The 72,089-nt window shown below is 38.5% G+C and overlaps 2 protein-coding genes across 2 annotated transcripts in view; both read left to right on the forward strand.

Annotated features, from left to right (window-relative positions):
• Window positions 1-26,325: 26,325 nt before the first annotated feature.
• LOC137247834 (probable multidrug resistance-associated protein lethal(2)03659) lies at window positions 26,326-45,439 on the forward strand. The gene is made up of 7 exons (XM_067778769.1): window positions 26,326-26,462; window positions 35,346-35,576; window positions 35,638-37,545; window positions 40,636-40,951; window positions 41,011-41,161; window positions 41,226-42,174; window positions 43,524-45,439. The coding sequence occupies exons 1-7, from the start codon at window positions 26,383-26,385 to the stop codon at window positions 43,792-43,794; spliced, it is 3,906 nt and encodes a 1,301-aa protein (XP_067634870.1). The 5' UTR covers window positions 26,326-26,382; the 3' UTR covers window positions 43,795-45,439.
• Window positions 45,440-64,438: 18,999 nt separating this feature from the next.
• Window positions 64,439-72,089, forward strand: part of LOC137249617 (sodium-coupled monocarboxylate transporter 1-like) — a 15,521-nt gene continuing 7,870 nt past the window's right edge. Inside the window, exon 1 of the mRNA XM_067781280.1 lies at window positions 64,439-64,819. Coding sequence (XP_067637381.1) covers window positions 64,578-64,819 — 242 coding nt within the window. The 5' untranslated portion in view covers window positions 64,439-64,577. The remainder of the gene's footprint in view (window positions 64,820-72,089) is intronic.

Below are 72,089 nucleotides of genomic sequence, written 5' to 3' on the forward strand. Positions count from 1 at the left end.
ACAGAGAGTCCTTCGCCGTAAAAACAAGGGCAGTGAAACATCACATGTTCTGCGCTTTCCAAATCGGATGGACAGTGTGGACAGAAAGGATCCTCCTCTATCCCACGCTTATGTAGATATTCTTTCAAGCCGCCGTGCCCGATCAATATCTATGTGAGGTGGTAATTTAGTTCGCCGTGTTTTCGCTCGTACCATTCCGGTATATTCCGAGCTAGCACTAAGGAACAGCGCCCTTTTCTCGCCACCTAACTATTGTTCGTTACCTTGCGCTTTTCATAGCATATTCAAATTGTCGGCTGATTCCAATGCCATATCGTCCATTTTACCTAAGAGTAGATCTACTGGGATTTTCCTAGATAAAACATGGATTGCGTCCGGTTTGAACTATGGGTAGCCTTCAGTGGGATTCCTGAACGTACAAAGCTACAGATGGCGCAATACTGAAAGCAGTTAATCTTGAAACCAAGTTTGACAAGGAATACTGCAAAATTATGTAATGTATTTACTTTAAGTTGCTTATCCTTACCAAACCAATTGGTAGGTTTTCGTTCTTGAACTAGGGATGTTACGGGTTTTTGCTTCGATTTTGAAAGTTCGGATATTTCCAATCGAAGTTGCAACTTAGACCGAAGCACAAACTTTGAGGTATTATATACCAATTGAAGAATAATTCAGGTATAATTTAATCACATAAGTTTTAACTGGCTTGTCCGTGAGAACCTCACTTAGACTGAATGAGTTCATAGTTGTTACCAGAAGTTTACTTAGCGACCAAACTGAAAAACTCTATCAGAATGAGGGTCTGTGTTATAAAATAAATCCGACCTATAGCAAATACCTGGGGGTTTCTATGACATATGCTACTTATTTGGATGGCGGTAATGTCGGTTTTTGCTTTGACGAGGACATCAAATTGCCGGACGTCTGCACCAATCCCTCTAAGGGCACACACATTCCAGGTGCATGCCCGCAAATCAAATTCCTTTAAAAGTTTTCGAATGACGTCACCATTTAAGGGTTTTCTTTTTACACGAGGCCTTATATTTCTTTTCATTGGAGTGTGGTTTAGGTTAGGTTAGGTGATCTAAATAAACTAGGAGTACAAAACGTTCGCCTGGGTTCATGGCCACAGGGGAGTTGAGGGTAATGAGCAGGCGGACAGCCTGGCCAGGGAGGCAGCAACGATACGACCCATCGGTCCCGAGCCGTTCCTGCCCTGGAATTTAGAGGGCATTTATTAGTAGAAGAGAGGGAAAAGAGGGAACATCACCGGCGCAACATGCCACGCCTGAGACAATCTAAGTTACCAGAAGGGGTTTACAGCACAACTCTCTATAGGGCATTAATAGGCCTCTCGATAGATAACCCAAGAATCCTAACAGCTTTTCTTACAGGACATTGTAGACTGAAGAGCCACATGCAGAAGCTGGGCATACTATCAAACAACACATGCCGATTTTGTAATCGATCAGCGGAAACGACGGACCACATCCTCTTGGAATGTAACGCAATTTCAAGATGCAGGGCTAAATTTATGGGCTCGCCGTGGCCAGAGCATTCTCGCATTAAATCCCTCAAGTCAGGTGAACTGCTAGGTTCATCAGGGATATCGGCTTGGATGAGGTGCTGTGAAGAAGATGAGGGCACAATAGACCAATGGTTGCACTGCGATCCTCAGTTAATTATCTATCTATCTTTAGATGCCCAGGCATGTACTTTCGAAGCGCCTGATCCATCAGAGAGCTTATTGTTGGTAGATATCTGCCGCTTATGATAACTGACAGGTCAGCAGTCTAAGCCGTGAGTTGTATTAGTCCTGCGTCGAACAGCATGCGCAATTGGTTGATGACATGCGTTCACAGCGTTGGCGATAAATCACATCTGCGGCGTTCCTCTGTGTACAGATTTGTGGCGTTGCATAGACCCTCCAATTGTGATGGATCATCCAATTTGTTAAGGACCGGTGTACTTGAATCGAGTTGAAATTGTCCTTGATTGCTTGTTCCGAGACATTGTTGAGAGCTCTAGCAATGTCCAGAAAAACACGTAGGTCATATTTAAGTTGTTTTTTTCACGAATTTTCATCATTTTGATTATGAATTATCACGATTTTTTTCATTTATCGAAATTTGATGAGACTGTTTTTTGATTTTTTGTTATAAAGAAAGCTTTATCTAAGTATCTCGATTTCTTTATACTTAGCAAGCCACCATTACACTATATACCCTAATGTACATGTACAGCTGGGTATAAAAACAATATCGACTCTTAATACGCACAACTAACTTTCGCAACATCACCAGCCTCAATCTTTTCTTCCTCGAAAATCAGCTTACCCCTAACTGCAAACTAGCGCCAACAAGCAAGAATAAAATAGCTGCGCTCTTCATTTTTCACCGCAAACAAATTTCCGAGCGTTGCAATTCAAAAAACACAAAACAACTGTCACCAAATTCAGTTCTCATGCCTGACCTTCTACTTTTATAGCAAAATAATAGTCATGATGAAAGCATTCAATTATTGTTGATAGCATAAATTTTGTAATTAAGTGTGATACTGTTTTCACACAGAAACTTAATGATCTCATTTCACCTGCTAATGAAATCGTAAATTTTTTGCTTTCACACAGAAGTAACTGCTCGATTAGTATGAAGGATGAGACAGACAATCATGGCGGAACGATACAAGGTGGGAGCATGGTGACATACCTACAAACAAAAAAAATTCCATGTACTTGTAAATTCAATGGACAAATGTCAAAAGCGTACTGCGCCGGCAGTTGATGTATCAAATTAAATAAAAAAGGTTATAATCAGCTGTTCGATGCGGCCACCTTGCATTGTTCCGCCATGCAGACAATGACATTCGCTTTGAAAATTAAGAAGCGGAAACGGAAGCGGAACGCTGCCAACAGAGTTGCATTGTGCTTTTGACTTCATTAGGCATTCGATTAGCTACTAATGAAATAATAATAGATTCGAATTTTGTAGGGAAGATTGAGCTCAATAAGCGTCTTAATGTAGAAAATTGCCTTTATTATTCAATAAGCCGTCTGTGTGAAATTAGAATGAAAAACTATTTGCGCTGCACAAATCAGACGAAGCGTTAATTAATTAAACGAATTTAGAAGTCTCTTTGTTTTATTTTATTGGTCATGTATTAAAAAATAAATTTTTTTTGGGCATCTATATCCGATATTTATATATTTACTAGCTTATGCCCTTGGGTTTCACCCCACGTTTCTATAAAAATATGCAAAAGAAATAACACAAATTTTAAACTTATTTTAACGTTGTGTATTTGTGAATTTAGGCTCTGCTGAAACCATGGAATATACAATATTTTTTGTAATATTATTTGGAGTATAAATAAAAAGATATTTCGATGAGCCAACTTTGGAGAAGGCTTCCTATAATTGGCCATGGGTGAAACACGACTTGCTAAAATTGACTCCTGCTATAGCTAATGACTGTCCTTGAGCTTTATTGATAGACATTGCGAAAGCTAACCTAATAGGAAATTGGAGGCGTTTAAAATTGAAAGGCATATCTGTCGGTATTAATGGAATCCTTGGTATGAAAACTTTTTTGTTTTCGAAATTTCCCGCTAAAATCATTGCTTCAATGAAATTCCTTAAAATTTTTGCGATGATAAGCCTTGTCCCATTAAATAAGCGCGGAGGATACAAATTACGAAGCATAATTTTCATGGACCATTTTTTAAAGATCACCCGATGAGGAGGAATTTCTGATGGCTCCAAGGAGATAAGAAACTCAACCGGATAATGCACAGTTTCCGAATCTTCCACAACTGTGTCAATAGATTGATAGGTTGTATCGAAAATTCCCTTTATTTCGCTGCTAGGTAGGGAAGACATGTATTGAGCCGGGCGTAAACGGTGTCGAAAGACTTGACCTGCTTTGGTACTCTCTCTCTCTGTCTCTCTCGCAAGGCGATGATGGTGATGTATTTTGATTTGCATAGAAAAGCTGCTTTAGGTAACAGCAAAATCTCCCATCAAAAATCTTTTCTACTCTCTGAGAGAACTTTAAAATATCTACTCAGTTTGAAAGGCTGTGGCTTAAGGAAGCGAGACTTGTCAAAAGAGCGTTAGTGTGTCAAAAGAGCATTAGTGTATAAACGGTATTTGTAGACCCTTATCTAACTGTTGTGATGTGCATACCCTACTAAGATTAATTACTGTACACTTTTTTGTAATTAGTACTCATCGGCACTTATCCAGCTCAAGTGACAATAAATAGTTTTAGAAAATTATAATACATGCGCTTTCTCTTCAAATAAAACAAATAATGGTAACTATAAATGAGAAGTTATTGACCGCTAATAATAGTAAACAGGGTAAATGTGTCAAAAATGGTCAAATTAATTTTATTTATATTATTACGGCACAAATTGTAACTCAGCTAACTGAATATGCTCACATTTTAGTTTTTCATAAGATCAAGTCATTTGCTGCAAATCTTTATTCTCTCAAATGTTCTAAATAAAATGTACTGTAATTCAGCTTTCAAAATATTGGAAGCAACTGCAGCAACATGCTTACAAGCAGTAAGAGAATGAAATAAACATATATAAGACTTGAATTCACTTTCATTCTACACTACCGTAACAGCAATGCAATCAGATGAGACAACAAATGGCTACGCACACATGTACTCAGCAACAAAGAGAGCAGACGACATTACTCACACATATACACTAATACATATACATACATAGAAGATAACAGTGAATATGAGCTGCAGAGGTATGGAGGAAGTAAATAAGCAGCTTTTCGAGAAGGCATCTCGCGAAAAGTCTAGACCCCGGGAAGAAATACGCGTACTAGGCAACTGAGAGTATATAAGCAGTGCAGGCCGACAAACAGTATCAGACTTTAACACGCTATGAGTAAGGCACGCGAATACATTAAATTGTGAAGATCTTACACTAGTGCTATTAATAAGCAGAATTTGGCATGCGGAACATTTGAGTTTATTTATTCAACTAATCAGTGTTTATAACGATAACAAAAGGCGTACAATTATTGAAAATTTCATAACATTCGTTACAGAATATATTACTCAGCTTTTGAGTTGTAACCCGCTTTTCCTGTTCACAGCAGTACTGTTATCGGTTTATTATAGGTGTGTTATCGACGTGGCATATACGAGTTACCGATTTATTATCGAAGTGTTATAAATTTACAATCGTTAGCAAACGTTATAAATAAATTAAAGATTTTTTAGCGATAAGTTATCGATTTTCTATAGATTTAGTATCGAAAAGTCATAAATTATTTATTGAAAAGTTATCTATATGCTATGTAAAATTTATAGATATGTTAAGAAAAAGTTATCGATTTGTTTTCAAAAAGTCATCACTTATTTATTGAAAAGTTATCTATATGCTATTAAATATTTATCGATGTTATGATAAAGTTATAGATTTGTTTTCGAAAAGTCATCACTTGTTTATTTAAAAGTTATCTATATGCTATTAAAAATTTATAGATATGTTATGAAAAAGTTATCGATTTGTTTTCGAAAAGTCATCACTAAGAAAAGTTATCTAAATGCTATGCAAAACTTATCGATATGTTATGAAAAAGTTATCGATTTGTTTTTGAAAAGTCATCACTAATTTATTGAAATGTTATGTTATCTATATGCTAATAAACATTTATCGATGTTATGACAAAGTTTTCGATTTGTTTTCGAAAAGTCATCACTTGTTTATTTATCTATATGCTGTTAAAAATTTATAGATATGTTATGAAAAAGTGATCGATTTGTTATCGAAAAGTCATCACTTATTTATTGAAAAGTTATCTAAATGCTATGCAAAACTTATCGATATATTATGAAAAAGTTATCGATTTGTTTTCTAAAAGTCATCACCTATTTATTGAAATGTTACCTATATGCTAATAAACATTTATCGATGTTATGAAAAAGCTATCGATTTGTTTTCGAAAGTCGTGTTTAAAAGGTATCTATATGCTATTAAAAATTGATCGATATGTTAATGTATGAAAAGTTATCTAAATGCTATGCAAAATTTATCGATATATTATGAAAAAGTTATCGATTTGTTTTCGAAAAATCATCGTTTCGTTACCGAAACGTCATCAATTTTTTATCAATAAATTTATGATATGTTATCGACAATTTACGGATTTAGTATCTAAAAATAATCGACATTTCATTCAAAAGTTATCACAAAGTTGTCGAAAAGTTGTCGATTTCTTATCAAAGAGGTTTCGAAAATTTATCAAAAAAATTTTTAATTTGTTACAAAAAGGGTTTCGATTTTATTTGGAAAAGTTATCAATATGTGCTGAAAAATTATTGAATTTTCTTTCTTAATATAGTTCAGCTTTTATTGCATTTAATTCAATATATCGTTTTTATACAGATATTCGAAAGCCCACAACTGGGTATATGCACAATATGCGGTTTCGCCCAAAGTTACACTTGCATACTTGTTATATTTGTTATTCAAATATGACGGACCGGATTTGTATGACACTTGACATACATATATGCATACATACATACATTTTATATGAATACATGCAAAAAAAGGCTGAATATTGTTTTGGAAAAACTAACGGACACTCTAATGTCTGTATATTCAGTATGCGAAACGCACTTGAAACTATGTTGGATTTTTGTGCTATTCGCTATGCTTTTAGGCAGAGCCGGCCAAAAGTTGCACATTGTGCAATTTGAGTTCGTATTTTCACACAGACACTAACGATGTGCGATCACGATCGTTTGATTTCGCTTGTCACTCACTAAAATCAACAGTGAATGCAAAAGGAAAAGTCCATGGTACCTTTTGGACACATAAAAAAAACAATATGCTGCAATCTTGAAGTGACTTTTAATACGCTTTAGTTAGTATTATAAAGTTCCTTTAAACATACATATTAATATCGACAATTTAAATATTAATAATTAATAAATTATTAATAAATATTGACAATTTAATATAAGTAACTTTTTATACATTCTACTTAGTTTTATTAATTTTTATACATTTTTTTTATTGAATAACTTTATGTTTTGAAAATATATATTTCTATCTTTACATTTACTTTGTTTTGTAGTTCTTTCTTAATGAAAAAGTGATTTTTTTAAGTAAATTTTGCATTGAAGAAACACCATACCTTCTTTTATAAAAACTTTTATCTGGCTAGCGCGACCTCCACGTTCTTAGTTATATGAATATAAGTAAATATTGTTAGGATTAGCTTGAAATCAAATAACCAGAGTTGTTTTTAATTTCGAACTTCACAGTCCACATTTTCTTTTAGCACACTGTGGGGAGTTGTCACTCAATTTTTACACACACTTATACAATTGTTTTAGTATTTGTGTGGCCGGCTCTGCTTTTAGGTATATGATTTCACTTGTTTGTATGAACGATCTTAATAGCACTACAGTGCTTGCCCAACTGTTAAGTTAGCTCAGCGGTACCAGCAGCTTTTTTAAGCTTACATACATATATATGTGTGTGTGTGTATAGATTGCATATATTTACATAGGTTTACTTACGTTTAAGTGCAAATATATACATTAATAAAAATTGCTTTGCATACTATTTATTAAAAAAACTAAAAATAAGCGAGAACAAATTATGCTGTAAAATAACAAAAACAAAAGGATATTTAAGTACACATATACAGTGAAATTCCCCATTACGGACAGTCCTTATAACCGGACAGATTTTGGGCACACAGGTTTTTCATTCATTTTTTCATACAAATATCATCCTAATAAATGGACACTCTAATAACCGGACGCGGACAAAGTATTTCAAATCGTTTTCATAAGAAAATTTCTCATAACCGGACAAAATTCAAAAATATCGCAAGCAAGCTTTGTTGTTCATTATAAAAATGAAATAGGTGATTTCCCTTTTAACATGTATGCACACATTCAAGACGTGTGTTTCAAATAAAGGGAAGTTTTCCATTCAGTTTGTTGTCAGTTGCATGCGAATGGTTGCGTTCAAAGTTCGTAATAAGATAGCGCCGAAAAAGGAAAAAGAAGGTACTTTCTATTAAAGAAAAAATGGAAATTATTAATGTTTTCGAAAAAGATAAATTATCTGTACGTGAGTTGCCAAAAGGTAAAGTATAGTGAGCCCAAAAATTTAGTGGTAGTAGGTACACGTTTCTTTTGTTTTGAAAGGTTCAATATTGGCAATATACAAGTTGCTGATATCAATAAAAATATAGAACAAATTCGTTATAAATGGAAATCTGGATTTGATCTTCATCAAAAGCGAAGTTTTCTTAAAAAAGGTGGCTCTGAAATAGATAAGATGTGTTTTAATTGGCTCGCTAAGGCTAGAAGTCAAAACATTCCGATTTCTGGTCCCATTTTGAAAGCAAGGCAATGGAAATTGCAGGCAAACTGGGTGCACCTAATTTTAGTGCTTCAGATGGATGGTTAAACAAGTGGCGAATAAGGAATAATGTTGCTTTCAAATGCGTATCTGGTGAAGCTGCAGATGTAAATCAGGGCAGTTTAGGACAAAACTGCCATCTCTGTTGACCGGTTACAAGTCTCAAGACATTCACAACGCAGATGAAAGTAGCTTTTTCTTTCGTGCCTTACCTGACAAAACCCTCGCTCTTAAATCCGAAAAATGCGTGGACGGTAAACTATCAAAGAAAGACTCTGTTCTGTGCTAACATGGCGGGAGATAAGGAGAGGTTTTTGGTTATAGGTAAAGCAGCATGTTCCAATCGCAAAACTGCCAGAGGATTGGAAGTCTAATAAAAAGGCATGGATGACTCGAGAAGTAATGAGTGAATGGCTGCAGCAGTTCAATCGAAGAATGAAAGCCCAGAATCGAAAAATTTTCTTGTTTTTAGATAACGCGGCTTCTCATCCAAAGGAATTAAACTTAACCAACATAAAAATTATTTTCCTGCCCCCAAATACAACGGCAGTTAGCCAACCACTTGATCAAGGTATAATCGAAAATTTTAAAACTTTGTACAGAAGCTTAGTTTTAAAACACTTGCTATCTAAAACTGACAATACAAGTTCAGCCTCAGAGCTCTCAAACTCGATTAATGTACTAGAAGCTGTGTATTTCATCAAAGCATCTTGGGATAAAGTGGAAGCCACAACCGTCCGAAATTGCTTCCGTAAAGCAGGATTTTTGGAAGCTTATGAGGATCTTTCAGATTTTGATCACGAAGATAACATTCCACTGGCAATCTTTACTAGGCTTCAGGAAGGACTAGATTTGTGAAATGATTTGGAATGTTTTCTCCAAATGGACCAAAATGTTTTCACTGAGGACAACAATATAGAAATTCAGTTTGACCAACAAGATGATACTATGGACATGAGTGATTCAGAACATGAATTTTCAGAAGAAATAAGTGAGCCTATAACATTATATGATGAGGATTTAAAACTTGTTGCGCGCTTGAAACAATTTGCAAAAAATTAATATGTAGCTTTTCAGCACATTAAAAATATCGAGGGTCACTTTGAAAATGAACATTTGAAATTAAAGCAATCAATGTTTAAGCAATCAAGCATTACCCAATTTTTTCAATCAAACTAGTATTGAAATGTAAAGACTTGTACAATATACTTAATCATATATGTATATGCATTTATATGTAATACTAAAGTATGCAAATATTCTTTACTTCCAAAAATTTCTTAAATAAACTATGTACAATACAATTTATATGTGTGGACTTCATCCCTCATAAGCGGACATCTCCCATAGCCGGACAAAAACACTGCGACGGTGAGTGTCCGGTTATAAGGAATTTCACTGTACATCTAAGCTTTTCATCAAACTCATTGCATACGCTTATGTGTGTTCCTTTGAATTTTAAAATCTCTTGAAAAGCTGCTAACGGTGAATTCCTTGAAAATTCATCAAACTAGAAATAATTAATTTGCTACAAACATGCGCTTTATACACACACATACATACATATGCATTGCAAAAGTATAATTTTTGATTTGTCACCTCGCAGGTAGCAATCGAGTCTCAACCAAATTCCCTCGACATCATACATTGCACCTGCTTCAGGTCTAACCCCAATGATATGTTGCTCATTTTGTGCTTCGACGAATGCAGCAGTGTTGCCTTCACTTACCAAGTCTGAGGGGTGATAAATGTGCATGCATAAGATGTTTTATATTCATAGATGTAAATATATGTACACGTAGGAATATATCTTTAAATTACATAACTATATGTATCTCACTCTGTTTTTTATTTATTTTTTTCTTTTAGATCTTTCTACAGCTCGTTTTAAAATTTTTTTATTGCATTTTAGGCTGTCATTTAATGTGTTTCGTTAAGCCTAAATGTAGGCAACTATTTTACAAATGCACGCTTCAGTCAGTGCTCGGACTTAAAACCCCCAATAATTTTTGCCCAAAAATAGTGATAGATTCGAAAAAATAATAAAAATCAGGAAAACTTGATTATCACCGCACAAAAGCATAGCCTATGCAAGGTGTGGCAATTAAGTTCCGGGAATGTGTCAATCAAAATAAAAAAGAATAGAAGTTTTAGCAAAAATTTTACTATCGACCTTCACAATAGTCTCCCTCTTACTCTACACCGCGATTCCAACGCTTCTCGCATGATTGGAAACAACATTGGTAGTGCTCCGACGTTAGTCCGTTAAGCAACACGGTTACAGCTGCTTGGACTTCCTGTACGCCACCATGATGTGCTCCCTTGAGGTGCGACTTCTTTTTGGTGTATAAAAAAGTCGTAGGTAGCAATTTTGAGGCTATAGGGTGAGTAAGGCAACGTCGGGATGCTTTTTTTTTCCGAATTTTGCCCAACAAACGGGGAATGGGCCAATGCATTGTCGTGATGCGAAATCCAGCCATCCTTGGCAAGTTTGAGTTGCACACAAAAACACATGCCCGCAGCAATTCCAAAAAGCCAACAAAGAACTCGCCGGATTAGCCGGAACGTATTCGTGATGCCGTGGATATAAAAAACAAAAAAAAAAATAATCAACATTGATATGATTTTGACAGCCTTGCTTTTGTTGGCGGCTCCCCACTCTTTTTTTATACACTGCTTGGTTGATTTACGCATCTCAGAGTCTTACCTTAAATATTGAAGTCTTATTTCCAGTGCTCCCCGACTCATCCAGTCTCTGTCATTGCTCTGAAGGCACGTTAACAGATCTTCGAGCAGCACGTTACTTGTAATGTACGTCACACATTTTCACTACTCCACTAAAAGAGTAAGTTGCAAAAAATACGCATAAAACACAGGCCAAGCTGGCCTTCTACTTTAACTTTGAACCCTAGCTAAAAGGAAGATCTACTCTCTTAAGCAAATGATGGCGAATGGAAAAGTGTTGCCACTTTTCAAATTATTAAATTAACATGTGCAACGGCGTGTGCAGACTACGGGTTAAGGGGTGAGATAATCTAATCTACTTTTTGCTTTTTTTCAGGATGGCTGAGGAATTTGAGTTCTAAAATTGAATATGGTTTCGAATTTTCTTCAGGTAGTTGCGGCGCCAACTATCACGGAATCAGAATTCTTAATATCGCATCCCATCAAGCTAATTGTGCGAAAGAGCTTGGGCACTCTATCAGACTCAGCATTGTTTTATAGCCAAAAGCAATATTTTGTTTGGAAGAGAAATTTTTGTGTATGATGGCAGCCTATCAACAGAATGAAGAAGACGAATTCATCTTTCTGATGTAATAACTCAGCTGATCTATTGAGATATATGACGAAGAGTGACAGTTTTCCACATCTTTCATTGGGTCGCCTTGATTCAATGTGTTAACATTTTAAAATGTTGCATAGGGATGCCATGGTGCCTAGGATAAATCAATTCTCGCCCCCGATAAACTAACTCCAACGTTGGGACTGTAACCTCTCAGGCAGAAGGTAACAGAAAATATGTAGAAGGTGGGCAATGCTTGGCCAAACCGATAAACACGATATTGAAGGTAGTGGTACGCATCGCTCCTCCTCCTTCCTCATGTTTTTTCAGGTTCATACTATGCCAGCTTTATACATATACCAATAGAGTCTCGCAAATTCAAAACTTAGTGGCTACGATGACTAGGTCTTTTTAGCTGAATAAAAGATGATGCTCCGGCCAAAAAAGTATTCTCACTGGAATCCGCCTATGGAAGCAGAGGAAGAGGGCGGCTGCACTCCGCTGGAAGGACCAGGTGGAAGTGCTTTGAGTTCCCTTGGTGTGTCCGATTGGCACCAGTTAGCCCAAAGAAGCACCGACGAGAACGCCTTGTTGCACGGTCATAACCGTTAAAATGGCTAAGCGCCAATTAAGTAAGTAAGTTAGCTACCTAGGTGGTATCCAACCCCAATATTCTTACTCCTTCTACTACCTCACTGCACTAGCAATTGTTGTAGGTCGTTTTTTACCACGCGCCTTGGTATGCCATTTTTAATTATTTCTCTTAATCTGAATATTCGTAGAAAAGAAATTTGGACTCTTTCATTTACTGATATATTCGTACGCATTTCAAATTATTTATAACAGATTGACTATAACGGGATATCACAGATAACTGATATGATGTTATACATATCTATCAGAACTTACACCCCGGCATCTGGATACGTTTTAGTTCTTTTTCCGTTGTTTTTATGAGTCACGGTCAGGTTAGGGCCGTGTGTAGAAAGTGGAAAAAAACGTTCAAGCTCACGCCGACCTAATCGGTTTATAGGCATCATTGATAACTTCGCCGGCTGAATCGGTAAGGAAAGTTTTTCCTTACAGCCAAAGTGTTTTAAAATTGGAATTGCGATGCCATCAGGGCACACCATCTTAGAGGCTTTAGACTTTTTGACCTACCTACCTAACCTTCATGGCTTCGATGGTAATGGTGCCTGTGGACCACAGTATTTGGTTTCTATGAGCAAATCGTCTGATTTTCTTCTTCTTTTTGTGGCGATAAGGCGTTAATTGTCCTTAATCGCGCTAACATCTCGGGAACCAATACAAACAATAACAAATTCGCAACACGTCGATAAGATATCGATAATTATTCGATAATATATCGATAACTCATTGATAACTTTTCGTAAACAAATCGATACATTTTTGAAAACAAATCAATAAATTGCCGATGACAAAGTACGAACACTCCGCTAAAAAAATTGATAACTTTTCGATAACAAATTGTTTACTTTTTTGATAAAACGTCTATAATTTTTCTTTAATAAATCGATATTTTTCAAATTTTATTTTGATAACAAATCGGTAGCCTTTTGATAAAAATTGGATACCACACCAATAACAAAAACTAAAAAATGGTAATACTTCAATTAAAAATCGATAACTTTTTTATAACATACTGAAAGCTTTTCTTTAACAAATCGAAGTCTTTTAGATACCCAAGAGTTGACTTTTTTATAACCAATAAATAACTTTTCGGTAACATAACGATTTGTCATCGAATAATTATCGATTTGTAATCAAAAAATAATCGAATTGTAATCGAAAATTTCTCGATTTGCTATAAAAAAGTTATCGATTTGTTATTGAAAATGTATACTTATTATCGAAAAGTTATCGGTTCGCTGTCAAAAATTTATCGAATATTGTCAAAATTATCAATTATCTATTTACTATCGAAAAGTTATTGATAATTTATCGAAAAATTAACGAAAATTTATTGAAAAGCATTCAATATGCGGTCGATTTGTCATTGAAAAGTTGTAGATTTGTAATCGGAGTGTCATAGATTTGTTATCGAAAATTCATCGAGATGTTATCGAAAAGTTATCGTTTTATTATCAAAAAAATTATCGATTTGCTATGAAAAAGTTTTGGATTTGATTGAAAAGCATTTAAAAGCGGTTGCTTTGTCATCGAAAAGTTATCGATTTGTAATCAAAAAGTAATCGAAAATTTATCGATTTGCTGTCGATTTGTTATCGAAAAATTATCGACTCGTTATGGAAAATGTATAGTTATTTCCGAAAAGTTATCGATTCGCTATAAAAATGTTATCGAATATTGTCAAAATTATCAATTATCTATTTACTAAAGAAAAGTTATTGATAATTTTTCGAAAAATTTATTGAATAGCATTCAAAAGGCGGTCGATTCGTCATTGAAAAGTTATCGTTTTGTAATCGAAGTGACATAGATTTTTTATCGAAAATTCATCGACGCGTTATTGAAAATTTATCGATTTATTATCAAAAAATTATCGATTTGCTATGAAAAATTTTGCATTTGATATCGGAAATTGAACTTTTTTTCGGAGTGTTAGCAATTTGTTATCGGAGTGCTATCTATGCAACAGATATCGATAAAACCATAAAAGGACAACTCATCTGCAATCCGGCTTTATCAAGCTGGTAAGAATCCGATAATATACAATAACATCTCGGTAGCAGTTATTACCGATTAGATACCGACAAAGCTCTTTCTGGTAAACTTGCGCCTGTAGTGGTTTAACTACAACTCGTGGGTGGGTACTAGGTAAATTTTAAAGCATTCGTTTTTTAGACATACACCTCTATGTTGACACATCAAGCTACACGAGTACTTGGTACACATACCTTTTTATACTCAGTTGAGCAGAGCTCACAGAGTATATTAAGTTTGATTGGATAACGGTTGGTTGTACATATATAAAGGAATCGAGATAGATATAGACTTCCATATATCAAAATAATCAGGATCGAAAAAAAATTTGATTGAGCCATGTCCGTCCGTCCGTCCGTTAACACGATAACTTGAGTAAATTTTGAGGTATCTTGATGAAAGTTGGTACGTAGGTTCCTGAGCACTCATCTCAGATCGCTATTTAAAATGAACGATATCGGACTATAACCACGCCCACTTTTTCGATATCGAAAATTTCGAAAAACCGAAAAAGTGCGATAACTCATTACAAAAGACAGATAAAGCGACGAAATTTGGTAGATGGGTTGACGTTATGACGCAGAATAGAAAATTAGTAAGATTTTGGACAATGGGCGTGGCCCCGCCCACTTTTACAAGAAGGTAATTTAAAAGTTTTGCAAGCTGTAATTTGGCAGTCGTTGAAGATATCATGATAAAATTTGGCAGGAACGTTACTACTATTACTCTATATGTGCTAAATAAAAATTAGCAAAATTGGATTAAGAACACGCCCACTTTTTAAAAAAAAATTTTTTTAAATTCAAATTTTAACAAAAAATTTAATATCTTTACTGTATATAAGTAAATTAAGTCAAAATTCAACTCCAGTAATGATATGATGCAACAAAATACAAAAATAAAAGAAAATTTCAAAATGGGCGTGGCTCCGCCCATTTTCATTTAGTTTGTCTAGAATACTTTTATTGCCATAAGTCGAACAAAAATTTACCAATCCTTCTCAAATTTGGTAGGAGCATAGATTCTATGACGGTAACTGTTCTCTGTGAAAATGGGCGAAATCGGTGGAAGCCACGCCCAGTTTTTATACACAGTCCACCGTCTGTCCTTCCGCTCGGCCATTAACACAATAACTTGAGCAAAATCCGATATATCTTTACTAAACTTAGCCCACGTACTTACCTGAGCTCACTTTTTCTTGGTATAAAAAATGGGCGAAATCTGACCATAACCACGCCCACTTTATCGATATCGAAAATTACGAAAAATGAAAAAAATGCCATAATTCTATACCAAATACGAAAAAAGGGATGAAACATGGTAACTGGATTGGTTCGTTGACGCAAAATATAACTTTGGAAAAATCTTTGTAAAATGGGTGTGACACCTACCATATTAAGTAGAAGAAAATGAAAAAGTTCTACAAGGCGAAATCAACAGCCCTTGGAATCTTGGCAGGAATACTGTTAGTGGTATTGCATATATAAATTAATTAGCAGTACCCGACAGATGATTTTCTGGATCACCTGGTCCACATTTTGGTGGATATCACGAGAACGCCTTCACATATACATCTAAGGGCCACTCGCTTTTAAAACCCTCATTAATACCTTTAATTTGATATCCATATCGTACAAAAACATACCAGAGTCACCTCTGTCCCACCCTAATGGCGATATCTCGAAAAGGCGTCCACCTATAGAACTAATGCCCCCTCTCTCTTAAAATGCTAGTAACACCTTTCGTTTGATACCCATATCGTACAAACATTCTAGAGTAACCCCTGGCCCACCCTAATGGCGATATCTCGAAAAGGCGTCCACCTATAGACCTAGTGTCCACTCCCTCTTAAAATGCTCAGTACCACCTTTCGTTTGATACCCATATCGTACAAACATTCTAGAGTCACCCCTGGCCCACCCTAATGGTAATATCTCGAAAAGGCGTCCACCTATAGACCTAATGCCCACTCCCTCTTAAAATGCTCAGTAACAGCTTTCGTTTGATACCCATATCGTACAAACATTCTAGAGTCACACCTGGCCCACCCTAATGGCGATATTTCGAAAAGGCGTCCACCTATAGAACTAAGGATTACTCCCTTTTAAAATACTCATTACCACCTTTCATTTGATACCCATATCGTACAAACACATTCTAGAGTCACCCTGGCCCACCCTAATGGCGATATCTCGAAAAGGCGTCCACCTATAGACCTAATGTCCACTCCCTCTTACAATGCTCAGTAACACCTTTCGTTTGATACCCATATCGTACAAACATTCTAGAGTCACCCCTGGCCCACCCTAATGGCGATATCTCGAAAAGGCGTCCACCTATAGACCTAATGTACACTCCCTCTTAAAATGCTCAGTAACACCTTTCGTTTGATACCCATATCGTACAAACATTCTAGAGTCACCCCTGTCCCACCCTAATGGCGATACCTCGAAAAGGCGTCCACCTATAGACCTAATGCCCACTCCCTCTTAAAATGCTCAGTAACACCTTTCGTTTGATACCCATATCGTACAAACATTCTAGAGTCACACCTGGCCCACCCTAATGGCGATATCTCGAAAAGGCGTCCACCTATAGAACTAAGGATTACTCCCTTTTAAAATACTCATTACCACCTTTCATTTGATACCCATATCGTACAAACACATTCTAGAGTCACCCTGGCCCACCCTAATGGCGATATCTCGAAAAGGCGTCCACCTATAGACCTAATGCCCACTCCCTCTTAAAATGCTCAGTAACACCTTTCGTTTGATACCCATACCGTACAAACATTCTAGAGTCACCCTTGGTCCAGCTTTATGGCGACATCTCGAAAAGGCGTCCACCTATAGAACTAAGGATTACTCCCTTTTAAAATACTCATTACCACCTTTCATTTGATACCCATATCGTACGAACACATTCTAGAGTCACCCTGGCCCACCCTAATGGCGATATCTCGAAAAGGCGTCCACCTATAGACCTAATGCCCACTCCCTCTTAAAATGCTCAGTAACACCTTTCGTTTGATACCCATATCGTACAAACATTCTAGAGTCACCCTTGGTCCACCTTTATGGCGATATCACGAAAAGGCGTCCACCTATAGAACTAAGGATTACTCCCTTTTAAAATACTCCTTACCACCTTTCATTTGATACCCATATCGTACAAACACATTCTAGAGTCACCCCTGGCCCACCCTAATGGCGATATCTCGAAAAGGCGTCCACCTATAGACCTAATGCCCACTCCCTCTTAAAATGCTCAGTAACACCTTTCGTTTGATACCCATATCGTACAAACATTCTAGAGTCACCCCTGGCCCACCCTAATGGCGATATCTCGAAAGGGCGTCCACCTATAGACCTAATGCCCACTCCCTCTTAAAATGCTCAGTAACACCTTTCGTTTGATGCACATATCGTACAAACACATTCTAGAGTCACCCCTGGCCCACCCTAATGACGATATATCGAAAAGGCGTCCACCTATAGACCTCATGCCCACACCCTCTTAAAATGCTCAGTAACACCTTTCGTTTGATACCCATACCGTACAAACATTCTAGAGTCACCCCTGGCCCACCCTAATGGCGATATCTCGAAAAGGCGTCCACCTATAGACCTAATGCCCACTCCCTCTTAAAATGCTCAGTAACACCTTTCATTTGATTCCCATATCGTACAAACACATTCTAGAGACACCCCTGGTCCACCTTTATGGCGATATCTCGAAACGGCGTCCACCTATGGAACTAAGGATCACTCCTTTTCAAAATACTCATTAACAGCTTTCATTTGATACCCATATCGTACAAACACATTATAGAATCACCCCTGGTCCACCTTAATGGGGACATCTCGAAAAGGCGTCCACCGATAGACCTAAGGCCCACTCCCTCTTAAAATGCTCAGTAACACCTTTCATTTGATACCCATATCGTACAAACAAATTCTAGAGTCAGCCCTGGTCTACCTTTATGGCGATATCCCTAAATGGCGTTCATCCATAGAACTATGGCCTATTCTCTCTTAAAATACTCTTTAATACCTTTCATTTGATACACATGTTATACAACCACATTCCAGGGTTACCCCAGATTGATTTTCCTTATTTTGTCTCCATAGCTCTCAACTGAGTATGTTATGTTCGGTTACACCCGAACTTAGCCTTCCTTACTTGTTTATTTTGTTTTTGCCCATCATAACTCCAGCGTCAATAAATATCCATTAATCTTTTATGTGTACGCCACCACTCAAACCAACTTCGATACCATATATTGGCTAACAAGTACTAACAGATTAAACAGCTTGTGTTTAACAAAATCGTTGAAATATTTTTTCGATAATAGTAAAGAGTCTGTAACACGCCTGGCGCATATCAGTCTGAAGGTTGATAAGATATCACTGCAGCCAGGAAAGGCTAATATGCTTCGTATGTATCAATAAATGTAACTATCAATGAATTTGTCGGGCGCTCCAGCACAAACACTTTGATTTTGGAGTTGAGAGGGAATAAGTGGATAGATTTTTGGAAGTCTTCAACAAAGCCTATTAGTTTCTTATTTCCCATTAACACTTCCTCATTCCCAAATTCACTATTTAGCCTTGGGATATGCCACCGTTCACTTTTCCAAAACAGCTAGTATCGCATGGTCAATTGAATCTAATGGATTCATTGGGGCTACGTGAGGTCCCCACAGACCGGCCAGTACGCCATGAATTGGCCAGCAAATAAATTTTTTTTTGTCTCTAGATAAGCATTCCACTAACTACTTGACGCGTAGCTGTCAATAAGGATTTAGATAAAATGAATTTTATGAGTGCTTCTGTACCATATCACTGAAGAATATCAGATACGTACGCACAGGGCTGGTTTAGAGCATGTAAGGGCCACAAGGCAATGTTTATTTTGGGGCTCTTCACAAAATAGTCTGCAATCTGACTAGAGCTGAGAAAATTGTGACGAATATTAGCATCACTATGCTGTTAGTAAAAATTCACAACAACAAATACAGTAAGCAGACAAACTTAAAAACTGTACATGCGCATACATATGTAACTAGCAGCTCGAAGTGAAGAGATATTTCACATACACATATGTAGTCATCAGCTAAGAGCAGACGTTGATACACACATACACACCCACATCGATAGTAGAAAAGCATAAACTATAAATATGCATGTATATAGCTGGATAGCTCTTTGGGTACTTTAACTGAGATGAGAGCGTCTGTGTCCAGGGTGACTACTGACATGTAGTCGATGGCCTATTTCAACAAGCTAGCTGCGAACAAACAGTAAACAGCCCCACACCAAGAGCTCTAGAATACGTTTGCTTATTTTAGGAGACCTCATATGCCTCCTCCGACTTAGCATCACCAACCCCTTTGGGGTTTCCACGAGGTACAACCTATTTATGAGAAAGAAGCAACAGTGCTACGAGGGTTTAACAAAGCAAGGCCGGGAGCACTATACTACTAGCACTGCTACAACCACAGTTATAGTACGTATGCCCTTGATAAGCGCTTGTCGCGCTTGTAGATGCCGGCCTGAATTAAGCATCCACAGCCTAGTACGGGGTTGCTTCGAGGGAATACCTACCCAAGATAGGGAGGCAACTAAACGACGTGGGATACATACTCAGGAAGGTAAAGAGGTAAATTATATGTAAATTTAAGGTGATTGTCACATTAAGACTGAGCCCAGTAAGGTCTTAATTAAGGTATACTGGAATCAACGACTCGGATATATTTGTTAAGGGCTGGCGAATGTGGCATTCGGAAATCTCAGTACACGGCTTGACACACCGTCGAAATGACTTTCCGGTTAATGTCCCATTCGTCTCCGTCCCGTTAAAACCTTGGCAGGCCTTGAGGTACGTTCAAAGTCCGTCATCATTTAGTTGGTGGTGCAAGTTCGGTTGAGATCCTCCCGATTAATACTGATCTGGCTCTGAACGCAGTCTTCATGAGGGACTGCGTCAACCTTCACGTGGCCTCCCTGCCTTCGCATAGACAACCACGGGATCTATATAGGTAACTGCACACTCGGACCAAGATAGCGGCTCAAGTGGGGACCCAATTAAATAAATGATGAGCAACAACAATACTAAAATAAAAAACCAAACACAGGAGAATGAAATGGCGTTCAATCCATTTGTAGGAAGGAAGCTAGCTCGCTCTCCAGAAGGGCGTGGCCCATCGGCTGGGGGCCTTAACATTTCGTCGCAAGTGGTAACGAAAGCAAGCAAGGAGCGTTGTCGCCGGGTGCTACACCGAAGCTTTGCAAAAAGAACTCCGACAGCAAGGCTCAAACGGGCACACCATTATTAAGTGAGCTAATTAAGCAGGCGTCAGCTGCGTTAAATCAGCAAAAACCCCCCTGGAGAAAAAAAGATGACCAAGCTAGGCAAGGCGATTGAGGACTTGATGCAGTTCTTCATAGGGCGTAATAATATACACGCGGAAATCAAGCGCTTGGCCTCCGTAATAAAAGTGCTGTACATCGAGTCGGCCCTAGAGGTAAAGAATTTAGAACATAAATGGCGTGCAAGCGAATGCGCCAAGGATAGAAGTCCATCACCCCCAGGAAAGCGACCGAGGAATAATTCATACTCGACCAAGGAGAACAACGTGGTAAAACCCACTACTACACTAAAAGATGTCTTACCAGGGCACGTGGGTGGTCACAAATGACGGCAAGAAACGCAAGAGAAGACGGAGCGGAAAGAGGAAACTGCAGCCCAAAAGACGGCAAAGTGGCAGTTAGCCAAAAAGAAGAGCAAGAAAAAATCACTTAAGGCTAGGCCGGATGCAATCATCATTTCCAAGGCGGGGGATGCGACGTACGCCGACATATTGCGTAAAGTGAGAAGATGCGACGAATTAAAATCCCTGGGTGATGACGTCAAAACGATTAGAAGAACGGCGAAAGTAGAGCTGTTACTAGAGCTGAAAAAATCGCAAGATGGGAAAACAAGCGCGTACCAAGCAGAAATTGAAGCGGTACTAAAGGACTCGGCTAAAGTTATAACAAAGTCCCAAATGGTCACGCTACAGTGCAGAGATCTCGATGAGATTACTACGCCCGAGGAGATTTGCAACGCCCTCCACCAGCAATGCAACATCAAACTTCCAGATGTGGCTGCCATAAAAAGCATACGCACAGGGTACAGTGGCACGAAGTCGGCACTTATAAGCCTTACATCGGATGATGCCAAGGCGGTTCTTAATACGCAAAGAATCCGGGTAGGATGGGTTTCCTGCCGAATTAGAGAGCTCAAGCAAGAAAAACGCTGATATAGGTGCTGGGGCTACGGGCATATAGCTCATAAATGTAAGGAGACTGTAGATAGGTCCAGCCTATGCAGGAAATGCGGCCAGGAAGGCCATAAGGCTGCAAGTTGCGAAAATGCACCGAAATGCGCGCTATGTGGGGGACAACATTCAGCAGGCAGTTTTAAATGCCCACAACGAGAGGACAGCAAAATGACTGTCTCATGAGGGTATTGCAGCTCAATTTAAACCATTGCGAGGCAGCCCAAGAGCTATTATCCCAAACAGTCTATGAAGGAGGATATGACATAGTGGTACTCTCTGAACAATACAAAAATCGCCAGGAGCAGGGTTGGCTCTCAGATTCAGCAGGGAAAGCCTCAATTTGGGCACCAGGGAAATTTCTCCCACAGGAAATTATGACGCCAACGGTAGCAGGATTCACGTGGGCAAAAATCAACGGTATATACGTCTTCAGTTGCTATGCCCCTCCGAGCATGACCATCGCCGAGTTCGAAGACATGATATACGGGATCACCATTGAAGCACGAGGTAAACACCCGCTTTTAGTGTGTGGAGACTTCAATGCATGGTCATCTGTGTGGGGAAGTAGACGAACCAACGAAAGAGGGAGAGTTCTCCTCGAAAGCCTTACTTCTTTGAGGCTAGAACTCCTAAATGAACCAGGGATATATACCTTCGATACAGGTACCAGACGATCCATTATAGATCTCACCTTCGCTAGCAGCGAAATAGCAAGACGAGCAAAATGGTCCATAAGCAACGTCTACACACACAGCGACCATAAAGCTATTAGCGTAGAGCTGCTCGAAACTCCACGAACGGTAGCAGCAAGACATCGACAAAGTAGGAAATGGAAACAGCACCTTTTCGACCCACAAATATTTGACATTATCTGGAAGGACGCCATAGTACGAGAATCGCATGCGGAAGACCAGTCGGTTCAAATCTCTAAGTTGCTATGTATGGCATGTGATGCTGCCATGCCCAGAAGTCGCGGAAAAGCACAGCGCACTCCGGTATATTGGTGGAATGACGAAATTGCGGAAGAGCGTAGAAAATGCCACAAAGCACGAAGAATAGCGCAGAGGGCACGCTCATCACCACGATATGCAGAGCTACACAGCACCTATGTCGCACAAAGAAAGGCACTTAAAAATGCCATAAAAAAGAGCAAGAAGTTTTGCTTTAGGGAACTGCTGGATAATGTCGACCTAGATCCTTGGGGATCAGCCTACAGAACTGTGATGGCCAAAGTTAAAGGACCGATATCACAGCAACCTACGTGCCCGATACTGATGAATATTATTGTTGAAACACTTTTCCCGGCGCAAGATCGCTGGACTTATCCAAGCGAGGATCTAGAAAGTACGGAAATTCCGCAAATTACAGAGCAAGAGGTGCTGGATGCTGCAAAAAGAGTTGCTGATAACAAATCCCCAGGACCCGACGAAGTACCAAACATAGCCCTTAAAGCCGCGATTACAACTAGGGCTACATTATTTACTGATCTTTTTAATGCCTGTATGCAAGAAGGCGTGTTCCCTCGCCCGTGGAAATGACAAAGACTTGTCCTATTGCTGAAACGTGGTAAACAGCCGGACCAACCATCCTCATATAGGCCACTTTGTATGCTGGATTCCCTAGGGAAGATTTTCGAGCGTATAATTAGTGAGCGCCTACAGCTGACTCTAGAAAGACCAGGTGGCTTATCGAATAGTCAATATGGATTTCGGAAATCAAGATCCACCATAGATACAATACAAACAGTCGTCAATATAGCTAGAGAAGCTATCTCTGGAGGCCAAAATAAAAGGAAGTTCTGTGCACTGATTATGTTGGACATCAAGAATGCTTTTAACACTGCGAACTGGATGCAGATAATGGCAGCGCTGCAAAGCTTCGGCACTCCAGCTTACTTACGCAGAATTATAGGTAGCTATCTTAAAGACAGAGTACTTCTTTTTGACACGGATCAAGGAGCAAAAGAGTACAAAATCACAGGAGGCGTCCCACAGGGATCTGTTCTCGGTCCAACGCTTTGGAATGTAATGTATGACGGGGTGCTAAAGATAGATCTACCAGAAAACACGCAAATTGTGGGATGTGCTGATGATATTGCAGTGGTAGTAGTGGCCAAGAAACTGGACCTGCTTCAAGCATTATGTAATGACGCCGTAGCAAGAATAAAGAAATGGCTGACCAATACAGGACTGGAGTTGGCTAGCCTAAAGACGGAATTGGTATTAGTAAGCTCAAAACGGTCGGCGAACGAGTTAGTCTTAACTGTCGGGGATCATCAAATCACATCAAAGGATTCCTTAAAATACTTAGGAGTACACATTGACTCTAAGTTAACTTTCAAAGAGCACTTCAGAGCGGTGGGGGAGAAAATTACCAAAGTTAATGGATCACTTATGCGAATAATGCCTAACATTGGTGGTCCGAGCGAAGCTATACGTCAGCTATTGTCCACAGTAATCAGCTCAATAATACTATACGCAGCACCAGTGTGGTATGGATCTAAACAGACCCATCAAAAATATATATTAGCAGCGTACCGACTTGTTTCTTTAAGAATAGCAAGTGCTTATCGGACGGTGTCCGACGACGCGATCCTGGTTCTAACCCGGAAAATCGCAGTGGACTTACTGGCAAGCGAAATGGCCGATCTGTATAACACTAATATCGAGCGACCATCTGAAGAAGACAAGAAAAGAGCAAGGACACAAACAATAGCTAAGTGGCAAGAACGGTGGGAGGCCTCGAGTAAAGGGCGTTGGACTTTCACACTAGTTTGGAACGTAGCTCAATGGAATGATACGCAGATAATGAGTGGACATGGCGGTTTCAAAGAGTATTTATGGAAGCGTAGGATAGAGGAAGATCCTCATTGCCCAATGTGTACCACAGAGTTAGAAAACGCAGAACACGTCATGTTCTACTGCCCCCGTTTCCACGAAGAAAGACTCACCTTGCATGGAGTCTTTGGGGAGGAGCCTACCACGAGAAATTTGGTTTCACATATGTGCAACAGGAAAGAATGCTGGACTGCAGTGAGCAAAATGGCATTTATAGTAATGACACGCCTGATGGATGCTGAGAGGGAGCGCAGAGAAATGCGCATGCGAAGCAGTGTCGATTAAATGGACACTCAGAGCAAATAGCGGGAACCTGGACGCAGGGACAACAGTAGGCTCTTAAAAAATGAGAAATATGGAACGCCACCCTGAAGTAATGCGAAAGTGGTGCCGGGGTGGGCGACGGTTTCAGAACGGGGCTGTTTTTTAGTCTACGGACACACGGTTGCTGCGACGGCAGCAATTATGGTGCATTAGGCATTTTTCAGCCTCCCCGCAAAAAAAAAAAAAAAAAAAAAAAGCGCTTGTCGCGGAGCTGCATAGAAAAGCTCATAAGGACTTGTGTAATCCCTAGCGTGGCGTCCCTGCGCGCAAACATAACAACAGGGACTTTGTTTTTCTTAGCACGTTTTTACGACGAGCAGATATAGCGGCTTAGAGCCGGCACCCAACAGCAAACTAATGAATGTAGAAAATGAAAAGTATGAGACAAAGGGGCGCTTACCGCCCCGCCGGTAACGCTATTACAAAACGCATTGACGCCGCAAACGGGCACAGCAGCAACATGGCTTTCAGTTGCAACCGGGACCAAAACCATGACCCCAAAAGCAGCATAAACCTCAAGTACCAGTGACGATTCTCTGCCGCTGATTGGAAGAAATGTACATCATGTGACAAAGCTTAATTACTTACTTAATTGGCTGTGATAGATAGGCGAACGAGGGCAACTGAGAGGTTAAAAGCGGCGCAGTCCAAGTGATGGTGAATTACTTCAATTTTAACACGCCATGGGTGAAGTACGCGAAAATCTAGTACCATAGTAGTGTTGTTAATAAAGGGCATTTTATATACAGAATATTTGAGTTTATTTGTTCAGTGAATCGAACCATAACAGAAGGTGCAGAGTTATGAGTTTCTTAAGATTCGCTGCAAAACATATTTTTTCCATTTGGGGCTCTTAGACTAGAACTTCTGAAACTAACTGCTCTTTTTCTGTTGTTGTGGTATTAACGGTGCTTCGCCCCATTCAATTGGCACGACCACTCACAATTTGTTATCAAAGTCCTCTAAAGGGAGTCCAAGCTGTATCAACAGAGGTGGACCATAGGGAGATAGGTGTTAGAGGCGTAGGTTCCACCTGTTCTTTTTCTCGCGCCCTATTCGTTTTGGGAGCCCAATTCCACTATTTTGTGTATAAATCAATGCTTGGAACTTAAGCTATTTTTTCTATAAATTTGATAAGATATATATACTATATGTTAATATCAATTTAGTATAAATAAGATTGCATATTGAATAATTTAAACATTTTCGTTACTTCGCTCAAACGGAGCGTTATATGACGGTACTTAGATGCGGTTGGGTTCAAAAATAGATCAATCGACATCTATAGTTCATGCTTAAATTTTACAAGGGTGTCGTTTAACATTTAGAATTTAAAATTGTACATAATTGCAAAAAGTGTTGCATGAAAAAAGTGGAACAGATGAAAGTGAAGCAAATTTATTTAAACAAAATTTATAAAAAAAATAAAAAATAATATTACTTGCTACACATTTAGTAATATTTTAAGTTTATGTACCTTTTAACAACGAACTGTATGCAAAAACAATATGAATTCATCAAAAGGAAGTGTAAAACGTAAAACGAATCCCATACTCACAGCCAATTTTATGTCCAAATGGTTTTTCATGTGAGTAAAATAAGAAAAGTGAAAAATTAAACAAATAATAAACACCTCATCTTAAATTGATTTTATTCTCATCTTCACGAAACTACATTAAAAGTAGACTGTGAAAAGAAAAATTATATTGTAACAAATTTAGTAAAATTCCGCTTATTCCAAATCTTCTGCTAACGTTCGAATCACTAAACTGTTGAATAAATAACTCCAATATTGAATAATGCAAAAATGGTCTTTATTCAAGTACTTCACAATAACACTACTACTTCTCGACAGATACGTGCTTAAATCAAACTGAATCTATGATTGCTCAGATTGCGCTCTTTTATACTCTTTGATTTCGTCGTTCTATACTTCTAGGCGTTTCTAGAATTTACTTAGTTACCAGCTATAAAATTATAACTACAGATGCACGTGTATAGCTTCTCATATGCGCGTGTATATGTGAGTGATACTTGCACAAATAATTGCCTACTTCTGGGAGTATCTCAGATATATGCATGTGTTTGTGCGTTGCTCTCCGCTTCTTGTATGGACATATGTGAAGACATAATGATTAATTTGGTTATGTGCATACAAGTTACTGCTCAGTATCGGCTTAGAGATGATAGTATCCCTTAGTGTTGCGAGTATTCGTCACAATATCAAGCACGAAGAAAAAATGTTACTTACATCAATTTTTTATTAGATGTTGGTGCTCTAATAAGTTGTATAATCAAGTTAGTCCGAACTTTTTGGAACTACGTAAAATAAAAAAAACTATGCTCTACTCTAACCAGTGCAATATTTATTTAAGAGCCCTAGTGAAGCTACTAATAACTTCGCTGAAGATTTTGAAGTAAAATTATCTGAGTGCTGACGCTAGTACTCCGGATTTTTTAACTGAAATTTCTTCGTCGGTTATCCTGGTTGCATTTCAGATCTCTTTGGATAAAGTTTTCATGGCAATGGTTTCCCTAAAGCCATCTACGAAAAACACTGTGTGTTTCTGATGACATTCTTAATTCAACTCATTCAAAAGTGTATCTTTTTAAGCAATAAATCAATCATTGCTCCTTACTTAGGGCTCAAAAAATATATGTTTCCAATATGTCCGTCCGTTATCAAAAATTTATATAGATGCAAAGACAAATTCGAAAAACTACCTTATCAAATATGAATGACGGCTTAAAGCAACAAAACGTTTGCTTGAAAAGTACTTGGAAATATTTATAGCAAATCTTGATAAAGTTCTTTTAATAAAATTATTATTTAAATTTGACACTTTAGTGGTGCTGTGTTGAATTTGTGTAAGTTTGATTGAGTCAAACTAAATTTGTATTTGCGGTATTACAACGTCACGGTTTGAACAACTTTACGGAATATTTCAGCATCGAAAAATATTTTGCTTAAAAGCCCTTTCCACCAACTCCAGTTAGTCACTTATCTATAAGTTATCGACATTTTCTTACTTACTTAACTGGAAATGGTGAAAACGGCCCCAAGCCATGTCCATCCGTCCGTCCGTCGGGATATTGGCTTATCTTGACCCACTATAGATTGCTATTGAAAATGGCTGAAGTAGGGCTATAACCACGCCCATTTTTACGATATCGCAAAATTTCGATAAAAGAATAAAGTGTTGGAGCTTAATATTTGGGTTGACTTTATGAAGAGAAATACAAATATTGCAGCACCTTTATTTCGAAAAAGAGAATATTCAAAAATCTTTTTTTGCATAACTCCTAACTCGGTGAAGATATCATGCTTAAATTTGGCACGCGGTTTTCCTGACCATTACTATTACTAAAAGTGTTTAAGCGGCAAATCAAAAGATTTTGAATATAACATATTGTAACGAATTTTGGGGATTTCCTGATAATTAGTCACCTTCTGCCAACGTTCGAATCGCTGAACTGTCGAATAAATAACTTCGATATTCGTGTTGCAAAATGGTATTTATTTAGATTACTTTGGGAGTAGTACTTCACAATTACAAATTACACTTCACTAATAGCGTGTTTATGTCAAACTGATTGATTATTGCGTGCGCCGCGCTGCTTTTATACTCTCAGTTAGCGTCGTTCATCTATTTCTCCTAAGGCCTAGACTTTTCACGAGCATTTTGGTATTGGTTATTTAGCTATATACATGTACATCTGTAGTTTATGCTTTTCTTCTAGCTATATGCATGTGTATGTGTGAGAAACAGCTTCTGCTCTTATCTGCTGACTACATGTGTGAATGTGAAATACACTCTTTGCTTCGAGCTGCTGATTATGTGTGTGGAATATTCTTCGTTGCCTTGTACATAAGTATGGCTGCTTGCTTTAATGTGCACATGTACATAAGTGTGGTTGCTTGCTTTTTGTTGTTGTTGTGATTATTTACTAACATCAAAGTGATGCTAATATTCACCACAATATTAAAATTTGGCTTGGAGTTTGTTGTTGTTGTTGTTGCAGCAGTGCTTCGGCCCACCTAACAGCCGCGACCGATCACAAATTGTCATCAATATCCACTAACGGGAGTCCAAGGAAACTTGCTGTTTCAACAGGGGTGGACCATAATGAAAGGGGTGTTAGAGGCGTTGGTTCCACATTACAATTAAAGAGATGGTTGGTGTCATGTGGGGACACATTTCAAGCGGGGCATACATTTTGTATGTTGGTGTTGATTCTGGATAGGTAAGAGTTTAACCTGTTACAGTATCCAGAACGAAGTTGAGCAAGAGTGACACGCGTTCCCCTGGGGAGTATGCGTTCCTCTTCCACAAGTTTTGGGTACTTTTCTTTGAGTACTGGATTAACCGGGCAATTCCTGACATAAAGGTCCGACGCCTGTTTGTGGAGTTCACCAAGGACCTGCTTGTGGTTTTTGCTTCATACGGCTGGCTTCTCAAGTGCCGTATTTCCTCAAAATGCTTACGGAGATGAATCCTTAAGCCCCTAGGCGGTGTTGGCCCATCAATCAGATGTCTGTTTGGATGCCCAGGTTTCTGGGTATTCAACAGGAACTGTTTGGTTAGCATCTCATTTCTCTCCCTGATGGGGAGTATTCTCGCCTCATTATGTAGATGATGTTCTGGGGACATAAGAAGACAGCCCGTGGCGATTCTGAGAGCACTATTTTTGCAGGTCTGTAGCTTCTTCCCGTGGGTAATTTTTAGTCTTGGCTACCATATGGGTGACGCGTATCACGTAAACGGCTGGCCAATTGCTTTGTATGTAGTAATGAGCGTTTCTTTGTCTTTTCCCCAGGTACTGCCAGCAAGGGATTTGAGGATTTTATTACGGCTCTGGATTTTTGGAACAATTGCGGCTGCGTGCTCACCAAAATGTAGATCCTGATCAAACGTCACACCCAAGATTTTGGGGTGTAGGACAGTCGGTAGCGTAGTGCCATCGACGTGGATGTTCAAAATGGTCGACATTTGGGACGTCCATGTTGCAAATAAGGTCGCGGAAGATTTAGTCGGTGACAATGCCAGGTTTCACGAGGCGAAAAAACTGGAGAGGTCAGGGAGGTAGCCGTTTATTCTGTTGCAGAGTCCATAGATCTGTCGGCCTGTGCACGTGGCCTTTATTGTGCAATCGTCGGCGTATGAAACTATAGTGACTCCTTCTGGTGGTGAAGGTAGCTTAGATATGTAGAAATTTAACAAAAGTGGGGATAGGACACCACCCTGTGGCACCCCTTGTTTAATTCTTCTTGGTTTTGATGTTTCGTTTCTAAATTGCACCGATGCCTGCCGACCACCCAGATAATTTGCGGAGCACCTTTTAAGACATGGGGGAAGGGTAGACCCTTCCAGGTCTTGCAGTAAAGTGCCATGGTTGACCATATCAAAAGCTTTTGATAGGTCTAGCGCTACGAGTACTGTTCTATGGTGGGGGTTTTGATTTAAACCGCAATTTATCTGGGTGCTGATGGCATTTAGCGCGGTGGTGGTGCTATGGAGTTTTCTGAAGTCATGCTGATGACAGGCTAGCTGCAAATTTGCTAGGAAGTAGGGGAGTAAAATGATGTCAAGCGTCTTTGCTACTGGCGACAGGAGAGATATCGGACGATACAACTCTCCTATGTTAGCTGGTTTCCCAGGCTTTAGTAGCGGGACCACCACCATTTTTCGGGTATGACAAAGTTGGAAAGAGACAGGTTGAAGACATGTGCTAAGTATTTGAAACCCTCTTTCCCTAGGCTTTGAAGCATCGGCATGTCTGTGCCGTGTGCGCCCACTGCTTTGGTTAGTTTAGCGTGACCAATGGCATCTCCAACCTCTCTGGCGGTGATGGCAATTGATGACGAGCTGAATATATGTTTATGTGCGTGTCTGTTGGCCCTCCGTCTATCTTTGTCGACCGTATAATGCATTACATATTGACGGCAGAAAGCGCTTGCGCATTTTTTCGAATCCGACAGCACTTTATCGCCGAAGGCGATGGAAACTTTGTCGTTGTGCTTAGACGGATTCGATAGGAACTTTACGGTGGACCAAAGTTTACCCACACCAGCAGAGAGGTTACAACCTCTTAGGTGCTCCTCCCATTTCGCCCGCTTGTGTTCATCCACAAGCAATCTGATGCGTTGGTTTATATCCCTTATTTGGGGTCGCCTGGGTCGAGCTGTCTTATAAAGTGACGTTCTCTCGCTAGACTTGCGGCCTCCGCCGGGAAGTGGGGCCGAATTTCGGGAATTCTCCCGGCGGGAATGAAACGTGCCGAGGCGGATTCAATGACCTTGCGGAACGCACGCTCCCCTTGGTGGGCATTATTCGGGATAGGGAGGGCAGCAAAGTGGTTGTCTGTAAAAGATTTGTATTCGTCCCACTTTCCTTTTTTAAAGTTTATGAAAGTGCGTTTTTCTGTAACGATGAAGTCGGCGGTACGCTCGAACGAAATAAGTATAGGCAGGTGGTCCGATGCCAATGTTACCATCGGCTGCCAGTTGACGCAGTTTACGAGTTCTGCGCTCACGACTGAGATATCCGGCGAACTGTGACAGCTTCCTACCATACGTGTGGGGGCGTCTCTGTTTATTGTGCAGAACGTCGTTTCTTCTATTTGATTCGCCAACATCTCACCCCTACTGTCCGCCCGCAAGTTTGAATGCCATAGATCATAATGGGCATTAAGGAGTATACTACGGGACGCCCTTGGACGTGAACAGAAAAGAGCCACAAAAGATTTATAAAAGTTACGCGGACGTCGGGTTTTGGGATCAAGCCCAGAACAACCTGTCCGATACAACCATCCCTTACACGAGACACACTGAACAGAGTATGACCGTCCTAAAAAGATGCTTTTCCGGCAGATGCAGCACAACCATTTCTCAGGACCGGGGTCAGGAGACGGACCCGGATTGGATTCGATACCTTCCCGGAGCAAGAGAATATGGAGCAGTCCCGCTGCAAGGAGCTGCTGGAAGGATGACAATTTGTGGGAGGGACGCAAAAATTAAATGGGGTTACACTGAAAAGACAGTCCTTGGTCGGGAAAATCCCGAGTCGCTCCGGTACATAGAACCGACTGCCTTGGGAAGCATTGGAGTTTGTCCGAACTTTCTGTGCTGATCGGGAAATAAACAGATCCTACAGCTGCCGGATTACTGTAACGTTTTCCAAGTGGAAATAGTAGCCGTAACCAAAGCAGTAGAACCCCTGGAAGAAAATAGCCCCAGCTGCAATCGTGTTAACTTTTATATTAACAGTCAAGCAGCAATTAAGGCAATAATCTCGCATAGCACAGCATCTAAATACGTGTTAGAGTGTAAGCAGTCCCTGGAGAGAATCGGGACAGGGAGAAGCATACATCTATATTGGGTCCCAGGGCATATGGAAATAGGTGGGAATGAAAAAGCGGACGAACTAGCTAAAAAGGGCGCATCCCTTGAAGCTTGCTCCGTAGACGTCCCAATTAGACACCAGCTCCATGACATTCAGCGGAGTGCAAAGAACTGCAAAATTTTTAATCTGTGTGTTTTAAGTTCTCCAAAGCCATCTCCAGAAATTTAAAATATTTTCTTGCGTAATAAAATGTTTTAGGTTAAAGATTATGAAACTATACAAACATCGTTAATTGTTACTAATATTTATTGACGATTGTAGTTGAATCAATTTGACATGTTCACACTTAAAAACATTAGAAAAAGCTTCATTGTAATTCTTGTCAAATTAAGTGCTTTTTGACGACTTATGATGAACAAATCACATATAATTATGTTATTGGTTTTTTATATTACTTAAGATAAAACTTAAACACTGATAAAACGCGACAATGAAACTTAGTTTTCAATTGTATTTGAAAACATATTTAATTGTATTGTTAAATATCCATAATCTAGAATCTATAGTCTACATCAGTCACTGCTCCAAACTCTTTATTTATTTGGTGCTTAGCAGTTAAAAAACGCTTCGTCAGCCTTAAAAACACGTTAGTCTTTTTTCCGTTTTGCTAACTGACGTTTATTATGACATAAGTGTTATGGCGTAATGTGATAGCGTCATATGATGTGATATCACATCATATGGTGTGATATCACGTGATGGGATGTGATATCATGTCGGTCCACTGGTTGGCGTCGATTATAATAACTTTGAAACATCAACGTTCTCAGCTATTCGGTATAGCCAGCGAAGTCAGACGACTTAGTATCTTAGTATATTCACATCTGCACAAAGCTCATTATTAAAACTCCTTCGTCGTTTGACCAACATAAGTCACTAGTTATAAATCTTCACGAGAACTTTTCTGTCAAATAACCTAAGCGTTATTCCACTTTTCAACGACACCTCACAATTCCGAGGCCTATATCAGGACAGCTATATCGAGAGACTCATATACTGAGCGTAATTTTTGTTCGTCGAGAGACACAGTGTGAGTTTTCAATTGTGAACACAGTCGTAGAAAGCACACAAGAGTGACTCGCCGTTGGATTTCCTTGTTGATTTGTTTTGTTGATTTCATGCTTGTAAGACCTCATCATACCTATTCTGATGTTCGGCTTGGAAGCAAGGGCAGTGTAGTGAGAAGATGGAAAGCACTTAAAGAATTCGAAAGGAAAGTTATCCTCGAAATGTTTTTCTCTTGCCACGATGCCAAAAACGTCGGAATGAGCTGTATGCATATACAGCGTTTAAAAGCGCAAAAGCCACGAGATGGGTGAAGACTCTGAAATCAGCAAAGAGAGGGGGCTGTCTTCAGGGAAACTATAGTAGACTTTTTCTTTTTTGCTGCTGCCAGTTGGCGTACGTTATAGCGGAGTAGCTGAGACTGGCGTTATTTGCCTTACAACGCCTGAAATTACCTAAGCGCCTAAGCACCACTAAGTTGTGCTGGCGAAAAGATTTCGCACTTTCGCATAATATGCTAGATGTGGCTTTAAATGTGATACAAGGAAGACTGATTCCGTTGTCGGGAGACGAAAAGTATATCCCGTCGTCATGGTTTGTGGTATCGTACTAACAATGAGAAGATTTTCTTCCTTCATAAACTTAGCACTTTCGAGCGTCAGTCAATAGGTCGTCATAGTTAGTCCTGCCGGAAATTTCCAAGATCAAGCAACTTTCCCTCATTCGGCGGACTTTCTAAATAAATTCTCATGCATTATCAGTTAGCATCTGCAGCGCTTTGCACATATCGCTTCTTCTTTCTTCTAACTAGGCATCTCTTCTGTTGTTGTGGTTGTTGTTGTTGTATTAACGATAAAGACACTCCCTGAAGGTTTTGGGGAGTGCTATCGATGTTAATGGTGCTTTGCCGGATATAGACCCGGTACGTTCCACTAACAAAGCACTATTAAGGTACTAGCCCGACCATCTCGCGAACGGTTAATATAACGGTTAATTAAACCTTCTAGGCCATAACGCCCCCCTCCCCCACCCCTTAGTTGCATGAGGAACTTGGGGTCGCCAGAGTCTCGCCTGCTAAATATGTGTATGATACATTCATTTTGTTATCGGATTTCCCTCGCGTAAGTGACGTTGACAATTGGGTTGCGGAAGCTTTGAAGCCATAAAGTTTTGTATTACGCTTATCAACCCCTTAAATCCCATTAGGCATCTCTCTTCCACCTTTATGTCACGAAAATGCAATCGTACACCGAGCGATACTGCACCCGTACGCAGCGTGCCCTTACATGCCAACCTAATATAAACGCACGCAAGTCATTTTATGTCAAAAATATCTCATGCACAACTTGTATGAAAGCAACCGAAATTGAATTTGCTGCGTGATAACCTAACTCGATTTCCAATTTTTGTTCTGCATGACATTTAGATTTGACGTTTGCATACATGTTTTAGATTATCGCAACGCATACTTATTTCGGTTAGGGCAAAAAACGCCGGTTGTTTGCGTGCGCTAAAAGCACGCAGTGCGGTTTTATTAGGTTGGCATGTTAAAGGCAGCATTATTCCTTTCCGAAGCAGCGCGGCATTCCTCATCGTTCAAGTTGATGTTCGCAGTGTTAAAAAGTGAGTGAGAAATAATGCAAAACATCGTCAGGTCAAAGATTTCTCTCAGTGATCAGGTATGAAACACCGAATGCGTAGTCTTTAACTGGCTGTTTCATGAGCAGTTTCTTACCTTCTTATTTTAGTCGGGGAGAAACTATGTAATAATCCATATAGTTTGCTTAACACTACCTATTATCCATGACGGAACGATACAAGGTGGCAGCATGGACACATACCTATGAACATGGATAAAAATTCCATGTATTTTGTTTTTGTAAATTCGATGGACAAATGTTAAAATCGTACTGCGCCGGAAGTTGATGTATCAAATCAAATAAAAAAAGGTTATAATCAGCTGTCCCATGCTGCCACCTTGTATCGTTCCGCCTTGCTATTATCAAAGTGTTTACTTTTTCATCTGCCACCTTAAAGTCTTACTCTTATTCTCTCTATTTCAGTTGGACACGCGGCATTTTCACGAGAGGTTACGCCAACGATCTACGCCAAGATGACATCTATGAACACGTGCCACATTTGGATAGTAAACAGCTTTCGAGCGCACTTATCACATACTGGGAGAAGGAAACGCGCCGAAAAAACCCAAGCCTTTTGCATATGATCTTTTGCGCTTTTGGTTGGCGCTTTGTGCCGACGTGTATAGTCTATTCGCTATTAGAAATTACAATACAGTAAGTAAGTAGAAATGAGCATACCATTAGGGTAATAATAATCGAAATAAGGAAATTTCAGCACTTTCCAACCGCTCTTTCTCGGTCAACTTGTTGCCTACTTCGCCGAAGGTCAAACAGATATAACCAAAGAAGAAGCTTACTACGTCGCTGCTGGTATCGTACTCTGCTCACTCATTGCCTCGCTATGCTTTCATCCCTTCATGTTTTTTCTCTTCAAAATTGGCACAACAATACGCGTCGCTTGCGCCGGATTGGTCTATCGCAAATGCCTACGCAGTTCTGTCACCGCCGACAACAGCGGTTTGAGTGGTTTTGCTATATCCGTACTCTCTACTGATTTACCACAATTCGATACAACTTTCTACTTTGTGCACGATCTTTGGAAAGGCCCGATCGAGGCATGCGTTTTCGGTTATGTAATGTGTTATCAGATTGGCTGGCCTGCAATTGTGGGCATTGCCGCAATAGCCGCCTTCATACCACTGCAAGCTTGGTCAGCTAAGGCTGTCGGCAAGTATCGACATCGTTTTGCCGAATATGGTGATGATCGTGTGAAGTTGATGAATGAGATTATTACAGCTATACAAGTGATTAAAATGTATGCGTGGGAAAAGTGCTTCGCCAAGCTGATAGCGGCTATACGTAAGCGAGAGTTACGCGCCATACGCGGCTCAATGAATATTTATGCGGGTATTCAGTGTACGAATATGATTTCGAAGTTTGCGCTCTTCGTAAGCGTCGTCGCGTATGTACATACTGGTGATTTTATAACAGCAAAGAAGGTTTTTATTATATCTTCGTATTATGACGCGCTCAATGAATCGCTACTGCACTATTGGCCGCTATCCATCACGACGTGGGCTGAGACGCGTGTTTGCGCGCGTCGTATACTCAAATTTCTTATGCAGAGCGAGAAACCTGCTGAAGGTGGTATTGCGAATTTCGGTGTTGACTTGACAAAAGCTGACAAGGCGAACTTCTTGGGACGTGTACACCATTCGAATGCTATTGAGAAAGGAATAATTATGCATAACCTATACGCAAGTTGGGATCGTAAGGAGCTAGAGAAGCGTCGCAATCACATTGCCGATATCAGTGTTTACATACGCCCTGGGCAGTTCGTAGGCATTGTTGGTAATGTCGGCGTAGGTAAGAGTACGCTACTCAATTCCATACTCGGCGAATTAGAAATCACAAAGGGAAATATGGAGATACACGGACGTATCAGTTATGCGCCACAAGAAGCTTGGATCTTCGAAGCAAGTATACGTGACAATATTTGCTTCGTTGAACCCTTCGATGCACAACGCTACAAAGATGTACTGCACGTATGTGAGCTTGAAGCCGATTTGCAAATAATGCCTTATGGCGACTCAACTATTGTAGGTGAACGTGGAATTAGTTTAAGCGGCGGGCAGAAGGCACGCATTAGCTTAGCGCGCGCTGTTTATCGTCAAGCCGATATTTACATATTCGATGATCCACTATCTGCAGTCGATTCGCATGTAGCGAAGCGGCTCTTACGTAACTGCTTCTACGACTACTTGAGCACGAAAATACGTTTAATGGTTACACATCGCGTTTACAATCTTAAAGATGCCGATTGGGTTATACTAATGGAGGATGGCGCAATTGAGATGCAAGGCACCTACGAGTTACTGGAACAGCGTATTAGCAAACGTTTGAGTTTGACGCAAGAGCAAGTAGAAAAGCGTCCTAAAATTCTACATATGGAGAGTGTAATGGCTAAAGTGTCAGAGGAGGAGGAGAAGAGTTTGCAAGACAAGCTGCCGCAGGATACGGGTACGGAACGCATGGAACAACAAATGCAAGGTTTTATACGTTTCAGTACTTATGTGGCATACTTTCGTGCATTGCGTAAGACTTGGCTGATTTTGGCGATATTTGCGCTATTTATTGCGGCGCGTGCTTGTCAAGCCGGCATGGATATATTCATATCGAGATGGTAAGTTTTGAGCGATGTGTAGCCCAAATCTTTGGGAGATAGGAACGAGGGTGATTTAGGAGCTGATTAGCGCCTCTTTAAATTGAGGAATTAGAGCAAGTGTATGAGAGGGGGAATATAAGGTTAGACTTAAGACACTCTTGTAGATATATTTTCATTCAAGAGAGAGGAGGATAACCATACAATAAAAAATCTGCAAGAATGCTGAAAAAATATATAATTGATCACATAAGAGGGACCATCGAGTCAAAAACCCGTTTAAGTGAGAAAACAATGTGGAAAGGAGACAAGATTTACGTGAAAAAAAGTCAAAATAGAGCTGAGTGAAGGACCAAATGAGAAATGCACTCAAGTGAGAGACAGAAGACAAAGTGGCCGAGGGAAATGTTCAAGTATAAACGAAGCTTGAGACAGGCAGAAGTTTAATTGAGGAAGATAAATGTAGGATAAGTACCAGGGAGAGGAAACAGGTCAACTGAAAAATAAGAAAATGTTGGAGACTTGCTTATATGTTAGATAAGGTAACATCAGGTATACGTTCAAATGAGAGATGTATTCAAGGGAAAGAAAATAAGGCTACATAGAAAAAGTTCATGTTAGATATGGGTCACATCAGAGATGAAATGAGAGATGAGAGATATGATATAATGAGAGAAACAGCCAGTTGAGTGAAACGGTGAAGCTTTTAAAGCGTTTGTAAGTTAAATCCTGACGGCAAAATTTTCTAAACCTACAAAATCTTTTTTTTCATCCTTCAAATCTTCAACTGGAGGGCCGACGATGCTTTGCAGATTGAGAAATACTCTCGGATAAATAAAAGTTTAAATTATATTGCACGATGTGGTCCCATATAATACAGGTGAACCTTGGTATGAGAGATAAAGTTGAGTCTCACCCATAAAAGTTAAGTGGGCTATCATTTCTAGGAGAAGCATATAGGATAGGCTCTAGAAAGCTTGTAATGTTTGCCAAGACCGTAGAGTTATTTTATGATAAAGGTCCTGGTTTTTGGTGCAGTTTTTTCAGTTTAGTTGTAGACCAGACATCTGGTAATACTATGAGCACATTCAGTCAACCGACCATATTCTTCTTCTACTCGTTCTACTAGCTCTAGTAAAGTTCAAACGTTGTTCTTGATAGAAAGAAGCTACCTCCTTAACCGGAAATCAACGACTATTTTAGCTTAGGTCGAGATCTCTGCTTGGCCTCAAAAAAAAAAAAAAGATTATCTAGATGTCTTATTTCGAGCCTTGGTAAATAAATCTCCTTCCTACCAATTTTTACAACAAAACCACACACTAAAGTTTTCTATTACAAGATCGAATACCCGCTTGCGTCTCATATTTATTTATTTATTTATTTATTTAGAGTTTGTACAAGGAAGACTTAGTCTTTTAGGCAGTACATCAATCCGATTAAGTTATTATACGGAAATGTTACAAAAAGAAATTTACTTATTCATATAAAGATATAACATAACATATATAAGTACAGAAAAGTTAAATACATACAGACTTTCAATAGGATATATTATGTCTAACAAGAAAATTGGACATGGTCTCCCCGTTGTAAGTTTTTATATTACAAGACCGAGTACCCGCTTGGGTCTCATATGTCTAACAACAAAATTGAACATGGTCCCTGTTGTAATAGCAAATCCGTGGCGATCCTTGCACTTTTTAGTCTTTCTTTTATTAAAGTAAGTTCCTCTCCTGAAATTTTCAAAAGCAAACAAGAGTAGAATACTACGGTCTTGGGAGTCTTAGATTGCTCACGTAAAGAATCATTAAACTGGCTGTCTTTCCGCCTTAATCTTAATCTAAAGTTTTTTTTAGCATCCTATTGGGCCTACTGAGGCCAAACTGTTCACACGCAGCTAAGTGGAAAAATGTTCTATACGCTGGTGAATACAGGGAACCTGCAAGGAGGTATTCTCTCTCCCCTTGTTTTGGGCGGTGACCGTTAACCAACGACTACACCTCATAGAAGTGGAGGACCGCTATTAGGCGATTGCGTACGCGGGCGATATTTGTACTGTTATACGGGAAAAATTTCCTCTCTGCAATATAATGGACACTGCATTATCAACAATATGCAACTGGGCAAGAAGTTCGGGCTTGGGGTCAACGCGAAAAAAACCGATATTTCAGCAATAAGATATTAAACCTCGAAACTTATAAAACTCAAGGTTGGCGGCCATAGTCTTGCAAGATATTCTTGTAGTGACAATGTCAAGTATCTTGCAGTCATTTTAGATAGGAAACTACGGAGTGAGAAAAAAGCAGATCGGGTTAAGAAAGCAACAAATGCGTTGTACTCCAGTAAAAAGCAACTCTTGTGTAGTGTGGTAGTAGGGTCTTCCAAAGTAGTATGTTGGATGTTTACAGTCATCGGATGCGCGATTTAGCGCTTACAAGGACCACGAACCTCAAACGCTTCGGAGCTCTGAAATAGGAGCGCTCTTGTCTCAACACCAACTGAGACATCCAGCTAGATTCCTGCACCTACCACTACTGGATTTGGAAGAAAGAGGAATAGCCGCAATCGCAGCCCTACGAATGAAAGAAAATCTCAGCAGAAATAAAGAAGGAAGTAGTCATGCTACGTTCTTGAGCATCAAAGCTTCAGTTTCAATAGCAGTACTGGGTTCATTGCACTCCCTGCAAGATTTTCACACGATGTTAGACCCACAAAGTTGCTCATAACTCTTGAAGGGACTTAACGGTGGGCATACTGGTTACTGTCTTTTGGCGTCACAGGAGGAAACTGTTGAGGACGTTCTGTGTTCGTGTCCTGCGCTCGCGAGCTCATGGAACCCGCTGCTAGGGATCAGATCTCGAGGCAGCAATCAAGACAAGTCCTAGAGAGCTTCTATTACTTGCGAAGGGGACGGAGTTATTCTATAACACAAGTCCTGGTACCTAATTGGGGTTTTTCCGTTTGGTCGTCAAAAAAATTCTGGTAGCATTATGTAGAAATTCAGTCTATGTGAAGTCGTTATTGGCCGGCCAGTTCAACCTTACCTATTATTTTGTTTTTTAACTACAGCGCAAGCATAAAATCGATTTAAGCAATCTCAATCCCTTTCAGGGCTACATGGGAGGAATCACAGCCGCAAATATATGAAAATCCCGCTGTTTATTCTAAGAACCGTAAGCGTATGGTAATGATCTACACGATACTCATGTTGTGCACGCTCGTACTTAACATCGTGCGTACATTCGGCTTCTTCTATATTTGTTTAGCCATATCGTTACATCTGCATGACTATCTCTTTAACGGTATCATTCGAGCGCGTATGCGCTTCTTTAATACAAATACATCTGGACGCATATTGAATCGTTTCTCAAGTGATATATCAAATATAGATATTTCACTACCTCAAGCGATGTTGGCTTCGTACACGGTGAGTAAGAGAGTGATGGTTAAATATGGTTCTCTTTTGCTGAAAATTCTCCATTGCAGTTCTACACAAATCTAGTTGCGGTCTTGACGACAGTAGCTTACTCAAACTATTGGCTGCTTATACCTGCTGGTATAATGATATCGCTACTCTATTTGTGTCGTCAGCTCTATATCAATGCAAGTCGCAGTCTCAAACGTATCGAGAGCTTGAGTGAGTTCGACTGATCTGTTTATATTAAAATTTAACTAAAATTTCTATTTTCTCTCTTACACAGCGCGCAGTCCTATATATTCACACACAAATCAAACCTTCCAAGGTCTTACAACAATACGTGCCCTTAACGCTGCCAGCTACTTGGATAACGAGTTCCATCACCATCAAAATACAAACACCTCAGCCTTTTTTCTTTACGTCAGCATTAATCGCGCTTTTGCTTTTTGGACCGATCTCATTTGTGTGCTTTTTATAGTCGCAGTCACTTTTAGTTTCTTGGTTAGCGAGAGTGAGTTCTATAGCGGTGATGTCGGTCTTGCTATAACTCAATCTATGACGCTGATCATTATGTGCCAATGGGGTATGCGTCAGACAGCTGAAATGGGTAATAATATGACAAGTGTAGAGCGTATAATTGAGTATGCGGAGTTACCACCAGAAGCTGCTTTGGAAACGGATACGAGTTTACAGCTGCCACACAGCTGGCCAAGTTCTGGAGAGCTTAAGTTTGAAAACTTGTATCTACGTTATGTGGCACAAGCTGAACCAGCGCTTAAAAACCTAAACTTGTCTATTAGTTCTATGGAGAAGATTGGAATTGTAGGACGTACTGGTGCCGGAAAATCATCTATGATTCAAGCCATCTTTCGTTTGGCGCTAAATGAGGGTAGCATATCGATTGATGGCATCGATATTAATGCGCTGGGCTTACATGATCTGCGTAGTAGAATTTCTATTATACCGCAAGATCCCGTATTATTCTCGGGTACGCTACGTTACAATTTGGATCCGTTGGAAGAGAAGACGGACGAAGAGCTATGGCGGGCATTGGATGATGTAAAGTTGAAGGCGTACGTGTCGTCGTTGGAAGGTGGTTTGAATTGTCGCATGCATGATGGTGGCTCGAACTTTAGCATGGGTCAGCGGCAGTTAGTCTGTATGGCGAGAGCTATACTAAGACACAACAAATTGCTGATAATGGATGAAGCTACAGCTAATGTGGATCCAGAGTAAATTTCAAATTTAACTCAATAAAATGAAACAATTCAAGTTAATTCTAATTAAGATTAGGTTAAAGGAGTTAAGTTAAGATATTTTAAGTCCGCGTAGTTTCCTGGTCGTTGCGTAGACCATACCGATATAGGTATATTAGCGCTGAGGAGAGATGCGGCTGCAACGCATGTACGAGAGGAATCAATACGACGCTGGCAGCAATAGTGGGGCAGCGTTATTACGGGAAATTGGCCGAGGGAACTAATTCCCGAATTGAATTCATGCTTGAAACGACCACACGGAGAGGTGTATGTCTACCTGATTCAACTTTTAACCGAGCATAAATAATTTTGCAAATATATCCACATAAGGGGAAGGTTGCAAACTCGAACTGCCTGTACTTTGGAAATATATACGATGTACGCCACACCTTCTTCAAATGAGAGGACTTTTTTCTACAGCGAACGAGGATAGAAGAGATACTTGGCAACTTATACCAGGGCGGAATCAAGGCTTACTGTGGTGTCAGAAATGGGAAAAATACGCGGGCCGGGAGAGGTCAGTAGTTACTGAAGGAAGGGAGTCCTACAAACGAAGAGCCTCATCGTGAAATATCTCGGTCAGGGCATGAAGCACTTCCTCTTTCCACTCAACTAAAAAAATATTTAAGTGGATGAGGATCTCTGCAGATAGGTGTAGAAAACAGAAAAAATCCTTATGGGTAAGACTCAGTTCAGAATCAGATAACAGGCAAAAGTGCAATTCTCTTTCAAATATCTAAATAAGGGATATGGAAGGACTTAATGCAGTGCTATAAACGGAAGTTACACCGGCCTGCGCTGAAAGTCCAAAGTACTACCAGTGCAGCTCACAGAAGCTCGATCATATATCAAAAAACCCAACATAACTCGGACAGGTGCGCTGCTAACTAGGTTGGGTTAGGTTTAAGTGGCTGCCGCAAAACCACACATAGGCCGGTGCTTTTGGCACGTTGTAATACCACGATAAGAATGAATATTCTTCTCCTCCAAAAAAGTTGTGAGAACCTGATAAAGGATACCAATCCTTTGATTTCTCCACAACCTGACCGTGTGTAGCCTTTTGCCTAGATAAGTATTTACGATGCTTTTTTCCTGGAAGTGATCCATGGACCGATCTATGCGAACAAATTGTATGCATGGTTCTATTTGCCTGAAATTTGGTATTTAAATAGCCCATTGCCAAGATCAGTATTTACGATTCTTTTTTCCGGAAAGTAGAATAGGGACCGACTGTGACTTGGACTGAGACTGGGAGTGGGACTGGGACCCGGACTGGAACAAATTACATACTCATTCACATGACTTCTCTTTCTCTCTGCTTTCAGAACCGATATGCTCATTCAGGAAACAATACACACCACCTTCAAACATTGCACCGTCCTCACGATAGCTCATCGGCTAAACACCGTTATGGATAATGATAAGGTAATGGTGATCGATGACGGACAATTAGTAGAATTCGGCCATCCGTATGATTTACTACGCAACACTCATGGCTATCTCTATAAACTGGTCCAGAATACAGACAAATTAACAGCAGATATATTACACCGAGCTGCAGAGAAAAGTTATGAAAAGCGTGTGGTTAGGGCGTGATTAATTTATTTGCGTGTTTTTTTAAGTATTAACATTCATGTGCCCGGTATTCTACATTTGTAGCAATTTGGGAAAAGAAGTCAAATAAAACAAAAAGTTCCGAAACAACAATGCCCGAGGTTTTCGGTAGCTTTCTAATTATCAATTCTAAGTCGATTAAGAGCATAATATCACTCGAACTATTATTTGCCTGACCCCCAGACCCTACTTGAAAAAACATCATCTTGCAGCCGGTAGTCTACATTTGTAGTCAGCATATAAAATGTATGCAAAATATCATTATATTGTTGACTTCAGCTTGTCGGAAAATGATTTTTGCAACTGTCACTATGCTTGCCTTACCCATGTAAGTTTGTGTGTGCGCATGTGTACATACATGGAAAATTTTAACGCGATTTCGCAATAAAATAGCACAATCGTAGTATATTTTGTATGTTGGCTTCAGTTTTGTTTTACATACATTACATACCCTCTAAGCCTGCCAAGTAAGGGATAAGGGTATGGTTTGCGTGCGACGCTAAATCATTCTATCCACTCAAAAGTGAGATATATACTTGAAAGTACTCAAATGTTAGTCGAGCAACCGACGTAGTAGAAGTTATTAGGACAACACCGGAAGAACTATAATTTGTGACCATTTTTTCACATCGCTAAACTTGGGCAAGTATTTAATGACCAAAGGTCTTGCTCTTTTTGGTACTGTTCGCCAACATAAGCCTTTTGTACCAAATGAAATGAAGGCTGACCGTAATCGAGCAGAAGAGTTTAGCATGTTCAGGTTTCCCGATGGAAATATGTCTTTGGTCTCTTACGTCCCAAAAAGCGGCAGAGCAGTCATAATATTTGCCAGTACACCTTTGACATATTCAATTGTAGTTGAAAAGAAAAAAATCCACAATATATCCTTGATTACAATGCAAACAAAGGACGCGTCGACGCAATGGATAAAATGCTTTCTGCATATTCAACGAAATGCAAAACTTTACGTTGGCCCTTAGCTATGTTTTATAACATGCTAGATATAGGTGCACTTGCATCATTCATCATTTACCCGGAAAACAATCCATATGACCGTCGTACAGACCCGCGACGAAAGTTCTTGCGGAGCTTGGCCAAGCAGCTTTTTATGCAATTGAACAACGCTCTAAAGTTCCGCGGTGGTGGCCACATCCAAACACGTAAAGCTATCGAAATGGTACTAGATGGATCCTTTGCTGCCACTTCTAAAGGTGATTTATCCATTTTTACTTAAATTTCCAGCGATAAACAATCAGCATATCCTCTTCGTTGTCAACACTGTGAAATGGGAAATCGTAAAAGTACACGCAAAATCTGTAGTTGGTGTAAAAAAGCAGTGTGCGATGCTCATGCCGAAACATATACTTTGGGAAAATACTGTTCAGTTTCTGAAAACTAATACATTTTTTTACTTAAAATTATTACTTGAATTCAATATTTTTAAATAAAAACGTTAGTTTATATGTACATGTCTAAACATTATCGTGGTTTTATATGCAGTTACATGGTTGCTACTAATGTAGACTTCCGACCGTGTACGTAAGTTTTATATCACGGGCACATGAAGGTTAAAGTATCAAGTGTGGATTAGTTATATGTAAGCGAAATATTTTGATGGAACAGATATAGATTAACATTTGCATATGTTTTTAATGCAAATGATTTGTAAATAAATAAATAGTTTAGTAATTATTTAATGCTTTTTTGGCTTCATTGGGTTAATACTGTAGCATAATGACACTTCATAGGAGTCTGAGTATATTGTGGCGAATGTCAGCACTGTGCTGCTAGTAAATAAATGCACAACAACATCAAATAAAGCAACCACACATATGTGTGTGCATGTAAACATCATAGTAAGCAGCCACACGTACATACAATCAGGGTAGCTAAGAGCGAAGAGTTTATTTGACAAACACACATGTAGTCATAACATAAAAGCAGAAGTTATTACTCACACATACAAACGCATATAACAAGAAGACAAAAGTGAATACCAGATACATAAAAGAAAAATAAATATGCAGCTGTTCGAGAAGGTTTTTCGTACAAAGTCTAGAGATTAGGAGAAATGGGCGAACGGAGTAACCAAATAATCAATCAGTGTGATGAACGCGAGCATTGTAATTGTGAAGTACTGCTGCCACAATAGAGTTGTAAATAAAGAACATACTGAATATTTGAGTTATTTATTCGACAGTTCAGCGATTCGAACCATAAGAGAGGCGGCAAAATAATTAGTAACTCCTAAAGTTCGTAACAATATTGTGACGAATATTAGCAACGCTAAGGGATACTATCATCTCTAAGCCAATACTCAGCAGTGACTTGTATGCACATCGACAAGTTAATCATTATGTCTATACATATGTCCATACAAGCAGCGGAGAGCACAAACACATGCATATATCCGAGATACTCCCAAAAGTAGGCAATCATCTGTGGAAGTATCACTCACATATACCCGCGCATATGAGAAGCTATAACGTGTATCTGAGTTATAGCTGGTGAATTTATAGCTGGTAAACAAATAGTAAATTCTAGAACCGCCTAGAAATATGCAAAGGAGGAAACCGAATAGTATAAAAGCAGCTATCTGTCGAGTAGTATAAGTGTTATTGTGAAGTACTTTAATAAAGGCCATTTGGCATTATTAAATAGTGGAGTTATTCATTCAACAGTTTAGTGATTCGAACGTTAGTAGAAGGTTTCAAATAAGCGGAATTTCCCAAAAATCGTTACAATATGTAGTTTGCGTAAGAGTATTACCATCGAAGTGGTGGTAGGTAAGTCGTTGATTAATGAGCAAGCAGTCAAAAATGACTACGTAAAAAAAGAACATCATCCTGCGATGTTGCTTCGACGCTTGCTCAGCGACTAATAAACGACAAAGAATAATATATGTTTTTTGCTGGCTCAAGGTCCAAATTAAAACACAAACGTTTCGTTTTTTTGTCAATATATTTCGGTTACACTTCGGTAACCATCCTCAGGACACTATTAACAACATAAAAACATCACAATATAAAACAATGTACAATATAAAAAATTTTGTAAACAAAAAATCACATACATGATAAATATCCGATCCGTCTAATGCGTCTACTGTTGTCGCTTGCTCTTTAACAAATGCCTGTACAAATGTGCGCTGTGGTCTATATCCGTTTGAATGAATTATAAAACGGACATAGACCACAGCGCACATTTGTACAGGCATTTGTTAGAGAGCAAGCGACAACAGTAGACACATTAGACGGATCGGATATTTATCATGTATGTGATTTTTTGTTTACAAAATTTTTTATACTGTACATTGTTTTATATTGTGATGTTTTATGTTGTTAATAGTGTCCTGAGGATGGTTACCGAAGTGTAACCGAAATATATTGACAAAAAAACGAAACGTTTGTGTTTTAATTTGGACCTTGAGCCAGCAAAAAACATATATTAGAATATAAAGGTCGCTAAATCATCAATTAGACAAAGAATGTTTAAAGAAACCGCGAAAAAGCATTTCCCTACCTGCAACCTCTGTTTTACACCAAAAAGTCCGCTATTCAAACTTAGCATAGGCTCGACTTGACTTGAAGACTGACGCTTGGAGTTCAAGCTCAGTTATTTTAGTTTACGTTTTGGACCTGCTTTGCCAGATAAAGATTACCAAAATAAATTTGATGGATTTTTCATTAAGCAGCCCACTTTAACTTCTAATCGACACCTCGAAAGTATGTAGGCAAGGTGGTAACAAAAATGATATCGAAAACAAGTAAGGAAGGCTAACTTCGGATGTAACCGAACATTACATACTCAACTGAGAGCTTTGGAGACAAAATAAGGGAAAATCACCATGTAGGAAAATGAACCTATGGTAACCCTGGAATGTGTTTCTATGACACGGATATCAAATGGAATGTATTAATGAGTATTTTAAAAGGGAGTGGGCCTTAGTTCTATAGGTGGACGCCTTTTCTAGATATCGCCATAAAGGTGGACCAGGGGTGACTCTAGAATGTGTTTGTACGATATGGGTATCAAATGAAAGGTGTTAATGAGTATTTTAAAAGGGAATGGGCCTTAGTTCTATAGGTGGGCGCCTTTTCGAGATATCGCCATAGAGGTGAACCAGGGGTGACTCCAGAATGTTTTTGTAGGATATGGGTATCAAAAGAAAGGTGCTAATGAGTATTTTAAAAGCGATTGAGACTTAGTTCTATAGGTGAACGCCTTTTCGAGATATCGCCATAAAGGTGGACCAGGGGTGACTCTATAATGTGTTTTTACGATATGTGTATCAACTAAAAGGTATTAATGAGGGTTTTCAAAGGGAGTTACCCTTAGTTGTATATGTGAAGGTGTTTTAGAGATATCGAATAAAATGTGGACCAGGGTGAACCAGAACATCATCTGTCGGGTACCGCTAATTTATTTATATATGTAATACCACGAACAGTATTCCTGCCCAGATTCCAAGGGCTTTTGATTTCGCCCTGCATAACTTTTTCATTTTCTTCTACTTAATATGGTAGGTGTCACACCCATTTTACAAAGTTTTTTCTAAAGTTATATTTTGCGTCATATTTTGTTTCATCTCTTTTTTCATATTTGGTATAGAATTATGGCATTTTTTTCATTTTTGTAATATTCGATATCGAAAAAGTGGGCGTGGTCATAGTCGGATTTCGGCCAGTTTTTGTACCAATACAAAGTGAGTTCAGGTACGTGAACTGAGTTTAGTAAAGATATATCGATTTTTGCTCAAGTTATCGTATTAACGGCCTAGCGGAAGGACAGACGGTCGACTGTGTATAAAAACTGGGCGTGGCTTCAACCGATTTCGCCCTTTTCCAAACAATACAGTTTTCGTCCTAGAATCTAAGCCCTGCCAACTTTCACAAGGATGGGTTAATTTTTGTTCGACTTATGGCATTAAAAGTATTCTAGACAAATTAAATGAAAAAGGGCGGAGCCACGCCCATTTTAAAATTTTCTCTTATTTTTGTATTTTGTTGCACCATATCATTACTGGAGTTGAATGTTGACATAATATACTTATATACAGTAAAGATATTAAATTTTTTGTTAAAATTTGACTTAAAAAAATTTTTTTAAGTGGGCGTGGTCGTTCTCCGATTTTGCTAATTTTTATTATTCATATATATAGTAATAGGAGTAACGTTCCTGCCAAATTTTATCACGATATATTCAACGACTGCCAAATTACAGCTATCAAAACGTTTTAATTATCTTTTTTTTAAAGTGAGCGGTGCCACGCCCATTGTCCAAAACTTGAATAATTTTCTATTCTGCGTCATAAGTTCAACTCATCTACCAAGTTTCATCGCTTTATCCGTCTTTGTTAATGAATTATCGCACTTTTTCGGTTTTTCGAAATTTTCGATATCGAAAAAGTGGGCGTGGTTATTGTCCGATATCGTTCATTTTAAACGACGATCTGAGATGAGTACCCAGGAACCTACGTACCAAATTTCATCAAGGTAGCTCAAAATTTACTCAAGTTATCGTGTTAACGGACGGACGGATGTGGCTCAATCAAATTTTTTTTCGATACTGATGATTTTGATATATGGAAGTCTATATCTATCTCGATTCCTTTATACCTGTACAACCAACCGTTATCCAATCAAAGTTAATATACTCTGTGAGCTCTGCTCAACTGAGTATAAAAAATTTGTATTGAATTGCTTGAAATTTGGTACATCGGTAGCTTTTCGCCTAAGTTAATATTAAGGAGGCATTTTCGGGAGAATCAATAAAGGACTGACCTATTCCAAACAAGAAAATTGGCTGGTCATCAAACGCCACGGTCAACAGTCGTGTGAAGATGTCGTTTTAGTCATCATGAGTATCAAGCTCTGCAAGCAATTTGCTCTTATAGTTTTGGGATGTACATGTACAATTTTGGCTTCTTGAAGTATTCGAAATAAATGAAAAAATGTTTGACTTCTGGAAGTCTGATAATAATTTCATTTATTAAAGAAATTCTTTCTCTTTTATAGCTAATTTCTTAACCTACACATTCATAAATATCCTAATACTAACAAACTGACAATATTTACATTTGTATTACTATGCATGCATGTAGATTTGTATTACTATGCATACATGTGGATTTGTATTACTACTATGCATATATATAGATTTGGATTAGTACTATGCATACATGTAGATTTGTATTACTACTATGCATACATGTAGATTTGTATTAGTACTATGCATACATGTAGATTTGTATGCAAAGTCCGCAGATTGATATTCATGTAAAATGTTTGTATGTGAATATTTGGTTAATTCACATTATTGGTTGTATGTAAATATTTTGGTCACGAACTAATATTGACGATCGGCAGTGTATTGACCGGAGTGTGTGACTAGGCAGAATTTGTTAGGTGTGAACTGACAAAGGTTTCATATTCGGCATTCCATTGATGTTAGCAAACCGCTGTGTTAGGTCAATGTTATTTATGTCGTATAATATTGTAATATTATTATGCTATTACTAAAATGTATTGGCATAGAAGTTCATAGTGCGTGATGCCGCAAATGTATTGCATAGGTGGGCATGACGCATAATGCTACATTCTTACTCTCCCACTCTGCATACAATTAGCACCATCTCGGAGGTAGCCAAAAAACCTGTAGTGCGAAACTGGTGTTTTACGTTACTGTTTCCCATTTTTGCTGTTGGAATACTTCAGAACCGGATGAAGACGTGATAGGAGGGATCGTAATATTCAAGGGAGTCATGCAAATTTATGAATTTTTGCTGACCTAGAGATCTGAAATTTTTAACAAAAGAATTATATGAAAATAAAACAAGTAGCATAAAAAAAAGCTTTTAGATGGGGCACTGATCCAGCGATAAAGATATGGAAAGGTTCACATTTGGAATCGCTGTTTATGTACCTTCATACTGAACTACAAGCTTTAAACGTTACACGTAGGCTCAAGGCTCCGGGATCCGCTAGGTAGCGCACGATTAGATTAAATTAGATTAGATTAGATTTATTCATTTTCTTTCAAATCAAAATAATTTTTTGCATGTATACATATATAAAATTGCCACTTAAATTAATACATTGAAATTGAAAGAAAAGTAAGGCATTCTGTAAAGTTCTAAAACTTTAGTTTTGAATGCCATCTCAAAAAAATTAATAAATATATACAAATGTGTATGGGGTGAAAATAGTTAATAAGTTGAAGTTAAAGTTACAAAATGCAAAATAAAATGTATAACAATAGAAAATAAAAATGTTGAAATTAATTACTAAGTGGTAGAATTCAGCAAAGTTTTGATGTCGTCGTGTGACTGCTCTAATAAAAATGATTTGATATGTTTTAAAAATTCGCGCATATTTCTAATGACACGTATAGACACAGGTAGCGTATTGAAAGCTTTACAAGATACGATAGTAAAAAATTTATTATAATGGGTAGTACGAGATGTGGGAACAACAACAAGTCCGAGTGAGTTTTGCCTCAAATTATAATTATCCGTGACTAGGCTGTGTAAATACCCACAACGAATAAAGAATATTTTTAAAGCCTTGTAATAGTACATTTGTTTTACTGGAAGAATTTTCAGCTCTCTAAACAACTCCATGCTGTGGTGGAAACGGTTCACATTACATATTTTCCTTATGACACATTTTTGAATAGTAAGAAGTTGCTGGATTTTACTGTAAGACGCACCACCCCAGCAGCATATGCCCTATTGAAGCTTAGAGTGAACCAAAGCGTAATAAAGCGTCTTCAGCGTTGCGTTTGAACATATATTCCTTAGACTATAAAAATAGCGCACAGTAGACCGCCTTCAGGCGAGAAATATGTGTTGACCAACTTAAGGATTGGTCCACAGAAACACTCAGATATTGGTAGGTATCAACTCTTTCAATTGGGAAACACTTATCGCTACAATTTGTTTCATGATTAAACGATGTACCAGAGCACGACATATTGCTAAGGGAGAAACGTCTGCAGTCAGTGGCGTGGAATATAATGGCAATATCAGGTGAGGTTCTTGGATGTAAATTGAAATACATCAGTTTAGTTTTATTGCTGACGATCAGTTTATGTTTAGCAAACCACACTCTCAACAAATGAGCATCGAAGTTGACGCCTGCTACCAAATCCAGATAGTTCGATGAACTATAGGCTATAGCAAGGTCGTCTGCAAAAGCGGTAACCTTGCCATAGAACGGCAAAGAAAATAAAGAATTCGAATAAACAAGGAACAGTATTGGACCTAGAACAGACCCTTGGGGTACTCCTAAGGTAGTTGTCACAGAATTGCTTAAACAATTGCCAACCTTTACTTTCTGCACTCTTCCTGATAAATATGATTTGAGCCAATTGTACATAAAGCCACGAAAGCCTATGCAATACAATTTATCTAACAGTATTTGGTGATCAACCATATCAAATGCTTTCGTGATATCAATAAACAGGCCAGCACAGTTCTGCTTTTTATCTAACTCGCCATAAATAACGGAACAAAAGCTCAGCAGGGCATCTTCTGTTGATAGTCCAGATCTAAATCCGTATTGCATCGAGCTGAAAAAATGTTTGTTGTTAAGAAAAGAAAGAATTCTACTTTTAACAAGCTTTTCAAACGTTTTGGAAATAGAAGAAAGTAAAGAGATTGGTCGGTAATTGTTTATATCTTTTTTGTTCCCCTTTTTATATAAAGGAATGACAATAGCACATTTTAAATCAGTAGGAAAAGTTCCAGAGTACACGCTTTTGTTAAACAAATAAATTAAAATGTCAACCAAATTTAAAGCGATTTTTTTCAAAACCTGATTTGAAACACCATCAGAGCCACAAGATCTGGAGTTGTCCAACGATTTTACTACCTTCAGTAATTCAGTGCCAGTAAAAGGTTCAAAGAAAAAACTACTACCTAAATTTGAAATATCTGAGTTATTCATTGAAAGTTCGTATGTATAAGTAGTTGTATAAGTTTGCCCGATTGCTGAAAAGTGACTATTAAAAAGGTTTGCTACAGTTGTGGGATCAGAAATATTTAGGCCACTATTACATAAAACAATTGATGAGTCAATTGATTTAGGACTCCGATTTAAAAGCCTGTTTATAACATTCCATTCCTTTTTTGAGTTTCCAAACGACGACCTGAATTCATTTCGATAGAAACTGTCGCGTTCCAATTGTACTTCTTTTCTTAAACTTCTACAAAGATCTCTATGTCGACTACGAAGCCTTGTATTCGAAGGATTTTTGGTGCTCTTTCTTCCAAGCTTGTTTTTAAGGCGAATCTTTTTCATCAACTGCTTACTTATCCAACGCTTTAACCTTATATCAGATCTAGGTGAAGTGACGGAGAAGGTTGCAGCCTGAATGTGGCTTAAAAACGTATTTAAAAAAATTTGGTATGCATTGGATACGTCTTTCTCAGCAAAAACTTTGCCCCAGGACTCAAACCGTAAGCTTTGATTAAACAAACCGAAATTAATCTTGGTTAATTTTGAACTCCTGTTACTTCTATTTATGCTTTTTTTCCATGCAATATTTATTACTATACCAGTCATAGTATGATCTATAATTTTAAAGTCAAGGTTTATGCCGGAAATATTTTTAAAAGTACTACAGCTGCTGCGACCAAAAACATGGTCGATGCAGCTTCCAGAAACATTACGAGCAGTTACATTTAAGAATGATGTTAAACCATGATTAGCCATAAGCGTTAGGTAGTTATCAGTTGTATCACTTTCCTTCTGCTTGGAAGGAATCTTTTCTCATACCCCTTCACAAAAGTGGTAGTAGGTCGTGTGTAGAGAACTATCGAGGAATAGCAAAGTTGTCGGCCATCCCAAAGTTGTTTGAAGCTATCGTTACCAATCAGCTAACATTTTCCATTTCTACTTTGATTGCAGAACCGCAACACGGATTCTGTAAAGGCAAATCTACCATTACTAATCTACTTGAATTCACAACTCATGTTTCTAAGGGATTTAGAGAAAATCTTCACACAGATGTTATTTATACTGATTTCAGTAAAGCATTTGACAAAGTATCCCACTCCTTATTTACCTACAAGCTGAATCCGCTTGACTTCCAACCTGGTCTCACCCAGTGGATCTCGTCGTATCTCTGCGGTCGAACGCAAAAAGTTATTTTTAAAAATACTTTTTCAAATGTCATCGATGTTCCCTCTGGCGTCCCAGAAGGCAGCCACCTTGGTCCAATTCTGTTCTTGCTATTTATTAATGATATCTGTACCACTATAAAATATTCCAAAATCTTAATGTATGCTGATGATGTAAAACTTTTTAGGTCTTATGCGTCTATCGAAGAACTTCCCTTGCTTCAAGCGGATTTAAACTGCCTAGTTACTTGGTGCAACGTAAATTCAATGCCGCTGAACCTCAATAAATGCAAATTCATGTGCCTATCTCGAAGATCTTTGCCAGCAGCCTCTTACGTAATTAATAATTTTTGTCTTCCATTAGTAAACTATTTTGAGGACTTGGGAGTCACGATAGATGCTAAACTTAGTTTCAACCTTCATATTAATGCTACTGTCAATAAGGCTAGAGGTGTTCTTTCATACGTGAAACGGTGGTCCAAAGAATTTAGTGACCCTTATGTAACTAAAGCCCTTTTCATCACCTTAGTTTGACCGATACTAGAATACGGATCAATAGTCTGGAATCCACAATATCGAGTTCATGCAGATAGACTTGAATCAATACAAAAGCAATTTCTACTTTTCTCTTTAAGGAATTTTCAGTGGGACTCTGCGTATAATCTTCCACCTTATACTAGTCGGTTGAAGCTTATCAATCTTCCAACTCTTCCAAGTCGTAGAGAAATGCTAGGCGTTATATTTATGGCTAAACTCCTGAATGGACTGATTTCTAGTCCAATTCTTTTGAAAGAAGTAAATTTCAACGTCCCATCACGGGTGTCAAGACATTACAAACCTCTTCTTTTGAGGCAGTGTAGAACTAATTTCGAATTAAATGAATTTTTCGGTGTTTGTGTCATGATTTTAACACTCATTCATTTGATATAACGGATTCACTTTTTACCATAAAGAAAACTGTCTTATCCTATCTTAACTCTTAACAACAAAAAAAAAATCAAATAAATTAAAAATGTTCACTTATTTAACAATGTAGTATATATATGTATAATTTCTATGTAATTTCTAACTGTTATGTATAGTACTCAGCTGATGATTTTTAGTCTGTAGCTGAGCAGTTTTAGATCTCGACGCTTAACAAACCTCCGCCTATCAACAACTCGGCAATAACAAATCCGTGCGTCATGCGGATGCGCCCGTCGCGCCGGTCGGGCGGGCTTTGGAGGGTTTAATCCGTTGGTTATTATTATTATTATTATTATTTTGTATATACATATCTGTATAAACCACAGATGTGTATATAATATTTGCTTCCACCCCAACTAAGACTTTTTTATTTCTTATCGATATAATATGAGGCTTTTTTTGGCACATGTATTTATTAGGTGGCATCACTGTTGTACTGTGAAATGCTGCGACGTTTTTGTTCAATGAATGAAAATAATGTGTTCGCACACTTATCTTACACACAAGAAACTTACGTACGTACTAGGGATGTAAGTTTTTTTGACTAAAGCTGGTCAAACCACCTCGTGGAAATTATAAATTTTGCCAGAGCCTTTACTTCATAGCAAGAGACCTCAGCGAGGTCATGTAGAAAAGGTTTACCAAGGATAGCCATCCTACGCCTACTAAGTGCTGGACAGTTACAGAGAAGGTGCTGGACGCTCTCTTCCTCTTCTGTACATCTGCAGCTGCGACAAAAGTCGAAGGTCGTTACCCCCATTCTAGCACCATGCGTGCCTATTAAGCAATGCCCTGTTAGAACCCATATCAGGGACGATAGAACTGATTTGTTTAAAATCAGAAGCGCTTCTGTGCGCCCCTTGTCATATGAGGGCCAGGTTTGCCTGGATGTCTCACACGATGATATGGCTGACCATAGTCCATTTGCTATTCTTATAGTGCTTGTGTTCACACGAAGCCTGAAAGTGGCCATGGGTATGCCTACCGAATCATTTCCCGGAAGGATATCGTCGGTGGTGCCTCTTCTGGCCAGCTCGTCTGCTCTGCAATTGCCTTCGATATCCCTGTGCCCAGGTACCCATACAAGGCTGATACTGAAGTGCTGAGCCATCTCGTTAACAAAATAACTTAAGTAAAAATTGAGATATCTCCGCGGGATTGTGCTACCTTATCTGGACCCAGAACAGATTGCTTTGTAAATGGGCGAAATCTAACTATAACCACGCCCTATTTTTCGATATCGTAAATTTCGAAAAATTTAAAAAAATATATATACTTCTTTACTTAAGACTTATAAAGTAACGAAACTTGATACGTGAGTTGACTTTATGACGAGAAATGGAAATTTGAAAAAAAATTTGGAAAACGGGCGTGGTACTGCCCACATTTAGAAGAAGAAAATTTGTATGATTTTCAAGCCTTTGAAAATATCGTGTTGACATTTGTGATGAAGGTTGTCCTAGCCACTATACATACACTTTACGAAAATTAACAGAATCGTTTAGAGACCATGCCCATTTAAAAGAAAAAATCATAATCGAAATTTCGAAAAATGGAAAAATGAGATAAATCATTACCAAAGACCGATAAAGCAATGAAAATTGAGATGAAGGCTTTCTGTTGGTATGAAATGTAGGTTATGGTTTGAAAATTTCCTAAAAATGCGGAATAAATAGTTTTTCAATGATGCTTCTTTGCTGCGAAAGATGACTTTTGTGCCTCATTTTCTTATAGTACCTAAAATGCCAAAAATCACGAAAATCCCGGGATTAATCCAAAAATCGTGAAATTACATTAAAGAATCCCGAGATTTTCAGGACTAAAAAGATGGAAGTCCCTAGTACATATGTACCTATCGCCCACTGGTTTATTAAATATAATTTAAAATAAAGGAATGACAACAGCACATTTTAAATCAGTAGGAAAAGTTCCAGAGTACACGCTTTTGTTAAACAAATAAATTAAAATGTCAACCAAATTTAAAGCGATTTTTTTCAAAACCTGATTTGAAACACCATCAGAGCCACAAGATCTGGAGTTGTCCAACGATTTTACTACCTTCAGTAATTCAGTGCCAGTAAAAGGTTCAAAGAAAAAACTACTACCTAAATTTGAAATATCTGAGTTATTCATTGAAAGTTCGTATGTATAAGTAGTTGTATAAGTTTGCCCGATTGCTGAAAAGTGACTATTAAAAAGGTTTGCTACAGTTGTGGGATCAGAAATATTTAGGCCACTATTACATAAAACAATTGATGAGTCAATTGATTTAGGACTCCGATTTAAAAGGCTGTTTATAACATTCCATTCCTTTTTTGAGTTTCCAAACGACGACCTGAATTCATTTCGATAGAAACTGTCGCGTTCCAATTGTACTTCTTTTCTTAAACTTCTACAAAGATCTCTATGTCGACTACGAAGCCTTGTATTCGAAGGATTTTTGGTGCTCTTTCTTCCAAGCTTGTTTTTAAGGCGAATCTTTTTCATCAACTGCTTACTTATCCAACGCTTTAACCTTATATCAGATCTAGGTGAAGTGACGGAGAAGGTTGCAGCCTGAATGTGGCTTAAAAACGTATTTAAAAAAATTTGGTATGCATTGGATACGTCTTTCTCAGCAAAAACTTTGCCCCAGGACTCAAACCGTAAGCTTTGATTAAGCAAACCGAAATTAATCTTGGTTAATTTTGAACTCCTGTTACTTCTATTTATGCTTTTTTTCCATGCAATATTTATTACTATACCAGTCATAGTATGATCTGTAATTTTAAAGTCAAGGTTTATGCCGGAAATATTTTTAAAAGTACTACAGCTGCTGCGACCAAAAACATGGTCGATGCAGCTTCCAGAAACATTACGAGCAGTTACATTTAAGAATGATGTTAAACCATGATTAGCCATAAGCGTTAGGTAGTTATCAGTTGTATCACTTTCCTTCTGCTTGGAAGGAATCTTTTCTCATACCCCTTCACAAAAGTGGTAGTAGGTCGTGTGTAGAGAACTATCGAGGAATAGCAAAGTTGTCGGCCATCCCAAAGTTGTTTGAAGCTATCGTTACCAATCAGCTAACATTTTCCATTTCTACTTTGATTGCAGAACCGCAACACGGATTCTGTAAAGGCAAATCTACCATTACTAATCTACTTGAATTCACAACTCATGTTTCTAAGGGATTTAGAGAAAATCTTCACACAGATGTTATTTATACTGATTTCAGTAAAGCATTTGACAAAGTATCCCACTCCTTATTTACCTACAAGCTGAATCCGCTTGACTTCCAACCTGGTCTCACCCAGTGGATCTCGTCGTATCTCTGCGGTCGAACGCAAAAAGTTATTTTTAAAAATACTTTTTCAAATGTCATCGATGTTCCCTCTGGCGTCCCAGAAGGCAGCCACCTTGGTCCAATTCTGTTCTTGCTATTTATTAATGATATCTGTACCACTATAAAATATTCCAAAATCTTAATGTATGCTGATGATGTAAAACTTTTTAGGTCTTATGCGTCTATCGAAAAACGTCCCTTGCTTCAAGCGGATTTAAACTGCCTAGTTACTTGGTGCAACGTAAATTCAATGCCGCTGAACCTCAATAAATGCAAATTCATGTGCCTATCTCGAAGATCTTTGCCAGCAGCCTCTTACGTAATTAATAATTTTTGTCTTCCATTAGTAAACTATTTTGAGGACTTGGGAGTCACGATAGATGCTAAACTTAGTTTCAACCTTCATATTAATGCTACTGTCAATAAGGCTAGAGGTGTTCTTTCATACGTGAAACGGTGGTCCAAAGAATTTAGTGACCCTTATGTAACTAAAGCCCTTTTCATCACCTTAGTTAGACCGATACTAGAATACGGATCAATAGTCTGGAATCCACAATATCGAGTTCATGCAGATAGACTTGAATCAATACAAAAGCAATTTCTACTTTTCTCTTTAAGGAATTTTCAGTGGGACTCTGCGTATAATCTTCCACCTTATACTAGTCGGTTGAAGCTTATCAATCTTCCAACTCTTCCAAGTCGTAGAGAAATGCTAGGCGTTATATTTATGGCTAAACTCCTGAATGGACTGATTTCTAGTCCAATTCTTTTGAAAGAAGTAAATTTCAACGTCCCATCACGGGTGTCAAGACATTACAAACCTCTTCTTTTGAGGCAGTGTAGAACTAATTTCGAATTAAATGAATCTTTTCGGTGTTTGTGTCATGATTTTAACACTCATTCTAATTCATTTGATATAACGGATTCACTTTTTACCATAAAGAAAACTGTCTTATCCTATCTTAACTCTTAACAACAAAAAAAAAATCAAATAAATTAAAAATGTTCACTTATTTAACAATGTAGTATATATATGTATAATTTCTATGTAATTTCTAACTGTTATGTATAGTACTCAGCTGATGATTTTTAGTCTGTAGCTGAGCAGTTTTAGATCTCGACGCTTAACAAACCTCCGCCTATCAACAACTCGGCAATAACAAATCCGTGCGTCATGCGGATGCGCCCGTCGCGCCGGTCGGGCGGGCTATGGAGGGTTTAATCCGTTGGGTATTATTATTATTATTATGTATATACATATCTGTATAAACCACAGATGTGTATATAATATTTGCTTCCACCCCAACTAAGACTTTTTTATTTCTTATCGATATAATATGAGGCTTTTTTTGGCACATGTATTTATTAGGTGGCATCACTGTTGTACTGTGAAATGCTGCGACGTTTTTGTTCAATGAATGAAAATAATGTGTTCGCACACTTATCTTACACACAAGAAACTTACGTACGTACTAGGGATGTAAGTTTTTTTGACTAAAGCTGGTCAAACCACCTCGTGGAAATTATAAATTTTGCCAGAGCCTTTACTTCATAGCAAGAGACCTCAGCGAGGTCATGTAGAAAAGGTTTACCAAGGATAGCCATCCTACGCCTACTAAGTGCTGGACAGTTACAGAGAAGGTGCTGGACGCTCTCTTCCTCTTCTGTACATCTGCAGCTGCGACAAAAGTCGAAGGTCGTTACCCCCATTCTAGCACCATGCGTGCCTATTAAGCAATGCCCTGTTAGAACCCATATCAGGGACGATAGAACTGATTTGTTTAAAATCAGAAGCGCTTCTGTGCGCCCCTTGTCATATGAGGGCCAGGTTTGCCTGGATGTCTCACACGATGATATGGCTGACCATAGTCCATTTGCTATTCTTATAGTGCTTGTGTTCACACGAAGCCTGAAAGTGGCCATGGGTATGCCTACCGAATCATTTCCCGGAAGGATATCGTCGGTGGTGCCTCTTCTGGCCAGCTCGTCTGCTCTGCAATTGCCTTCGATATCCCTGTGCCCAGGTACCCATACAAGGCTGATACTGAAGTGCTGAGCCATCTCGTTAACAAAATAACTTAAGTAAAAATTGAGATATCTCCGCGGGATTGTGCTACCTTATCTGGACCCAGAACAGATTGCTTTGTAAATGGGCGAAATCTAACTATAACCACGCCCTATTTTTCGATATCGTAAATTTCGAAAAATTTAAAAAAATATATATACTTCTTTACTTAAGACTTATAAAGTAACGAAACTTGATACGTGAGTTGACTTTATGACGAGAAATGGAAATTTGAAAAAAAATTTGGAAAACGGGCGTGGTACTGCCCACATTTAGAAGAAGAAAATTTGTATGATTTTCAAGCCTTTGAAAATATCGTGTTGACATTTGTGATGAAGGTTGTCCTAGCCACTATACATACACTTTACGAAAATTAACAGAATCGTTTAGAGACCATGCCCATTTAAAAGAAAAAATCATAATCGAAATTTCGAAAAATGGAAAAATGAGATAAATCATTACCAAAGACCGATAAAGCAATGAAAATTGAGATGAAGGCTTTCTGTTGGTATGAAATGTAGGTTATGGTTTGAAAATTTCCTAAAAATGCGGAATAAATAGTTTTTCAATGATGCTTCTTTGCTGCGAAAGATGACTTTTGTGCCTCATTTTCTTATAGTACCTAAAATGCCAAAAATCACGAAAATCCCGGGATTAATCCAAAAATCGTGAAATTACATTAAAGAATCCCGAGATTTTCAGGACTAAAAAGATGGAAGTCCCTAGTACATATGTACCTATCGCCCACTGGTTTATTAAATATAATTTTTTGAGAAATCTTCTTTTGGACAATTTCGAAAGTCTTAAATTTTTTTATTAAATGATTGGCGTTCACGCAGTTTCAAAAGAATCAATTTTAGATCAACTAATTTGCCAAAATTGTGAAGTTTAAAATATAAGTGTATGAAAATTGGCCTTGGCTCCAAAAAGTGTATTAATGGACCAGGCTTGGAAGGCAAACACACCTACGCTGTCTCTGAAGAAATCACCTAGATTTTTTGAAGTTCAGCTCTTTTTGCCATCAATGTAATCGGTACCTTAATTGTGTCCGTGCTTTGTTCTGAGTAGTCCCAGACTGTTTTGAAGTTCCTAACTATCCTTGAGTCATGAATATATTAGAGGCTTTTTGGATTGCAGCAGTTTGCGTTTGAAATATGTTTATTGCTTTCAAACTGTGCAGAGATCTCGACGTAACTGGAAATTTCAAGTCGACTACTAATCCTGCTTAGCAGGCTGTTGTAGATCCAAAGTGCAATGACAAGCTCTTGTAGCCACTTACGGAAATGTAGCAAACTCACACACATACATATTCTAAAGCTAAAATAAATCTTAATTCAATTAAATGCTTTCAAACGCACTTAGAGTGACCGCTGGTATTTAATGGACTAGGCGCTTTTTTTCGTACAACAATCTACAAAGCAGGGCTGCATTTGATATATGTAAAAAGCGCAGTTTAATGTATATACTACAAATCTTCATATGTACATACATACATGTATCTATAGCTATAAGTGAACGTCAATAAATATATGAATACCCACGACATAATAAAACAAATTGCTTACTGGTGGTTTTCAGATACGTCAAGAATAGCTCAAGTGTAAAGTCTGCATGATACCACATAAGTAAGTGATTACAACAAATGTAGTTGTTTACACATCGCTCATTATATCGCGCTAATGAGAGAAAGCAGCAGTTTGAGTTATACTGTAAACAAGACCAACAGCCAGTGAGTGTTGAGTGTTATATTACAGGATTGCCACTTAAGTAAAATTTTATCTCCAAAAATATAACCGAAAATTTTACTTAGAATATGGTGTTTTTTTTAAAGGGCCAGTCAATAGATACACGAGTAAATCAACACAACACTTTCGAAGAAATCATGTCAACTAGTGTAAAAGTAAAACTTTTGATGTACAGCAGCAGTAGTGTCAAAATCATCTATCCGAATTTAGCAGGAATCGAGTCGGAAATCACAAAATTTGCAATCTCTTGGAAGCTTTTAATTATTTAACGAAAAAAAAATTCTGAAATTCAGGAGACATGAAGCCAATCTGCATTGTAGATAGAAGTAATGTGATCTTGAAGTGAATAAATTGATAGAGATACGAACGAACCACTAAATACACACTCCAAAAAGAAAAAAATAACACAATTATACAGCCACCACTGTAATCCTACACCTAAAAGTATGCTATCATAAAGTTGACCACCTACGGTCAGCTTTGAGCCGATAGCATTTCATTGCATTACAAATTAAAACTCTCGATTGCTTCATGATCATCGATACTTAAAGGTGCAGGTTTGCTGTTTGTGTATACCACCTCAAAATCATTTGCTACCGAAGTTTCGTTACAACCGACTAAACGCCGAACAAGCATCAACAGCCGAGGGTAATTGTCCATCATACAATGTTATAGCATACCTAATTATGGCTCGGTACACCAATACCCCACTGTTGCACGTCTTAGCCTGGCAAGCGCAGGGCACGACCACAAAACGTGCTCGATCGTTTCCTCCTCCTACGTCTGCTATCACTGACAAATCCTAATTTAACGGCATGTGACGCCAGAAGGCAGTGTCCAGCAAGAATACCCGTCATGAGTCTACAGTCCTCTATTTTTAATGATAGAATTAACTTTGTTAGTATAAGGTGGTAAGACCTACACAAAATCTTCGACACTTTACAGCCCATGCGCTTGAACCCATGCCTTTCCCGCTTGGTCGATCATGTGCACCTCTCGCGTCCTCTTAATGTCGCCCAATCTAATTGGGACTTCTACGGAGCAAGCTTCAAGGGATGTGCCCTTTTTACTTGGTTCATCTGCTTTTTCATTCCCATCTATTCCAATATGCCCTGGGACCCAATATTTATGCTTCACCCTGTCCCGATTCTTTCCAGAGACTGCTTACACTCTAACACACTTTTAGATGCTGTCCTATGCGAGATTATTGCCTTAATTGCTGCTTGGCTGTCAATATAAAAGTTAACATGATTGCACTTTAGGCTATTATCTTCCAGTGTTTGTACTGCTTTGGTTACGGCTAATATTTCCGCTTGGAAAATGCTACAGTAATCTGGCAGCTTGTACGATCTGTTTATTTCCGGATCAGCACAGTATACCGCAGATCCTACTCCTTCCACTACTTTGGAACCATCTATGTACACATGTATCGCCTCGTCCGCTATTTGACAGATCTCCCAACTTTTGCCCAATTGATAACACTGCGATACTAGCAATGCTTCTGCTGGCAGCAGTTGTTCTGTTGTTGCCGCCATCGTCTACTGCTCTTCAAGTGATTCCGATGAGTGCTCATCCCATTGTAACAGTAACCTTGGCTCCGTCCACTCCAGCTACTCCATCCGTATGTATGTACACAAATAAACTCTTTGTAGTGCCAGCTGCTTATTAATTTCTAACTTCATAAACTTTGGGTTTTCCAAAAAAGCCAAGCGATTTTGAACGTTTCGCTATCCATGTGCCGCGATAACTGAGGTCGATTGGGAGCACCAACGGAGATCAAGTCTTCTTCAACCTGTCCCTCTCAACTCAGTGGAGGTCTCCTCTGTTTCCATATATGTACGATAGTGATTTTAGTATCAGAACATACATTTAACTTCTTCTTAACTATGTTGGCAACTCTGGCATATCAGCGACTCTCTGTTTATTTCACTGATTACTCAAGCTTTCCACAACTATACTAACACTTAGGCTTGTATGTTCATATATCTATGCATTGCATTTATTTAACCCTCGCCCTCCCACACGCCACCCACAGCAAGGCCGAAGACCAATTTAATAATAACTTATTTAAGATTTTCTCGGATGCTGTTGAACATCGTCTAGAGAAAATGCGACATCATAATTGTAAAATTACCTCTAATTTGACACCCTCAGGTTCAAGCTGTCACTTTATCTACGAATAAGACGAGCGTTTGTTGATCAACCTTTGACGAATCACTCAACAAACATTTAAACGAATTTAGCGACTAATTTGTGATCGTAACAAATCGCAAAAACTAAACGAGCCGAGCAATTGAGAAATATGCTCATATTCACATAAACACTGATGAGTACATAGTAACATTGTATTGAATTACTAGATGTAACAGGTAATAAGATGTAAAGTAACGGTATAAGCTAAAGCAGTTATACGACGCGTGCGAACGCGTAAGCATCGTGCATCGGCTGTGGCAAATAAAGTTATCGTGTTGATCGTGTGCAAAGAACTTGTTTGTTAATTATTCTGGAAATCGAAAAGTCTTAAAAAACAAATTTAGCAAAATGTTAACCAAAATGAATGTGGATGAGGTGCGCGTTAGTCTTCAACGCTTCGGCTGGCCCGATTATGTTGTATTCGTTTTAATGTTGACCAGCTGTGCTGTGATTGGTATTTATTTTGCTTTACAAATGCGTCGTGAAGCCAGAGCGCGTAAATCCGTAACTACCGAAGATGCTGAGGATGCGTACTTAGTGGGTGGCAGGAATATGAAAATTTTTCCAATTGCGATGTCGCTAATTGCGAGGTGAGTGAGATGTGGAAACTTATAGTCTGCTGAGAGATAAAAAGGAAACTGCAAATTCAATTTGGAAACAAGATTCTATCCAAACCCCATTCGGGACAGCACCCGTATGACAAAGTTTTCAAACAATCTACCGGCCTTATAATCAAGTAGCTTTATGTGTGATAAAAAGTTTAGGTAACAAATCTATCCCAAGATAAGGTTGAGAAGGTACAAGAGCTAGCATACCTGGGGATATCATGTTGGGCTTTACCCAAAGCATCTGCAAGCCAGTCATGCCTACCCACATTTCGACTCTTTTAGTGTCTTTCAGGCGGAAGCGTAAACCTTATAAAGAGGACATTACTGCCATGGAAATCTTTGTTTAACAGTCAGGTTGCCTGAAAGGCAATGCAATCAAATTTGATGAAATGGGATATCGTGCGGAGGTGTAAAGCCGCGCTAGCGTCCAGAGGGCATTCTAAGGTCTCCCTCTATTAGGTCCCAGAGCAGAGAAGTTGATTCATCACTTTCCCTGCGGATGCAACGGACTGCAAAATAGATAACGCAGATTTCTGAGCGCACCGCTTTTAGACGGTCTGGTCGAGGTAAAGAGGGTGTATCATTCGCTAATGCTTAGGTTCAAAATAAAAGGCAAGCGGTTTGTTGATGATTAGTTAGCATGTATTTGGTAAGGCGAATGTGCCGCCACCCGGAAATCGCAAATTTTTCACATGCTCGACCCCACCCCCTCCCCTATCCTTACCACCACCAACTTAACCATACCTAACCTTGCACATGAGAACTAATTAGTTCCATTAGTTAAAAAAAAAATACATATAAACAAATAATAAAAAAAATAGGATTAAAAAATTATATATTTGAAAAAATAAACAAACAAAAAATAAAAAAAAATATGTAGAACACCTAAACCAAACTAAAAACAAAATTACAAAAAGAATATATTTGAAAAAAGTTAGACATGACAACAAATGTTTAAAAATTTAAAAAATTAAATAAAAATTTAAAAATTTGTTTAGATGCTTTAAACAAAAACTCACAAACTATATTAAATTGAAAAATGCAAAATTGAAAATAAAAAAGATTAAAACAGTAAATAAAATAAAAACAATGTAAATAAAAACAAGTAAGGAAGGATAATTTCGGGTGTAACCGAACATTATATACTCAGCTGAGAGCTTTGGAGACAAAATAAGGGAAAATCTCCATGTAAGAAAATGAACCTAGGGTAACCTTGGAATGTGTTTGTATGACATGGGTATCAAATGGAAGGTATTAAAAAGTATTTTAAAAGGGAGTAGTACATTGTTCTATAGGTGGAACTCTTTTCGAGATATCGCCATAAAGGTGGACCAGGGGTGACTTTAGAATTTTTTTACGATATGGGTATCAAATGAAAGGTGTTAATGAGTATTTTAAAATGGAGTGAGCCTTAGTTCTATATGTGGACGCCTTTTCGAGATATCTATTTTACAAAGTTTTTTCTAAAATTATATTTTGCGTCAATAAACCAATCCAATTACAATTTTGTATAAAATTATGGCATTTTTTTTTCATTTTTCGTAATTTTCGATATCAAAAAAGTGGGCGTGGTCATATTCGTATTTCGGCAATTTTTTATACCAAGATAAAGTGAGTACAGATAAGTACGTGAACTAATTTTAGTAAAAATATATCGATTTTTGCTCAAGTTATCGTGTTAATGGCCGAGCGGAAGTACAGATGGTCAAATATGTATAAAAACTGGGCGTGGCTTCAACCGATTTCGCCCATTTTCACAGATAATAGTTATCGTCATAGAGTCTATGCCCCTACCAAATTTCACAAGGATTGGTAATTTTTTGTTCGACTTCTGGCATTAAAAGTATTCTAGACACATTAAATGAAAAAGAGCGGAGCCACGCCCATTTTGAAATTTTCTTTTATTTTTGTATTTTATTGCACCATATCATTACTAAAGTTGAATGCAAACTGTAAAGATATTAAATTTTTTGTTAAAATTTGACTTTTAAAAAATAATTTTTTTAAAAAGTGGGGGTGTTCTTCATCCAATTTTGCTAATATTTATTTAGCACATATATAGTAATAGTAGTAATGTTCCTGTCAAATTTCATAATGATATATTCAACGACTGCCAAATTACAGCTGGCAAAACTTTTAAATTACCTTATTTTAAAATTGGGCGGTGCCACGCCCATTGTCCAAAATCTTACTAATTTTCTATTCTGCGTCATAAGGTCAACCCACCTACCAAGTTTTATCGCTTTACCCATCTTTGGTAATGAATTATCTCATTTTTCGGTTTTTCGAAATTTTCGATATCGCAAAAATGGGCGTGGTTAGAGCCCGATGTCACTCATTTTAAATATTAATCTGAGATGAGTGCCCAGAAAACTACATACCAAATTTCATCAAGATACCTCGAACAGACGGACGGACGGACGGACATGGCTCAATCAATTTTTTTCGATCTTGATGATTTTGATATATGGAAGTCTATATCTATTTCGATTACTTTATACCTATCAAACCAACCGTTATCCAATCAAAGTTAATATACTCTGTGTGCAAAGCACGCTGAGTATAAAAAGTAGAAAAATTGAAGAATAAAAAATATACTGCAAAAATTTATTAAGTATACAAAATGTTAAATTAAAAGCCAAATAACAAAATGAAAATTTTTAAAAATGATTAATAAATATTTGAATCAGAAAGTTACCACCTGTTATAAATTAAAAAAAAAAAAATAAAAAACTTAAAATAAAAATGTAAAAAAAATAAAATTAAAAATTAAGAATAAATAAAATTAAATTAAAAAATGAGCGCCTAGACTGATACACGACAATTCAGTTTCTGCAACCCACTTTCTCGAGATGGTGGGGCTAGTACCGGCTAAGAACCAACAACATCTATACAAATCCCAAAACAACAACGAACTTTGAGGATAATCTTAAAGGCCTTATCCTCTCTGTGAGAGAATGATCCACCAAAACCTTGGGCCATTAGGTCATATGGTTGAACAGAGCTTTCTCCCTGTGTATACACACAAAATTAACTGCCCCTATTTATTAATATATTAAATAACGGTTCACTTAATATTAATATGCCGCAAGGTCTAGAAGTGTCAGTCGACACCAAAATGACGTTGTTTGACAAGAATATAATTTGCTAAATATATCTCTGCGATATCACCCTTCTTGGAACGATCACCTCATATTCTCACGCGTGCAATGTTATTGCAATACGGGTGTGAGGAGAGCAAATATTTTTGCAAAGAGCTACCAATGAAATGTGCCTGAGTATGTGTATGTATTTGGCACAAACCATGACCCGTATAGACAAAGGGGCCGATGATGGTCTGTAGCTATTGCTCGACCAGACGAGGGACTGAGGAAGTGGCACTACTTAATTGAAATCTGTATTGCTCTGGTGCAAATATCGAATGTCGTGCGAGCGAGAAGTATTCATGGACAAAGGGACTTGTAAGAGCTCTATTACTTCTGATTATTAGATGGGAGATATTATTTGAAAACCCTTAAAAATTCACGGCTTGTACCTACTTGAACAGATCTAAGGCGCTCAATATATGATGAAGTCAACAATACACACGACAAACCAATTTGTTAGTCTAACGAGCGAAGGCCAGTTGATTTACGACTCACAAAATTACACTTCTTGCCACTGTATACGCGTTCGTTCGTTATAATAAAAAAAATTTCTTGAGCCTTATGATCTTGATTCCGAACTTAAGCTATCTTTGTAGATCTAAATGTAAGATTTGTTTTAAATTGAACCGATATTAACTTACCTGAGAGAAAAGAAATGGAGAATACATATAACTAATGCAATCTTGGAAAAGTTAATGTATAATAATGGCGTTTGTGTGAGGCCACGGAATCAGTGGACAGGGTCAAAACGAATGGTTGGTTATTATCACATCTGCTGTGGACGCTGGTCATCAACCAACTGCTCAAGCGATTCCCAAGGCCTTCGGGGAGTGTCCTTATCGCTGCAACAACAACCCGCCAAACTTACGCCTAACGCAAATATCGGGCTGACCACGAAGCGGAGAAGCGGGATATGGTATTGTCTATTTAGACGTACAAGGTCAAAAATTGGGCCAGGCCTTAGCTAGGAGGAGTGACCCTGCAGGAAAAATCTTACACATAATATTTAGGAATCCATTTAGAGAGTAAGTTGTCGTGGCAGCTCAACTTGGGCGAAAGAGTGAAGAAGGCATCGACGGTATTTTATGCATATTTATATATATTTAATGCTCTCTCTCATTGGCTACTCGCAGCTATTTTAAAGCCTATCTCATACTAAGAAGTCCCTGTTTGGGACCTACCTCAAAATCTTAGAGGGGTATGCACGCTATGACCGCTTAGCTTTACGAGCCAATTCTACACATTCCACCTATAGACCTGGTGTCAACCAGGCTCAGTGCATCGGGCAGCTTGAGCGCAGACCAAACGGCCAAATATTAAAGCGTCATTAATTACAGGATGAACAGACTACCTGATTTCGTATCTGCGCTCCGAAGGAGCTCTTAGAGCCGTAATAGAGGAGGATGGTTGGCGCAAAGGTGACCAAATAGCAGACGAGGCGATAGATGTGTACAGCGATTTGGCCTAAGTAATTGGAAGGTGGAGGATCTGCGGTATACAGTACTAACTAGGAAATAAACAGATGCTACTAGCTGCCAAATCACTGCAGTGTTTTACAGACGGAAGTAGTAGCCGTAATCAAAGCAGTAAAAACACTGGAAGAAAATAGCTTAAACTGCAACCGCGTCAACTTTTATATTGAAAGCCAAGCAGCAATTAGGGCAAGTAGCTCGCATTGCATAACATGTTAGAGTGTAAGCAATCGCTGGAAATATTGGGTCCCAGGGCATATGGGAATAGAAAGTAATGAAAAAGCGGATGAGCAGGATAAAAAGGCATCCTTTGAAGCTTTTATATTTGATCTGTAGACGTCCCATTTAGAATTTGCAAGATTAAGAGAAGACGAAAAGTGCACAAAATCGACCAAGCTGGAAAGGCGTGGGGCTTTAAAGTGTTGAATATAATGTGTAGGTCGTACAACATTAGATTAGCAAAGTTACTCTTATAAAAGGTCCTAAAAAGCTTATAATATTTGCCAAGGAGGACGGAGCTATTTCATAACATAGGACCTGGTTTCTGATAGGGTTTTCCAGTCTGGTTTTTGAGCTTACTTCTGATAACACTCATTCAGTCTATATGAGGTCCCCGCGTGCCAACCAGTTCAAGCCAACCCATATATTGATTAAATTAAATAAAAAACGTTTGTGTTTGTAAGAATCAGGTTTGCGAGCACGATATATAGAGCAGGATCCACGCATCTTCCAGCTTGGCCTTCTTCATATGAATTACTACATCCGTCCCTGCAAACAGCGATCATCATGATTGTAGAAAATCAAGCTGAGTTCTTCGTACAGTAAAACATCACAACGAATTATAATCGCAATCAAAGCACTGTGGCCCAGTTGCACTAAATCGAGCGCATATCATCGCATCAAATGAGCGCAAATTTTCAGCAAAAATAACAGAAAAAAGCTGTGATGTTTTTGTTTCTTACAATAAGGAAGTTTACATAAAGCAACGTAAATATAACGAACCGGGGTTTATAGTCCCCACTGCCAGTGGACCTCGTTTGACAATTGACATACGTGTCTTTTATAAAATCATATGCAAAGCTTCTAAAAAATCGCTCATATTCAGCTGATAATTGAGTGATGAACTATGTGTGTTGATGGTTATGATTTAACTCGCTACTGGCTGTTAGGTTGACTGGCTTGGCGTTGAATGAAGCTCTGTATTGGATTCCAAGTATCAGACGGGTGTCTAAGTGTGCGTTGAAGTGAAACGAGCGAAAAAAACTTAATAAATTGACATTAAATGATAAATTTGCTAATTGAAAATTTGCTAAAAATAAACCGAGTCAATTACTTAAGTACTCATGTATGTAAAGGAGAGATGCAAGAGAGTAAAAGCCCAGCCGATAAAATAGTGAAAGTATTCTTGATGAACATAAGTAAACTAGCCGGACCCGTGCGTATCTTCCGCATCAAATATAAAAGTATCACATCAAATATCAACAGAAATCAGCTGTTCTATTAATCAGTCATCTATCAATAAAAACTTTCATGCGCTTGCGCTGCCATCTGGCGAATGTTAGCAACTGCCGGTAATGAAGTGTTAGTTCTAATCAAATATTCAAAATAGTGCCATAGTACAAATAGATTTCTTTTTGTAGTCACAATCGTTTGTTTTTAACAAATAATTTTAATAAAATATGGCTAAATAAAGGCACTACGACCAATAATGTCCAAAGCTCGCTAATACCACGAATCTCGATATTTACAACCAAAACTTTATTTATAGATTTCTATTCCAAATAAGACCGAAAAACAGCAATTAGAAATAATATATAAGATACATTGAGTGAATGTTAACGGCGTAGGGACCATGAAGAGATCAATTACTCCACATAATTCCGCTCTTTGACGAAACCAGGATATTCTCTAAACATGATCAACTAACGTTCTTAACTTGATCTGATACGCTCATGAAGTCCCTTGGAGTTTTTCATGACTTCGATGATACCTAGTACTTCATCCTGCTTACATACTTTGGGCTCAGTCTACAATATCACGAGCTCCTGATTCTCATATGTCAGTCCAATGCCACCTTGGTGTATATTTAAGAAATCTGATCGGTCGTTATTGCACTGGCAGGTTTGATGCACTATGAGGGTAACTTATAGATTTATCAATGTGAGCCAATATAACGTAGCCTCCCAACTCTCAAGTACCAAAATTCCCACCGATACAGCACTAATTTCGAGCTACTCAACAGCTCTCACTCTTAGAACGAACCTGTTCCCAACCATCCCAATATTCTATACCTACATACTTGGAAACCAGAAGGCGGCATAGCAAACGATAGGGTTTCTATAAATTTTGGTGAAGAAATGTTATACGCTGCAGAAAAGGCAATCGAATAGCACGGGATAAGTGTTCTGTATAACGTTTGTAAATATTATCCTATACTTATAAGACTTGGATTGAGCCGATGTGTAACATTTGTCATACATTCCAAGTGCGTCGGCGGGTGGAGCCGTCTGTTACAGTCCATGTGAGTGAGGAAAACTTCTTACCAGGGTATGGTCAGTGCGATTCTCTTGCATGCAGCTCACTACTTACGTTCGCTTGTGGCCAAGTATCCTCTAACTTATGTTTGGTGGAGAG

Source organism: Eurosta solidaginis, chromosome 4 (genome assembly GCF_040869045.1).
Source record: "Eurosta solidaginis isolate ZX-2024a chromosome 4, ASM4086904v1, whole genome shotgun sequence".
Classification (NCBI taxonomy): Eukaryota; Metazoa; Arthropoda; class Insecta; order Diptera; family Tephritidae; genus Eurosta; species Eurosta solidaginis.

Excerpts from the sequence above, each read along its gene's own strand:
- LOC137247834 (XM_067778769.1), top strand. The coding sequence starts at position 26,383 with ATGAATTCATCAAAAGGAAGTGTAAAACGTAAAACGAATCCCATACTC. Across the intron at positions 35,577-35,637 it reads CTATTAGAAATTACAATACA|CACTTTCCAACCGCTCTTTC; the intron begins GTAAGTAAGTAG and ends AGGAAATTTCAG. Across the intron at positions 42,175-43,523 it reads ACAGCTAATGTGGATCCAGA|AACCGATATGCTCATTCAGG; the intron begins GTAAATTTCAAA and ends CTCTGCTTTCAG.